Below are 72,089 nucleotides of genomic sequence, written 5' to 3'. Positions count from 1 at the left end.
TTGCCCCATGGTGTGCTTGTTCAGGTTCCCTGACCACAGCCTCGTGGAATAAACTAGGAAGAGACCTAGATAGAAAATTTGAGGAAGGATACTTATGCCTCGTCACTAAGGCAATTTGGAAATTAATAAAGAATTGCTTAGAAGATGAGACCTGCCAACCTGCAGTGGTTGAGGGACAAGAGACGTTAGAGGAGGTTCAGGACTGCATGCCAGAAACCGAACAGAGTGAGAGATTAGGAGCTCATAAAAAGAAAAAAAGACATGTCTAAGGAAAAAGGACCTCCCCGGAAGTTAGAAAAAGGGGGAGTGAAAAAAGGGGAAGGTGAAAACGCGCCCCCTACAGGTAAACTTAACAATATTTATCCCACCCAAGATCTAGAAGCCCTAGAACTTGATAGCTCAGATCCTGAAGATTTAGACCCTAGTGAAGAGGCAGAATTAGAAGAGGAAGCAGCAAGATGTGAAGAGGAAAGGTATGGCACTGATCAAAGAGTACAGCAAAAAGTTAATAAAAAGGGGGGCATACAGCCGTCACCCAAGCCCTCAGCGCCTCCACCACATGAATCAAGATATGGTGCTAGTTCCTTTCTGCCTCAGGAGGGATTTAAAAAGATTCAGATGGCTCTTCCAGTCTTCGATGCTGGAGATGGCACAGGACGCATACATGCTCCTGTAGAATATCAACAAATTAAGGAACTTGCCGAATCTGTCCGTAATTATGGAGTCAATGCCAACTTCACCTTAGTACAGGTCAAGAGATTTGCCAATAGAGCAATGACTCTGGCAGACTGGCAAATGACAGTTAAGGCCACTCTACCTAATATGGGACAATACATGGAATGGAAAGCCTTGTGGTATGATGCTGCCCAAAATCAGGCAAGAATTAATGCTGTGGCAGAAGATGATAATCAGAGGCAATGGACTTTTGAATTATTAAAAGGCCAAGGACAGTATGCTGCCAATCAGACTAATTATCATTGGGGAGCATATGCTCAGATATCAGCGGCTGCCATTAAGGCTTGGAAAGCTCTTACAAGAAAAGGAGAAGCTGGAGGCCACATTACAAAGATTACCCAGGGCCCCCAGGAGCCATTCTCAGACTTTGTAGCGAAAATGACAGAGGCCGCAGGAAGGGTTTTTGGAGACGCTGAACAGGCCATGCCGTTAATTGAACAGCTTGTTTATGAGCAGGCCACACAGGAATGCAGAACTGCAATCACTCCAAGAAAAAACAAGGGATTGCAAAATTGGCTTAGGGTATGTAGAGAACTAGGAGGTTCACTTACTAATGTGGGGCTGGCTGCAGCCATATTACAATCACAAAAGCGCCCCTCTACCAGCAAACAAAGAGCTTGTTTTAACTGTGGAAAGATAGGCCACCTAAAGAAAGACTGCCTCCTCCCAGAGCGGGCCGAGTGGCTACTCTTTGCTCTCGTTGTGGAAAGGGTTATCACAAAGCTAGTGAGTGCCATTCAATTCGCCATATAAAGGGGAGGCTCCTGCCCCCAATCAATGAATCTGACAACCGCCTACCAAAAAACGGGATTGTGCCCCCCCCCCCCCCGTCCCAGGGCCCTCACAAATATGGGAATAGATTTATCAAAAGCCAGAGCAACTTAGAGGAAATAAACCCCGAGGAGTCGCATCCGTGGACCTGCGTTCCACCACCGACTTCCTACTCATGCAACAAATGAATGTCCAGCCTATCCCAGTTGAGGTCCCGGAACCCTTACCTTCAGGAACAGTGGGCCTGATAATAGGGCGAGGATCACTGACTATGCAAGGACTTATAGTTTATCCTGGAATAGTAGATCATCACCATTTACAAGAAATTCAGGTCCTTTGCTCCTGCCCTCAAGGAATTTTCTACATTACATTACATCAGGAGATAGAATTTCACAAATAATCCTATTGCCCACAGGGAGAGAGGAAAGAACACAAACACATGGAAGCGATCCTATAGGCTCTTCTGGCCAAGATGCAGCATATTTAATTATGCCACTAAACAATAGACCCACGCTGCATTTAACAATCAATGGTAAAGACTTTCAGGGAATTATGGATACAGGGGCCGATAAGAACATCATCTCCTCACATTGGTGGCCCCGGGCCTGGCCTGTAGATAAATCTTCCCACTCGCTACAGGGCCTGGGATATCAATCATGTCCTACAATCAGTTCTACACAATTGGAGTGGCAGACTCCAGAGGGACAGAGAGGCTTATTTACCCCTTATGTCCTTCCATTACCAGTCAATCTTTGGGGAAGAGATGTTCTCTCAGAAATGGGCCTGACCTTAACAAATGAGTATTCTAAACAAGCTGTTAAAATCATGAGTAAAATGGGTTACAAAACAGGAAAGGGATTAGGGAAAGGAGAGCAGGGTAGACTTGAACCTATCCCTCAAGAAGGTAATAAAGGGAGACAAAGTTTGGGCTTTTTCTAGGGGCCGTTGGGGCTCTATGCCCATACCATGGCTTACAGAGGAAGTTGCATGGGTTCCTCAAAGGCCTTTCTCCTCTGAAAAATTAGAAGCAGCCACAAATCTGGTCTCTGAACAGCTACGCTTGGGTCATTTAGAGCCCTCTACCTCACCCTGGAATACACCTATTTTCGTAATTAAGAAAAAATCAGGAAAATGGAGACTTCTTCATGATCTCAGAGCAATTAATGTCCAAATGAACCTTTTTGGCTCCATACAACGGGGATTTCCCCTATTATCTGCCCTGCCCAGACATTGGAAAGTTGTTATTCTAGATACTAAAGATTGCTTTTCCTCTATACCTTTGTGTCCTCAAGATAGGCCACAGTTTGCCTTTACTGTTCCAGCCCTTAACCATATGGAGCCTGATAAGCGATTTCAGTGGAAGGTACTCCCTCGGGGCATGCCAAATAGTCCTACTATGTGTCAACTTTTTATACAAGCAGCCCTGAAGCCTGTAAGACATCGGTTCCCCACCTTGCTTGTCATACATTATATGGATGACATTCTCCTTTCACACAAGGATATGACAATTTTGCAAGAATCTTACCCATTTTTGATACAGATATTGGCACAATGGGGATAACAAATAGCAGCAGAAAAGGTGCAGATTTCAGAAGTGGGCACATTTTGGGGGTCTATTATATCCCCCACTAGAATAACTCCTCAAAAACTAGAGATTTGCAGAGAACATTTACACACCTTAAATGATTTTCAGAGATTGTTGGGAGATATAAATTGGCTGAGACCATTTTTAAAGATTTCTTCGGCTGAGTTAAAACCTTTATTTGATATTCTGGAAGGAGATTCTCATATCTCCTCCCCTAGGATTCTTACTTCTGCCGCTAATCAGGCCTTACAAAAGGTAGAGAATGCCTTGCAAAAGGCACAATTACAGCGCATTAATGAGTCACAGCCTCTTGATTTGTGTGTCTTTAAGACAGCCCAGTTGCCAACCGCAGTTTTGTGGCAAAATGGACCTTTATTATGGGTTCGTCCAAATGCATCTCCTGCTAAAATAATAGATTGGTATCCTAATGCAGTTGCACAGCTTGCACTCCGAGGGATAAAAGCGGCCATCACTCATTTTGGACGAGATCCTAACTTCTTAATTGTGCCTTATACTGCTGCACAAGTTCAAACCTTGGCAGCTACATCTAATGATTGCGCAGTTTTAGTCACCTCCTTTTCAGGACAGATTGACGATCATTATCCAAAACATCGAATTTTAAAGTTTGCCCTAAATCAGGCTATTGTATTTCCACAAGTAACAGCTACGGAACCACTCAAAGATGGGATTATAGTATATACTGATGGAACAAAAACTGGTATAGGTGCTTATGTGGTTGATAACAAGGTGGTATCAAAACAATATAATGAAACCTCACCTCAAAATAGAATTGTAGAATGTCTAGTGGTACTGGAGGTTCTTAAAACCTTTCCAGGGCCGCTTAACATTGTATCAGATTCTTCTTATGTAGTTAATGCAGTTAGCCTTCTTGAGACAGCTGGAGTAATAAAACCTTCCAGCAGGGTTGTCAATATTTTTCAACAAATACAATCTGTATTATTAAATAGAAGATTCCCTGTTTATATTACTCATGTCAGAGCACATTCAGGCCTTCCTGGTCCTATGTCTTTGGGAAATGATTTGTCAGATGAAGCCACTAAGGTTGTGGCTGTTGCTCTGTCTTCACAGACAGAAGCTGCAAAAGAATTTCATAAGCGCTTCCATGTGACAGCTGAGACTTTAAGTCGCTGCTTCTCATTAACTAGAAAAGAAGCTAGAGAAATTGTTACTCAATGCCAAAATTGCTGTGAATTCTTACCTGTATCTCATGTGGGGATAAACCCACGTGGTGTAAGCCCTTTACAGGTCTGGCAAATGGATGTTACTCATATCTCTTCCTTTGGAAGACTTCAGTATTTACATGTTTCTATTGATACCTACTCTGGTATTATATTTGCTACGCCTCTAACAGGAGAGAAGGCCTCACATGTAATTCAACATTGCCTCGAGGCATGGAGTGCTTGGGGACAACCTAAAATTCTTAAGACAGACAATGGACCAGCTTATACTTCTCAAAAATTTCAACAGTTTTGCCATCAGATGAATGTGACTCATCTGACCGGTCTTCCATACAACCCTCAAGGACAAGGCATTGTAGAACGTGCCCATCACACTCTCAAGTCCTATTTAATTAAACAAAAGGGGGGAGTCGAGGAGGCTCTACCTTCAGTACCAAGAGTAGCTGTTTCCATGGCACTCTTCACTCTTAATTTTTTAAATCTTGATGCTCAAGGCCATACTGCGGCTGAACGTCACTGTTCAGAACCGGATAGGCCCAAGGAAATGGCAAAGTGGAAAGATGTCTTGACAGGAAAATGGAGAGGCCCGGATCCTATTTTAATAAGATCCAGGGAAGCTATATGTGTTTTTTCCACAGGAGGAAGACAATCCCTTTTGGATTCCGGAGCACCTCACTTGAAGGATCCAGCTCTCAGACAATGAGTCACAAGAACAAGATCCCAAGACATCGATGGATCATAGTCCTCATGCTGGAGATTCTGGTTCCTAGTATATCTGGAGAGTTAAGATGGGGAATTATGTCAACTTTCCCTCTTCCTATGCCAGTTATGCATAATGCACAAATATTTCCACACTTTTTTACTACAGATAAAGAACTGGGACTTGCCTACTTATCCTTGGATGAACAGATTCAGGCTTTACAAGAAAATAGAACTTTCTTCCTACAGGGAAGCCTGTGCTTTGTGCTAATTTCCTCATTACAAGATAAGAGTCAATGTATATCCTTGTATAATCAATCAGCAGCCTGGTTAAAGAAGGTCTCTTTTGACAGAGTACAAGATATGAAGGCTGATGCCATAGTTATAAGAGGATGGTGGCCTAGCCGAAAACCTGGAAATAAGCCGCCTCCACAACCAAGAATGGCACCCTTTTGCAAGGAAGGGTCCATGGAAGATTTAATGTTACCTTGGACAGGTTGCCAAGCTAAAAAATATACTTGGGCAGTAGAGGAATAATTTTCCTTTTCTCCATATATTAGTAGACAGTATAATGATACTTTTGCTGGATATGATTTTAGTACTATGGACCCCCCTCCGAACTAATACTAACCCTTTTGATCAGTGTTTGCTTTGTGGGGTTAATGGAAGCTGTACTGATCTCACCCCCATGGCAATGATTGGAGGAGGTTCTAGTAAGAAAGGAGAATTGACCTTTGATTGGAAAGGTACCTTGAAGACCAGTTGGTCTGATAAACAGAGTTCAAATTCTTTTAAATGGACCACCTCCAATGTTAAATATAAAAAACAGAAAGAGGTAAATTTTACTGCCACCCCAGTATGTGTATGGCCCCCATTTTTGTGGGTGGTAAGTAGCAAAAGCTTAAATCAGAATCAGATAGAGATAGATTGCTCACAAGAAAAATGTTTTTATGCCCTATGCTGGGATGCTAAGAAATATCCTTTTGCTTTGGTTACCCGCATGCCTAGATTTGTTCCTGTTCCTGTAGATGCCCCTAATAACTTGACTTTGTTTCGAGGGAAAAAAAAATTTGGTATTTCTGCTATCATAGTTGGACTGGTGGCCACAGCGGTGGTTGCAGCCTCTGTCACAGCCTTGGCACTAGCTCTATCTACTACTGTTCAAACAACACAAACTATTAACGAGCTTTCTATGACGGTCACAATGGCCTTAGATAAACAGGCCACAGCCAACTCACAGATACAAGGAGGGTTGATGCTGATAAATCAACGCATTGACCTAGTCCAAGAGCAAGTGGATATTCTTTGGCAGTTGGCTCAATTGGGTTGTGAATACAAGATGCCTGGCCTTTGTGTTACTTCTGTTCAGTTTGAAAATTTTACAAGAGCAGCAAATTTGTCAAAAACTTTGTCTCGTTATATGTAACAGAATTGGACCATGGAATTTGAGCAAATGCTTCAAGAGTTGAGAGTTGCTATTTTACAAGTGAATTCTACACGTCTTGACCTTTCGCTGACGAAGGGCTTCTCCACCTGGATTTCCTCTGCATTTTCCTACTTTAGGGAGTGGGTGGGGATAGGCTTGTTTGCCGCGATCCTATGAGGTGGAGCGTTGCTTTTGCTCTGTATGGTCTGTAAACTTAAAGCCCAAACAAAAAGGGAAAAGATGGAGATAGCCCAAGCACTTGCAGCATTAGAACACGGTACCTCCCCTGATATATGGTTATCTATGCTTAAGCAATAGGTCACTGGCCGCTCAGCTCTTGCACCCCACGAGGCTAGTATCATTGCACGGGATAGAGTGAGTGTGCTTCAGCAGCCTGAGAGAGTTGCACGGCTAAGAACTGCAGTAGAAAGGCTCTGTGGCATAAAATGCGCCTATTCTAGGGAGACATGTCATATTGTATGAAGGTTGAGTGTCCAAGTGTCCTTCCCCCAGGAAAAACGACACGGGAGCGGACCAAGACTCCTCCGGGTGACGAGCCTGGGAGGAGGTTTTGTGTAATGCCCCTATTTTTGCACACTGGGGATTTGACCTCTATCTCCACTCTCAGTACTGGGTGGCCTGTTGCCTTTTAAACAAAAGAAAAGGGGGAGATGTGAGGAGCCGCCCTTGCAATCGCCATTACAGGATGGCGCTGACATCCAGTGTTCTAACTGGTAAACAAGTAGTCTGCGCATGTTATGGGGTATTTTTCCATTCCTTGTGCCCTGCCTGTCCCATGGTGTCATCTGGGCTGATGCGGAGCAACCAGTCAGGGCAAGACACGTCTCTAACCGCTCTTCGTGGTCTATTTAAGAACCGAGTTTCCTGTGTTCTGGGTCTCCTCCCCAGAAGCTGATCATCTTTCTTTCGAGATGCATTAAAGATTTGCGGCAGCAGGATCCGAGTGTGTCCTGTGTGTGTGTCCTTGGTGGCAAGACTCCTTATCACACAGGGACAAAAGCTTGCAATCCCAACATCAATAGAGAAGTGTTCCTCTTTCTCCATATCCTCACCAGCATCTGCTGTCACCTGAGTTTTTGATCTTAGACATTCTGACTGGTGTTAGGTGGAATATCAAGGGTGCTTTGATTTGCCTTTATATGATGATTAGAGATGCTGGACATTTTTTCAGGTGTGTCTCAGGCTTTTGGTATTCCTTAGGTGAGAATTCTTTGCTTAGCTCTGAGCCCCATTTTTTAATGGGGTATTTGATTTTCGGTGGTCAGAGTCTTGAGCTCTTTGTATATATTGGATATTATTCCCCTATCTGATTTAGGATAGGTAAAGATCCTTTCCCAATCTGTTGGTGGCCTTTTTGTCTTATTGACAGTGTATTTTGCCTTACAGAAGCTTTGCAATTTTATGAGGTCCCGTTTTTCTGTTCTCGATCTTACAGCACAAGCCATTTCTACTCTGTTCAAGAATTTTTTCCCTGGTGCCCATATCTTCTAGGATTTCCCCCACTTTCTCCTCTATAAGTTTCAGTGTCTCTGGTTTTATGTGGAGTTCCTTGATCCACTTAGATTTGACCTTAGTACAAGGAGATAGGAATGGATCAACTCGAATTCTTCTACATAATAACTGCCAGTTGTGCCAGCACCATTTGTTGAAAATGCTGTCTCTTTTCCATTGGATGGTTTTAGATCCCTTGTCAAAGATCAAGTGACCATAGTTGCGTGGGTCTTCAATTTTATTCCATTGATCTACTTGTCTCTCACTATACCAGTACCATGCAGTTTTATCACAATTGCTCTGTAGTGCAGCTTTAGGTCAGGAATGGTGATTCCACCAGAGGTTCTTCTATACTTGAGAAGAGTTTTTGCTATCCTAGGTTTTTTTTTTTTTAATTCCAGATGAATTTCTAGATTGCCCTTTCTAATTCCTTGAAGAATTGAGTTGGAATTTAGATGAGGATTGCATTGAATTTGTAGATTACTTTTGGCAAGATAGCCATTTTTACTATATTGATCTGGCCAATCCATGAGCAAAGGAGGTCTTTCCATCTTCTGAGATCTTTAATTTCTTTCTTTAGAGACTTGAATTGCTTATCATACAAATCTTTCACTTCCTTAGTTGGAGTCAAGCCAAGGTATTTTATATTATTTATGACTATTGTGAAGGGTGTTGTTTCCCTAATTTCTTTCTCAGCCTGTTTATCCTTTGTGTAGAGAAAGGCCATTGAATTGTTTGAGGTAATTTTGTATCCAGCTACTTCACTGAAGCTGTTTATCAGATTTAGGAGTTCTCTTGAAGAATTTTTAGGGTCACTTATATATAATATCATATCACCTGCAAAAGTGATATTTTGACTTCTTACTTTCCAATTCATATCCACTTGTTCTCCTTTTGTTGTCGAATTGCTCTGGCTAGAACTTCAAGTACTATGTAGAATAGGTATGGAAAACTGGGCAGCCTTGTCTAATCCCTGATTTTAGTGGGATTGCCTCCAGCTTCTCAACATTTACTTTGATGTTGGCCACTGGTTTGCTGTATATTACTCTTATTATATTTAGGTATGGGCCTTGAATTCCTGATCTTTCCAAGACTTTTATCATGAATGGGAGTTGGATTTTGTCATATGCTTTCTCCTCATATAACGAGATGATCATGTGGTTTTTTTCTTTGAGTTTGTTTATATAGTGGATTACATTGATGGATTTCCATATATTAAACCATTCATGCATCCCTGGGATGAAACCTACTTGGTCAGGATGGATGATTGTTTTGATGTGTTCTTTGATTCGGTTAGCGAGAACTTTATTTATTTCCTGGGACAATTTCAATATTTTTGTATATGTTGAGGATTTTTGCATTGATATTCACAAGGGAAATTGTTCTGTAATTCTCTTTCTTTGTTGGGTATTTCTGTGGTTTAGGTATCAGAGTTATTGTGGCTTCATAGAATGAATAGGGTAGAGTGCCTTCTGCTTCTATTTTGTGGAATAGTTTGTGAAGAACTGGAATTAGATCTTTTTGAAAGTCTGATAGAACTCTGCACTAAACCCATCTGGTCCTGGGCTTTTTTGGTTGGGAGACTATTAATGACTGCTTCTATTTCTTTAGGGGATATAGGACTCTTTAGATTATTAACCTGACCCTGATTAACTTTGATACCTGGTATCTGTCTAGAAATTTGTCCATTTCATTCATGTTTTCCAGTTTTGTTGAGTATAGCCCTTTGTAGAAGGATCTGATGGTGTTTTGGATTTCTTCAGGGTCTGTTGTTATGTCTCCCATTTCATTGCTGATTTTGTTAATTAGGATGCTGTCCCTGGGGCCTCTAGTGAGTCTGTCTAAGCGTTTGTCTATCTTGTTGATTTTCTCAGAGAAGCAGCTCCTCCTTTGGTTGATTCTTTGAATAGTTCTTCTCGTTTCCATTTAGTTGATTTCGCCCCTGAGTTAATTTCCTGCCATCTACTCCTCTTGGGTGAATTTTCTTCCTTTAGTTCTAGAGCTTTGAGGTGTGTTGTCAAGCTGCTAGTGTGCACTATCTCTAGTTTCTTTTTGGAGGCACTCAGAGCTATGAGTTTTCCTCCTAGAAATGCTTTCACTGTGTCCCACAAAATTGAGTATATTTTATCTTCATTTTCATTAAACTCCAAAAAGTCCTTCATTACTTTCTTTATTCCTTCCTTGACCAAGGTATCTTTGAGAAGAGTGCTGTTCAGTTTCCATGTATATGTTGGTTTCTATTATTTGTTTTGTTATTGAAGATCAGCCTTAGTCCATGGTGATCTCATAGGATTCATGGGACAATTTCAATATTTTTGTATATGTTGAGGCTTGTTTTGTGACCAATTACGTGGTCAATTTTGGAGAAGGCACCATGAGGTGCTGAAGAGAAGGTATATCCTTTTGTTTTAGGATAAAATGTTCTGTAGATAACTGTTGGATCCATTTCTTTCATAACTTCTGTTAGTTTCACTGTGTCCCTGTTTAGTTTCTGTTTCCATGATTTGTACAGTGATGAAATTTGTGTGTTGAAGTGTTCCACTATTATTGTGTGATGTGCAATGTTTGCTTTGAGCTTTACTAAAGTGTCTTTAATGAAGATGGCTGCCCTTGTATTTAGAGCATAGATATTCAGAATTGAGAGTTCTTCTTGGAGGATTTTACCTTTGATGAGTATGATGTGCCCCTCCTAGTATTTTTTGATTACTTTGGGTTGGAAGACAATTTTATTGGATATTAGAATAGCTACTCCAGATTGTTTCTTCAGGCCATTTGCTTGGAAAATTGTTTTCCAGCCTTTCATTCTGAGGTATTTTCTATCTTTTTCCCTGAGATGGGTTTTCTGTAAGCAGCAAAATGTTGGGTCCTGTTTGTGTAGCCAGTCTGTTTGTCTATGTCTTTTTATTGGGGATTTGAGTCCATTGATATTAAGAGATATTAAGGAAAAGTAATTATTGTTTCTAATTATTTTTGATGTTAAAGTTGGTATTTTGTTCTTGTGGCTGTCTTCTTCTTGGTTTGTTGAAGAATTACCTTCTTCCTTTTTCTAGGATGTGGTTTCCGTCCTTGTATTTTTTTTCTGTTATAATTATCCTTTGAAGGGCAGGATTCGTGGAAAGATAATGTGTGAATTTGGTTCTGTCCTAGAATACTTGTGTTTCTCCATCTATGGTAATTGAAAGATTGGCTGGGTATAGTAGACTGGGCTGCCATTTGTGTTCTATTAGTGTCTGTATAATATCTGCCCAGGCTCTTCTGGCTTCCATAGTCTCTGGTGAAAAATCTGGTGTAATTCTGATAGGCTTGCCTTTATATGTTATTTGACCTTTTTCCTTTACTTCTTTTAGTATTCTATCTTTATTTAGTGCATTTATTGTTCTGATTATTATATGTCGGGAGGAATTTCTTTTCTGGTCCAGTCTATTTGGAGTTCTGTATGCTTCTTGTATGTTCGTGGGCCTCTCTTTCTTTAGGTTTAGGAAGTTTTCTTCTATAATTTTGTTGAAGAAATTTGCTGGCACTTAAAGTTGAAAATCTTCATTCTTATCTCCTATTATCCGTAGGTTTGGTTTTCTCATTGTGTCCTGGATTTCCTGGATGTTTTGAGTTAGGATCTTTTTTCATTTTGCATTTTCTTTGATTGTTGTGCTGATGTTCTCTATGGAATCTTCTGCACCTGAGATTCTCTCTTCCATCTCTTGTATTCTGTTGCTGATGCTTGCATCTTTGGTTCCAGATTACTTTCCTAGCCTTTCTATCTCCAGTGTTGCCTCACTTTGGGTTTTCTTTATTGTGTCTAATTCCCTCTTTTACATCTTCGATGGTTTTATTCAATTCCATCACCTGTTTGGTCGTGTTTTCCTTCAATTCTTTAAGGGATTTTTGTGCTTCCTCTTTAAGATCTTATACCTGTTTAGCAGTGTTCTCCTGTATTTCTTTAAGTGAGTTATTAAAGTCCTTGATGTCCTCTACCATCATCATGAGATACGCTTTTAAATCTGGGTCTAGCTTTTCGGGTGTGTTGTGGTGCCCTGGACTGGGCAAAGTGGGAGTGCTGGGTTCTGATGATTGTGAGTGGTCTTGGTTTCTGTTAGTAAGATTTTTACGTTTGCCTTTCACCATCTGGTACTCTCTGGAGTTAGTTGTTATAGTTGTCTCTGGTTAGAGATTGTTCCTCATGTGATTCTGTTAGTGTGTATCAGCAGACCTGTGAAACTAGCTCTTTCCTCTGAGTTTCAGTAGTCAGAGCACTCTCTGCAGGCAAGCTCTCCTCTTACAGGGAAGGTGCATAGATATCTGGCGTTCGGTCCTCCCTCCTGGCAGAAGATGAAGGCCCAAAACAGGACCTGTCCCAGAAGCTGTGTTGATTCGGCCTGTCACAGAAGCAGTTAGCTTCTGCAGACCACATTCTCACCTGCAGAGACTAGTCTCAGAAGGATCCAGGAACCAAGATGGCTCCCCCAGGTGCTCCTGCAAAGCCCTCCTGGGGAGGGCAGACACCCCACCTCTGGCAAGGAAGGTGCCCGGATGTCTGGAGCCCAAAAAGGGGGCTTCTTCGGAAGCTCTGTGGTTCCTGCCTGTACCAGAAGCTGTTAGCTTCTGTTGTCCACACTTTCACCTGTGCAGACTAGTCTTGGCAGAGTCCCGGAACCAAGATGTTTCCCGCAGATGTTCAGGCTTAATTTCTTTCTTTATTTCTTCCTTGACCAAGGTGTCATTGAGAATAGTGTTGTTCAGTTTCCACTTGAATGTTGGCATTCTATTATTTGTTTTGTTATTGAAGATCAGACTTAGTCCATGGTGATCTGACAGGATGTATGGGACAATTTCAATATTTTTATATCTGATGTGGCTTGTTTTATGACCAATTATATGCTCAGTTTTGCAGAAGGTACCATGAGATGCTGAGAAGAAGGTATATCCTTTTATTTTAGGATAAAATTTGCTGTAGATATCTGTTAGATCCATTTGTTTCAGTACTTCTGTAAGTTTCTCTGTGTCCCTGTTTAGTTTCTGTTTCCATGATCTGTCCATTGATGAAAGTGGTGTGTTGAAGTCCAACTATTAATGTGTGAAGTGCAATTTGTGCTTTGAGCTTTGCTAAAGTATGTTTAATGAATGTGGCTGTCCTTGCATTTGGAGCATAGATATTCAGAATTGAGTCCATTGATATTAAGAGATATTAAGAAAAAGTAATTGCTGCTTCCTATTATTTTTGTTGTTAGAGTTAGCATTCTGTTCTTGTGGCTGTCTTCTTTTAGTTTTGTTGAAGGATTACTTTCTTCCTTTTTTTAGGGCGTGGTTTCTTTCCTTGTATTGTTATTTTTTCTGTTATTATCCTTTGAAGGGCAGGATTCGTGGAAAGATACTGTATGGTAATTGAAAGTTTGGCTGGGTATAGTAGCGTGCACTGGCATTTGTGTTCTCTTAGTGTCTGTATAACATCTGTCCAGGATCTTTTGGCTTTCATAGTCTCTGGTGAAAAGTCTGGTGTAATTCTGATAGGCCTGCCTTCATATGTTACTTGACCCTTTTCCCTTACTGCTTTTAATATTCTATCTTTATGTAGTGCATTTGTTGTTTAGATTATTATGTGTAGGGTGGAATTTCTTTTCTTGTCTAGTCTATTTGGAGTTGGTTGGAATTTCTTTTCTGGTCTAGTCTATTTGGAGTTCTGTAGGCTTCTTGTATGTTCATGGGTATGTCTTTCTTTAGGTTTGGGAAGTTTTTTTTTTTCCAGAAGTTTTTTTTTTTTACATTTTTATTAGGTATTTAGCTCATATACATTTCCAATGCTATACCAAAAGTCCCCCATATCCACCCACCCCCACTCCCCTGCCCACCCACTCCCCCTTTTTGGCCCTGGTGTTCCCCTGTACTGGGGCATATAAAGTTTGCAAGTCCAATGGGCCTCTCTTTCCAGTGATGGCCGACTAGGCCATCCTTTGATATATATGCAGCTAGAGTCAAGAGCTCCGGGGTATTGGTTAGTTCATAATGTTGTTCCACCTATAGGGTTACATATCCCTTTAGCTCCTTGGCTACTTTCTCTAGCTCCTCCATTGGGAGCCCTATGATCCATCCATTAGCTGACTGTGAGCATCCACTTCTGTGTTTGCTAGGCCCCGGCAAAGTCTCACAAGAGACAGCTACATCTGGGTCCTTTCAATAAAATCTTGCTAGTGTATGCAATGGTGTCAGCGTTTGGATGCTGATTATGGGGTGGATCCCTGGATATGGCAGTCTCTACATGGTCCATCCTTTCATCTCAGCTCCAAACTTTGTCTCTGTAACTCCTTCCATGGGTGTTTTGTTCCCAATTCTAAGGAGGGGCATAGTGTCCACACTTCAGTCTTCATTCTTCTTGAGTTTCATGTGTTTAGCAAATTATATCTTATATCTTGGGTATCCTAGGTTTGGGGCTAATATCCACTTATCAGTGAGTACATATTGTGTGAGTTTCTCTGTGATTGTGTTACCTCACTCAGGATGATGCCCTCCAGGTCCATCCATTTGGCTAGGAATTTCATAAATTCATTCTTTTTAATAGCTGAGTAGTACTCCATTGTGTAGATGTACCACATTTTCTGTATCCATTCCTCTGTTGAGGGGCATCCAGGTTCTTTCCACCTTCTGGCTATTATAAATAAGGCTGCTATGAACATAGTGGAGCATGTGTCCTTCTTACCAGTTGGGGCATCTTCTGGATATATGCCCAGGAGAGGTATTGCTGGATCCTCCGGTAGTACTATGTCCAGTTTTCTGAGGAACCGCCAGACTGATTTCCAGAGTGGTTGTACAAGCCTGCACTCCCACCAACAATGGAGGAGTGTTCCTCTTTCTCCACATCCACGCCAGCATCTGCTGTCACCTGAATTTTTGATCTTAGCCATTCTGACTGGTGTGAGGTGGAATCTCAGGGTTGTTTTGATTTGCATTTCCCTGATGATTAAGGATGTTGAACATTTTTTCAGGTGCTTCTCTGCCATTCGGTATTCCTCAGGTGAGAATTCTTTGTTCAGTTCTGAGCCCCATTTTTTAATGGGGTTATTTGATTTTCTGAAGTCCACCTTCTTGAGTTCTTTATATATGTTTGATATTAGTCCCCTATCTGATTTAGGATAGGTAAAGATCCTTTCCCAATCTGTTGGTGGTCTTTTTGTCTTATTGACGGTGTCTTTGGCCTTGCAGAAACTTTGGAGTTTCATTAGGTCCCATTTGTCAATTCTCGATCTAACAGCACAAGCCATTGCTGTTCTGTTCAGGAATTTTTCCCCTGTGCCCATATCTTCAAGGCTTTTCCCCACATTCTCCTCTATAAGTTTCAGTGTCTCTTCTTTTATGTGAAGTTCCTTGATCCACTTAGATTTGACGTTAGTACAAGGAGATAAGTATGGATCGATTCGCATTCTTCTACACGATAACAACCAGTTGTGCCAGCACCACTTGTTGAAAATGCTGTCTTTCTTCCACTGGATGGTTTTAGCTCCCTTGTCGAAGATCAAGTGACCATAGGTGTGTGGGTTCATTTCTGGGTCTTCAATTCTATTCCATTGGTCTACTTGTCTGTCTCTATACCAGTACCATGCAGTTTTTATCACAATTGCTCTGTAGTAAAGCTTTAGGTCTGGCATGGTGATTCCGCCAGAAGTTCTTTTATCCTTGAGAAGACTTTTTGCTATCCTAGGTTTTTTGTTATTCCAGACAAATTTGCAAATTGCTCCTTCCAATTCGTTGAAGAATTGAGTTGGAATTTTGATGGGGATTGCATTGAATCTGTAGATTGCTTTTGGCAAGATAGCCATTTTTACAATGTTGATCCTGCCAATCCATGAGCATGGGAGATCTTTCCATTTTCTGAGATCTTCCTTAATTTCTTTCTTCAGAGATTTGAAGTTTTTATCATACAGATCTTTCACTTCCTTAGTTAGAGTCACGCCAAGATATTTTATATTATTTGTGACTATTGTGAAGGGTGTTGTTTCCCTAATTTCTTTTTCAGCCTGTTTATTCTTTGTATAGAGAAAGGCCATTGACTTGTTTGAGTTTATTTTATATCCAGCTACTTCACCGAAGCTGTTTATCAGGTTTAGGAGTGCTCTGGTAGAATTTATAGGGTCACTTATATATACTATCATATCATCTGCAAAAAGTGATATTTTGACTTCCTCTTTTCCAATTTGTATCCACTTGATCTCCTTTTGTTGTCGAATTGCTCTGGCTAATACTACAAGTACTATGTTGAAAAGGTAGGGAGAAAGTGGGCAGCCTTGTCTAGTCCCTGATTTTAGTGGGATTGCTTCCAGCTTCTCTCCATTTACTTTGATGTTGGCTACTGGTTTGCTGTAGATTGCTTTTATCATGTTTAGGTATGGGCCTTGAATTCCTGATCTTTCCAAAACTTTTATCATGAATGGGTGTTGGATCTTGTCAAATGCTTTTTCTGCATCTAACGAGATGATCATGTGGTTTTTGTCTTTGAGTTTGTTTATATAATGGATTACATTGATGGATTTTCGTATATTAAACCATCCCTGCATCCCTGGAATAAAACCTACTTGGTCAGGATGGATGATTGCTTTAATGTGTTCTTGGATTCGGTTAGCGAGAATTTTATTGAGGATTTTTGCATCGATATTCATAAGAGAAATTGGTCTGAAGTTCTCTATCTTTGTTGGGTCTTTCTGTGGTTTAGGTATCAGAGTAATAGTGGCTTCATAAAATGAGTTGGGTAGAGTACCTTCTACTTCTATTTTGTGAAATAGTTTGTGCAGAACTGGAACTAGATCTTCTTTGCAGGTCTGATAGAACTCTGCACTAAACCCATCTGGTCCTGGGCTTTTTTTGGTTGGGAGACTATTAATAACTGCTTCTATTTCTTTGGGTGATATGGGACTGTTTAGATGATCAACTTGATCCTGATTCAACTTTGGTACCTGGTATCTGTCCAGAAATTTGTCCATTTCGTCCAGGTTTTCCAGTTTTGTTGAGTATAGCCTTTTGTAGAAGGATCTGATGGTGTTTTGGATTTCTTCAGGATCTGTTGTTATGTCTCCCTTTTCATTTCTGATTTTGTTAATTAGGATTTTGTCCCTGTGCCCTTTGTGAGTCTAGCTAAGGGTTTATCTATCTTGTTGATTTTCTCAAAGAACCAACTCCTCGTTTGGTTAATTCTTTGAATAGTTCTTCTTGTTTCCACTTGGTTGATTTCACCCCTGAGTTTGATTATTTCCTGCCATCTATTCCTCTTGGGTGAATTTGCTTCCTTTTTTTCTAGGGCTTTTAGATGTGTTGTCAAGCTGCTAGTATGTGCTGTCTCCCGTTTCTTCTTCGAGGCACTCAGAGCTATGAGTTTCCCTCTTAGAAATGCTTTCATTGTGTCCCATAGGTTTGGGTACGTTGTGGCTTCATTTTCTTTAAACTCTAAAAAGTCTTTAATTTCTTTCTTTATTCCTTCCTTGACCAAGGTATCATTGAGAAGAGTGTTATTCAGTTTCCACGTGAATGTTGGCTTTCCATTATTTATGTTGTTATTGAAGATCAGTCTTAGACCATGGTGGTCTGATAGGATACATGGGACAATTTCAATATTTTTGTATCTATTGAGGCCTGTTTTGTGACCAATTATATGGTCAATTTTGGAGAAGGTCCCGTGAGGTGCTGAGAAGAAGGTATATCCTTTTGTTTTAGGATAAAATGTTCTGTAGATATCTGTCAGGTCCATTTGTTTCATAACTTCTGTTAGTTTCACTGTGTCTCTGTTTAGTTTCTGTTTCCACGATCTGTCCTTTGAAGAAAGTGGTGTGTTGAAGTCTCCCACTATTATTGTGTGAGGTGCAATGTATGCTTTGAGCTTTACTAAAGTGTCTCTAATGTATGTGGCTGCCCTTGCATTTGGTGCGTAGATATTCAGAATTGAGAGTTCCTCTTGGAGGATTTTACCTTTGATGAGTATGAAGTGTCCCTCCTTGTCTTTTTTGATAACTTTGGGTTGGAAGTCGATTTTATCTGATATTAAAATGGCTACTCCAGCTTGTTTCTTCAGTCCATTTGCTTGGAAAATTGTTTTCCAGCCTTTCACTCTGAGGTAGTGTCTGTCTTTTTCCCTGAGATGGGTTTCCTGTAAGCAGCAGAATGTTGGGTCCTGTTTGTGTAGCCAGTCTGTTAGTCTATGTCTTTTTATTGGGGAATTGAGTCCATTGATATTAAGAGATATTAAGGAAAAGTAATTGTTGCTTCCTTTTATTTTTGTTGTTAGAGTTGGCATTCTGTTCTTGTGGCTGTCTTCTTTTTGGTTTGTTGAATGATTACTTTCTTGGTTGTTCTAGGGCGTGATTTCCGTCCTTGTATTGCTTCTTTTCTGTTATTATCCTTTGAAGGGCTGGATTCGTGGAAAGATATTGTGTGAATTTGTTTTTGTCGTGGAATACTTTGGTTTCTCCATCTATGGTAATTGAGAGTTTGGCCGGGTATAGTAGCCTGGGCTGGCATTTGTGTTCTCTTAGTGTCTGTATAACATCTGTCCAGGATCTTCTGGCGTTCATAATCTCTGGTGAAAAGTCTGGTGTAATTCTGATAGGCCTTCCTTTATATGTTACTTGACCTTTCTCCCTTACTGCTTTTAATATTCTATCTTTATTTAGTGCATTTGTTGTTCTGATTATTATGTGTCGGGAGGAATTTCTTTTCTGGTCCAGTCTATTTGGAGTTCTGTAGGCTTCTTGTATGATCATGGGCATCTCTTTTTTTATGTTTGGGAAGTTTTCTTCTATTATTTTGTTGAAGATATTAGCTAGCCCTTTAAGTTGAAAATCTTCATTCTCATCAATTCCTATTATCCGTAGGTTTGGTCTTCTCATTGTGTCCTGCATTACCTGGATGTTTTGAGTTAGGATCCTTTTGCATTTTGTATTTTCTTTGACTGTTGTGTCGATGTTCTCTATGGAATCTTCTGCACCTGAGATTCTCTCTTCCATTTCTTGTATTCTGTTGCTGATGCTCGAATCTATGGTTCTAGATCTCTTTCCTAGGGTTTCTATCTCCAGCGTTGCCTTGCTTTGGGTTTTCTTTATTGTGTCTACTTCCCCTTTTAGTTCTAGTATGGTTTTGTTCATTTCCATCACCTGTTTGGATGTGTTTTCCTGTTTTTCTTTAATGATTTCTACCTGTTTGGCTGTGTTTTCCTGCTTTTCTGTAAGGGCCTGTAACTCTTTAGCAGTGCTCTCTTGTAATTCTTTAAGTGACTTATGAAAGTCCTTCTTGATGTCCTCTATCATCATCATGAGAAATGTTTTTAAATCTGGGTCTAGATTTTCGGTTGTGTTGGGGTGCCCAGGACTAGGTGGGGTGGGAGTGCTGCGTTCTGATGATGGTGAGTGGTCTTGATTTCTGTTAGTAGGATTCTTACGTTTGCCTTTCGCCATCTGGTAATCTCTGAAGCTAGCTGTTTTAGTTGTCACTGTTAAGAGCTTGTTCTTCAGGTGACTCTGTTAGCCTCTATAAACAGACCTGGAGGGTAGCACTCTCCTTAGTTTCAGTGGGCAGAGTATTCTCTGCAGGCAAGCTCTCTTCTTGCAGGGCAGGTACCCAGATATCTGGTGTTCGAACCAGACTCCTGGCAGAAGTTGTGTTCCACTCACTAGAGGTCTTAGGATCTCGTGTGGAATCCTGTGTGGGCCCTTGCGAGTGTCAGGCGACTCCGCTGGCAAGGTAGCCCGGGGATCGAGTGGAGTGGAAGGGGTTTGTGCCCCAGATCAAGCCCGGGTAGCCTGCTTCCCTATGTACCGCAGTCTCAGGTTCCGCGCGATTGGATTGGGGCAGGCGCTGTGTTCCACTCACCAGAGGTTTTAGGATCCCGTGGGGAGTCCCGTGTGGGCCCTTGCGGGTGTTGGGCAAGACTCTGCTGGCAAGGTAGCTCGGGGCTCGAGTCGAGCAGAAGGGCGGGAAGTTTTATTCTATAATTTTGTTGAAGATATTTGATGGCTCTTTAAGTTGAAAATCTTCATTCTCATCTACTCCTATTATCCATAGGTTTGGTCTTCTCAGTGTGTCCTGAGTTAGGATCTTTTTGCATTTTGTATTTTCTTTGATTGTTGTGCCGATGTTCTCTATGGAATCTTTTGCACCTGAGATTCTCTCTTCCATCTCTTGTATTCTGCTGCTGATGCTCACATCTATGGTTCCAGATTTCTTTCCTAGCTTTTCTATCCCCAGTGTTGCCTCACTTTGGGTTTTCTTTATTGTGTCTACTTTCCTTTTTAGGTCTAGTATGGTCTTGTTCATTTCCATGAACACAGCAGTGTTCTCCTGTATTTCTTTAAGTGAGTTATTAAAGTCCTTGTATGTCCTCTACCATCATCATAAGATATGCTTTTAAATCCAGGTCTCTTTTTGGGTTTGCTGGGGTGCCCAGGACTGGGTGAGGTGGGAGTGCTGCGTTCTGCTGATGGTGAGTGGTGATGGTTTCTGTTAGTAAGATTCTTATGTTTGCCTTTCACCATCTGGTAAATCTCTAGAGTTCCTTGTTATAATTGTCTCAGTGTAGAGATTGTTCCTCTAGTGATTCTGTTAGCCTCTATCAGAAGACCTGGGAAACTAGATCTCTCCTCTGAGTTTCAGTGGTCAGAGAACTCTCTGCAGGTAATCTCTCCTCTTACAGGGAAGGTGCACTGATATCTGGCGTTCGGACCTCCCTGCTGGCAGAAGATGAAGGCCTAAAACAGAACCTGTCCCAGAAGCTGTGTTGCTTCGGCCTGTCACAGAAGATGTTAGCTTGTGTAGTCCACACTCTCACCTGCACAGACTAGTTCTTGAAGGCATTCTGGAACCTAGATGTCTCCCCAGGGTGCTCAGGCAAAGATGTCAAGATGTCCAGATGTCAAGATATACTTAGAGACAAGAGCCTCATATGACTGTCCTATGATAGGCTCTGCCAGTACCTAAGACATGTACATACTCACAGTAGCCATTGGAATGAGCCCAGGGACCAATTAGAAGAGTTAGTGGAAGGTCTAAAGGAGCTGAAGGGGATTGCAACCCCATAGGAAGGACAACAGTATTATTTAACCAGACTACTCAGAGCTCCCAGGGACTAAACCACCAACCAAAGAGTATCCATGGGACGGTACACAGCTTCTGCTATATCTATTGTCAATGGAAAGAGAGACAGTTAGTCAGCTTAATGCCCCAGAGGAGATATGATTACTGTATTTTGACAAGGGATTGTGTTTCTTTGACATCTGTCTTGGTCCTTACAAAGGGAAAAGCAGGTGGGAAGTTATATGTAGTAACAGTCCTGAAACCCCAGTGCCAAACACCAAAATATTTGTTTTGAGCATTGTATGACCATATTGAAGATGCTGAATCTTTTTCTTATGTCTTTGTCACACTAGAGAGACCAGACTGAGGGGCTGTTATCTAAGAAATGGCAGAAAATATGTTGAACTGAGTTCGGGCACTCAGAGGCTACTCCTGTAATGTTTGTTCATCTTCTATTTTTATTAGATACTTTCTTTATTTACCTTTCAAATGTTATCCTTTTACCTAGTTTCCCAACCCAAAATCTCCTATCCCCTCCCACCCTCCCCTGTTTCCCAACCCACCCATTCCAAGTTTCTGGCCCTGGCATTCCCCTATACTTGGGCATAGAACCTTAACAGGACCAAGGGCCTCTCCTATTGATGACCGACTAGGCCATCCTCTGCTACATAAGAAGCTAGAGCCATGAGTCCCACCATGTGTTTTCTTTAATTAGTAGTTTAGTCAGAGGGAGCTCTGGGGGTACTGATTAGTTCATAATGTTGTACCTCCTATGGGTCTACAAACACCTTCAGCTCCTTGGGTACATTCTCTAGTTCCTTCATTGGGGACCCTGTGCTCCATCAAATGGATGGCTGTGAGCATCCTCTTCTGTATTTGTCAGGCACTGGCAAAGCCTCTCAAGAGACAGCTATATCAAGGTCCTGTCAGCAAGTTCTTGTTGGCATTTGCAATAGTGTCTGTGTTTGGGGTTTTTATGGGATGGATTCCCAGGTGGGGCAGTCTCCGGATGGTCATTTCTTCAGTCTCTTCTCTAGACTCTGTCTCTGTAATTCCTTCCACAGGTGTTTTGTTCCCCCTTCTAAGAAGGATCTCAGTATCCACAATTTGGTATTCCTTCTTCTTGAGTTACATGTGGTCTGTGAATTGTATCTTGGGTATTCTGACCTTCTGAGCTAATATCCACTTACCAGTGAGTGCATGTCATGTGTGTTCTTTTGTGATTGGGTTACCCCACTTAGGATGATATACTCCAAATCTATCCATTTGTCTAAGAATTTCATAAATTCATTGTTTTTAATAGCTGCATAGTACTCCATTATATAAATGTAGCACATTTTCTGTATCTATTCCTCTGTTGATGGACATCTGGGTTCTTTCCAGCTTCTGGCTATTATAAATAAGGCTGCTATGAATATAGTGGAGCATGTGTTCTTACTACATGTTGGAGTCACTTCTGGGTATATGCCCAGGTGTGGTATTGCTGGATCATTCAGTAGTACAATGTCCAATTTTCTAAGGAACCAAGGAACCATAAAACTGAATTCCAGAGTGGTTATACCAGCTTGAAATCCCACCAGCAATTGAGGAGTATTCCTCATTCTGCAAATCCTAGCCAGTATCTGCTGTCAAATGTGTTTTTGATCTTAGACATTCTGACTGGTGTGAGGTAGAATCTCAGGGTAGTTTTCATTTGCATTTTACTGATTAAGGATATTGCACAATTTCTTAGGTGCTTCTCAGCCATTTGGTATTCCTCAGTTGAGAATTCTTTGTTTAGCTCTGTTCCCCAATTTTAATAGGGTTACTTGGTTTTCTGTAGTCTTAACTTCTTGTGTTCTTTGTATATGTTGAATATTAGTCCTCTATCAGATTTTAAATTGGTAAAGATCTTTTCCCAATCTGTTGGTTGCATTTTTGTCTTATTGACATCATCCTTTGCCTTACAGAATCTTTGCAATTTTATGAGGACCCATTTGTCAATTCTTGATCTTACATCACAGGCCACTGGTAATCTATTCAGGAAATTTTCCCCTGTGCCCATATCTTCGAGGCTCTTTCCTACTCTCTCTTCTATAAGTTTCAGTGTCTCTGGTTTTATGTGGAGATCCTTGATCCACTTAGACTTGAGCTTTGTACAATGAGGTAAGTATTGATCAAGTCTCATAATTCTACATGCTAACCGTCAGTTGAGCCAGCACCATTTGTTGAAATTGCTTTCTTTTTCGACTGGGTGGTTTTAGATCCTTTGTCAAAGATCAAGTGACTATAAGTGTGTGGGTTCATTTCTGGGTCTTCAGTTCTATTCCATTGATGTAAATGTCTGACACTGTACCAGTACCATTCAGTTTTTATCACAATTGTTCTGTACTACAGCTTGAAGTCAGGGATGGTGATTCCACCAGAAGTTCTCTTATTGTTGAGAATAGATTTTGCTATTTTGCTATCCTATGATTTTTATTATTCTAGATGAGTTTGATAATTGCTCTTTATAATTCTGTGAAGAATTGAGTTGGAATTTTGATGGGGATTGCATTGAATCTGTAGATTGCTTTTGACAAGATAGCCCTTTTTACTATATTAATCCTGCCAATCCATGAGGATGGGAAATCTTTCCATCTTCTAAGATCTTCTTCAATTTCTTTGTTCAGAGACTTGAAGTCCTTAACATACAAATCTTTCACTTGCTTATTTAGAGTCATATCAAGGTATTTTATATTATTTGTGACGATTATGAAAGGTGTAGTTTCCTTAAAATCTTTCTCAGCCTGTTTCTTTGTTTAGAGAAATGCCACTGATTTGTTTGAGTTAATTTTAAATCCATCTACGTCACTGAAGTTTTTTTTTTTTTTTTATCGAGTTTAGAAGTTCTCTGCTGGGATTTTTGGGTTCACTAATGTATACTATCATATCATCTATATAAAATAGTTATATATTGACTTTCCAATTTGTATCCCCTTGATCTCCATTTGTTGTCGAATTGCTCTGGCTATGTATTCAAGTACTATATTGAATAGGTATGGAGAGAATGGGCAGCCTTTTTATTCCCTGATTTTAGTGGGATTTATTCATGTTTCTCTACATTTTTTTTAAAGATTTATTTATTTATTCTATGTAAGTACACTGTAGCTGTCTTTAGACACTCCAGAAGAGGGAGTCAGATCTCATTACGGATGGTTGTGAGCCACCATGTGGTTGCTGGGATTTGAACTCCTGACCTTCGGAAGAGAAGTCGGGTGCTCTTACCCACTGAGCCATCTCACCAGCCCGTTTCTCTACATTTAGTTTGTTGTTGGATACTGGTTTTCTGAATAATGTTTTATTATGTTTAGGTATGAGCCTTGAATTCCTGATCTTTCCAAGACTTTTATTAAGAAGGGATGGTGGATATTGTGAAATGCTTTCTCAGCATCTAATGAGATGATCATGTGGTTTATTTTTTACATATTTTTATTAAGAATTTTCCTCAATTATATTTCCAATGCTATCCCACAAGTCCCCCATAACCTCCCCCCCAATCCCCTACCCACCCATTCCCACTTTTTGGACCTGGCATTCCCCCGTACTCGGGCATATAAAGTTTGCGTGTCCAATGGGCCTCTCTTTCCAGTGATGGCCAACTAGGCCATCTTTTGAGTCCATTGATATTAAGAGATATTAAGCAAAAGTAATTGTTGCTTCCTTTTATTTTTGTTGTTAGAGTTGGCATTCTGTTCTTGTGGCTGTTGAGGGATTACTTTCTTGCTTTTTCTAGGGCCTGATTTCCGTCTTTGTATTGTTTTTTTTTTTTTTTCTGTTATTATCCTTTGAAGGGCTGGATTCATGGAAAGATAATGTGTGAATTTGGATTTTTCCTGGAATACTTTGGTTTCTCCATCTATGGTAATTGAGAGTTTGGCCGGGTATAGTAGCCTGGGCTGGCATTTGTGTTCTCTTAGTGTCTGTATAACATCTGTCCAGGCTCTTCTGGCTTTCATAGTCTCTGGTGAAAAGTCTGGAGTAATTCTGATAGGCCTGCCTTTATATGTTACTTGACCTTTTTCCCTTAGTGCTTTTAATATTCTCTCTTTATTTAGTGCATTTGTTGCTCTGATTATTATGTGTCGAGAGGAATTACTTTTCTGGTCCAGTCTATTTGGAGTTCTGTAGGCTTCTTGTATGTTCATGGGCATGTCATTCTTTAGGTTTTGGAAGTTTTCTTTTCTTTTTTTTATTATGTATTTTCCTCAATTACATTTCCAATGGTATCCCAAAAGTCCCCCATAACCTCCCCCCACTTCCCTACCCACCCATTTTTTTGCCCTGGCGTTCCCCTGTACTGGGGCATATAAAGTTTGTGTTTCCAATGGGCCTCTCTTTCCAGTGATGGCAGACTAGGCCATCTTTTGATACATATGCAACTAGAGTCAAGAGCTCCGGGGTACTGGTTAGTTCATAATGTTGTTCCACCTATAGGGTTGCAGATCACTTTAGCTCCTTGGGTACTTTCTCTAGCTCCAACATTGGGGGCCCTGTGATCCATCCAACAGCTGACTGTGAGCATCCACTTCAGTGTTTGCAAGGCCCCGGCACAGTCTCACAAGAGACAGCTATATCTGGGTCCTTTAAGCAAAATCTTGCTAGTGTGTGCAATGGTGTCAGCGTTTGGAAGCTGATTATGGGATGGATCCCCGGATATAGCAGTCTCTAGATGGTCCATCCTTTCGTCACAGCTCCAAACTTTGTCTCTGTAACTCCTTCCATGGGTGTTTTGTTCCCAATTCTATGAAGGGGCAAAGTGTCCACATTTTGGTCTTCGTTCTTCTTGAGTTTCATGCGTTTAGCAAATTGTATCTTATATCTTGGGTCTCCTCTGTTTCTGGGCTAATATCCACTTATCCGTGAGTACGTATTGTGCGAGTTCTTTTGTGATTGTGTTACCTCACTCAGGATGATGCCCTCCAGGTCCATTCATTTGCCTAGGAATTTCATAAATTCATTCTTTTTAATAGCTGAGTAGTACTCCATTGTGTAAATTTACCACAATTTCGGTATCCATTCCTCTGTTGTGGGGCCTTTGGGTTCTTTCCAGCTTCTGGCTATTATAAATAAGGCTGCTATGAACATAGTGGACCATAGCATTTTGAATTCTTTCTTCTTTTGTGTATTTGAAGTGAGACCATCCCTTAGTTCAGCCCCATTCCCCAGCAGGTGTCTCTTGCAGGCCCATAACTGGGATAGGCTCCTGCACAGCCATTTCTCGAGCCACTTGATCTGCCTGGTTATTGCCTGGGCCACTGAGTCTCTTCCTTTCTGATGTCCTGGGCAATGAATAATACTCACAGTTGCCAGCTACATCAGGGCACTCAAGAATTCAATGATTTCCTGCTTGATTTTATTTCTTTTCCCTCTGATGTGAGTAGTCCATGGACGTGGGATGTGGCAAAGGCACACCTTCTATCCATGTAGGTGTTATTTTCTTGCTGACCCCAAGTTCTAAGGCTTTGGTTAGGGCAATTAGCTATGCTTTCTGTGCTGAAATGCCTGGGGAGAGGGTGGGGGTAATGGTTCAGCTCAGATTACATTTGTGTTGTCCATCATGGAAGAACCTGATCATCTCTGCCCTTCATAGAGAAAGCTGCTCCTATCTGTAAACCAGGAAGTCTCAGATCATGGCAGGGATCAGTCATTTGCTTTATTGTAAGTGTAGTTCAACACAATAGAATTTATGTTGAAGTTTTGCAGTTTTCAGGTCACAGTGATTCTAAGTACAGGTGCAAAATACAGCACAATGAGTGACTACATACAAACTCCTTTGTAATTACATGTGACACTAAAGATAGTTTAAATAGCTTAAAGCCCTACAACCAAGTGTGGTCTCAGACTGAAACAACTTACAATTAAGGAGGACATAAAATACATATGGTAATTTTCCTAAGGATGGGTTCTATTGACTGGGAAATAAAAATAGATGTCTATTGAGGGAGATTCTGGCATAATCATTCAAGATTTGGGTGAGGTCTTGCTCCATAAATATCAAAAGGTCATTAGACTGTTAACACCTTCCACTCCCAGACTTCTGGGTTGGATGCAGGTATTTTATGTCCTTCATTGAGGTGACAAATCCTGAGTGTTTAATATTTCTGGTTTCCATACTACTCTGTTGGCTCAAAGGCCTTTTGTACCTCAAGCAAAGAATAATATCAAATAAATATGCTATGGATCTATATGTTTACTTTAATATATTTTGTTTTTCTTTCATAGTTGTGTAGAATAGCTCCATGTCAAATTGACTCACATTTAAGCTACAGTAACCTCAAAAATGGAACCTCAATTTAAAAAATGCTGCCATAAAATTTTGCTGTAAGCAAGCCTATAGGGAATTTTCTTAATTAGTGATTGATTCCAGCGATTATAAACCATGATGGGTATTGGTATCTCTGGATTTGAGGTACTGGGATCTATAAAAAATACTAGGCTGAGCTAGCCATTGGGTGCAAATCAGCAACCATGACCTCTGTATCAGTGAGTACTTCAATGTTTCTCTCCTGTTTGAGTTCCTGCCCTGACTTCTTATGATGATAGACTATGATGTTGAAGTGTAAAACAAATAAACTCTATCCTCCTGCAATGTTCTTTTGGTCATGGTGTTTCATTGAAGCAATAGAAATCCTAACTAAGTCACTAATATACTCACTATAATACTACTAAGAAATTAGAGTGTCATTTTCTGGTGCTATGCATGTTGTTTTCATTTCTCCAAAAGGAATATATTTGATGATGGAGCCACTTCATCCAGGATTGTGTAAGGGCCACCTATTTTGCCTGATAAATGTTTAAGTATCACTAGAGGGCATTCCTTCACAATCACAGAATGTGTAAATGAAGAAGAATAAGAGCAGGATGTCCAGATACTTTCGATGTTAATCTCTACAAACATTTTAAGAAATTGTACTTGAGAATCTATGGAAGAAAAGTCACTGGCATGCAGAACTCCAAGACATTCTGAACCACATAGTGGGACTGTCTCAAAAGTCAGCCTCAGAAGATAGAATTTTCTAAGTGAACTTATCTGAAAAAAATCTCCTAGTATATTATAACAAACAATATCTTGGAACCTTTAAAAGGAAAGATAATATAAAATAATTAAATTAATCTTACATCAAAAGTATAACATCTTACATCAACACATTATAACATTGACTCATCCCATTCATCATAAGAGAAAATGGACACCTTAGCACATGGGGCACAGTTATATAAAGTCAACAATCATGTTACAAACTCGAAAAAGAAACTGGAAATAGAAGGAATTTTTCAAATCAAAAGTGGTTTATATAATTCATGTCTAGCTAATATCATCCACAATTATTAGAAACAAAAGGTTTTGTCTATGAGACCAAATAAAATTAATAGAGTAAAAGAGTAGATGCAGATGTGTAACTCAGAATGGAATGGCTGTGGCTAGATGGGGAGTAATATCATCAGTCTCTTTCTGACAAAGATATGGACAAATATAATCATCACAGAGCAATTGATTCCAAGAAATGATAATGCAACAGGAGGCACCCACCAAAACTGTGAGCCTTGATAATGGTATGTCACATGTATTCAAAATGAATCAAGTGCAAGTGAGTGAGTTTATAGAAGAGTTCTCAGAGGCAACAATATGTTGGTCCATAGAACAGAATCATTTGTTAATTAGACTTTCCCCAAATATTCTTAATGTACAATTCAAGATTGAGATATTATAAAGACAGGTTCCAAACTTGGAGGACAAATTTTCCCAAAATATTTAGATTAAAGCACACAAATAAGGAGTGTTAAAAAATACAACCAAATAAACAGAAAACTGACTGAAGAAAGAAATCTTAAAGAACTAATAAAATTACCAAAGTTCCCTTCATTAGGTGCCAGAAATCCTGTTTTAGATTGCTATTTCTGATCTACATTCCATTCTTTACAAACACATATGCAGCACTTTTTTTTTTCTTTCTGCTAAATAGGGAACTGAGAACTATGTAACTACCTAGTTTGAGCTCAAAATTCAGATTATCCATTTTCCCATATGTGAGTTACTATGTAATATCTGCATTGTGTGCTGGTCTGTCTGCCTCATATTTTCATCTTAGTTTTGTAGCTCACTATATCAGATCCAACTGGTCATATGTTCATTCATCCAAAGTTTTTTTTTTTTTTTTAGAATTTTTTTGTTTTATAAAACAAGATAGGAAAAATTTTATAACATTTTTAAGCAACTGTAGTTCTAGAAACAAACTGCAGGCAAGTCATTCTATTTAAAATTGTGTGTTGTATTAAATAAAAAATTTTCTGCCCTCTGGTGGCTACTAAGTTAAATAACAGTTTCAATTTCTTGGTTTCAATTTCTTGGTAGAGAAAGAAACTTCAGAATATTCCATGCATAATGCCCTCTGGTGGCACTAATTAGAACAGCAGCTGTTGCATTTTTTTAAAAATCATTCCATTTGTTTACATTTCAAGTGATATTTATGTCCTGGTTACCCCTCCAAAAGCACCCTCATCCCACGACCTCCCTCTCCTCCCTCCCCTTTGCCTCTATGATGGTGTTCCCCCACCTATCAACCCTCTCCTGCCCCACCCCTCCAGTATGCCCCTACACTGGAGCATCAAGCATTCACAGGACCTCCTCTTGATGATCCACAAGAGACTCCCCTCCCCTTGATATCAGACAAGATTATCCTCTGCTACTTATGCGTCTGGAGCAATGGATCTCTCCCTGTACACTCCTTCATTGGTGGTTTAGTCCCTAGGGCACTGGGCAGTCTTCCAATGGGCTTGCAATCCCTCTCAGCTCCTCCAGTCCTTCTACCAGCTTTCCCACCAGGGTCTCTGAGTTAAGTCTGAGGTTGGCTCCAAGTATCATCATCTGCATTATACAGTTGCTCAATGAACTTCTCAAGGAGCAGCGACATCAGATTCCTGTCAGCAAGTGCCTCTTGGCAATGGCAGCAGTGACAGGTTTGGTATCTGCAGACAGGATGAATCCCCAGATGGGGCAGTCTCCAGATGTCCCTTCCTTCAGTCCCTGCTCCATTTATTGCCCCTGTTCTTCCATTGGACAGGAACATTTCTTGGTTAAAAACTTTAAGATGGGTGTGTGGCCCCATCCCTCACCCGGGTGCTGTGCCTATCAGCTGGAGGTGTTCTCTACAGGTTTTATTCCCCCTTGTCTGTTAAAGTCACCCCCGTTGCATCCTGGAAATCTCTCTTTTCCCTGGTGTCTGGGACCCCCCAGTGGCTATCCACAGTTCCTCATCACTTTTTGCTACATAATTTTATTCAATTTCCTGACCCTCTCTACCTCTCTCCTGTCCCCTCCAGTACCTGATATTGCCCCTTTATTTCCTGCCATTCCTCTCTCCCTCCAAAGTCCCCCCTCCCTCCTCCTCCTGAGATCATCTTTTGCCCCCTCAATGCAGGACTGAGGCATTCACACCCTGGTCTTCTTTCCTCCTTAGCTCCATATGGTCTGTGGATTGTACCATGGGCATTGTGAGCTTCTGGGCTAATATCCATTTATGAATGAGTAGATATCATGTGCGTTTTTTGTTTCTGGTTATTTTCTAGTTCAATCTACTTGCCTGCAAATTTCATGAAGTCATTGTTTTTAATAGCTGAGTAGTACTCCACTGTATAAATGTACCTCATTGTCTGTATCAATTCTTCTGTTGAGTGACATTTGGGTTGTTTCCAGCTTCTGGCTATTATCTATAAGACTACTACAAACATAGTGGAGTATGTGTCCATGTATTATGTTGAAACATCTTTTGGGTATACTCCCAGTAGTAGTATAGCTTGGCCTTCAGGAAGAACTATTTCCAGTATTTCAGGAACTGTAAGATTGATTTTCAAAGTTGTTTTACCAGCTTGCAGTGCCACAAACAATGGAGAAGTGTTTCTCTTTCTGCACATCCTTGCCAGCATCTGCTCTCACCTGCATTTTTTTTATCTTAGCCATTCTTATTGGTGTGAAGTGGAATATCAAGGTTGTTTTGGTTTTCATTTCCTTGATGACTAAGGATGTTGAACATCCCTTTAAGTGCTTCTCAGTCATTTGAGATTCCTCATTTGAGAGTTCTCTGTTTAGCTCTGTACTCCATTTTAATAGGGTTATTTTCTTCTTTGGATTCTAACTGCTTGAGTTCTTTGTATATTTAGAATATTAGTCCAAATGGGTCAAGGACCTTCACATAAAACCAACTATTGCACTTTTAATAATGTTAACTTCTCTTTTTTCTTTTTTTTTAATTTATCGATTTATTCACTTTATATCCCAATATGAGTCCTCCTCCTTTCAGTACCCCCATAAAAAGATCCTCCCCCAAATTCCTACTATCTTCTTCTCCTCTGAGAAAAATGATACCCTCCACCCCGTGCATCGTCCTTCCTGTCATATAGATTCACTTCTGGACTAGCCAATCCTCTCACACTGAGGCCAGAGAAAGAGACTCAGCTAGGGGAACTGGATCTACAGGCAGGCAACAGATTCAGAAACAGCTCCCAATCTAGTTGTTGAGGGACGCTCATCAGGACCAAACAGCATATCCACTACATATGTTCTAGGGGCCTAGGCCCAGCTCATGCTAGATACTTGGTTGGTGATTCAGTCTGTGGGAATGCTCAAGAGTCCAAGTTACTTAACACTGTTGGTCTTACTGTGGAATCCCTATTCTCTTTAGGTCCATCAATCCTTTCTCCAACTCTTCTACAAAACTCCCAAAGTTCCATCTAAACTTAAGTTGTTGGTCTCTACATTTCTTTCCACAAGCTGATGAGTGTACAGGAGACAGTTATGTTACGATCCTGTCTGTAAGTATAACAGAGTATCATTGGTAGTGTCAGGAATTGGCTCTTGCCCAAGGGATGGGCCTCAAGTTCAGGCAGTTACTTGTTGGCCATTTACTCTCTGCTTCATCTTTATCCCTCCATTTCTTGTAGACAGGGCAAATTTTGAGACAAAAGCTTTATCGGTGGGCTGTTGTCCTTATCCATCCACTTAGGGTCCTGCCTGGCTACAGAAGGTGGTAACTTCAGGTTCCATATCTCCACTGCTAGGACTCAGTGGAAGTCAACTGCATTGACTCCTGGGAGCCTCCCTATTCCAGGTCTATGACACATCCTACAGATGCTCTCCAACTACACACCTGACCCTAACAGTTGCCATTTTCCTGTCCCTTAGCTGTTTTCTAATTGTTCAAACCATTTCCCCAACTAGGCTGCATTGTCTGGCCACAGTGGAAAAGGATGTGACTAGCTCTACAGAGACTTAGAGTGTCATGGTGGGAGGGAATATCCAAGGGATGTATCCATGCTCAAAGAGAAGGAGAGGAGTAGGATGGTTGGAGGAACTGTGTGAGGAAGTACGAGGAAGTTGGGGACACACTGGGATGTAAAGTGAATAAATAAATTATTTAATTGAAAAAAGGAAACAAAACAATAAAATGAAGCACAATTAAAAAAAATAGTGTCCAAAATTGATTCTTGCCAAAATTATCTCAATTTAGGGTAGTCATTGCCCACTCACTCAGTCTCTATTGTTGTTCTAGCAAATCTTGTAGGCAGGATATATTTGGGTGTTATAGGTTTTGTGGAAAGATTTCTGCCCATAATCGTACACTGAGAATCCTCCCTGACTTTAGGACACGTCTATTTCAGAATCCATATCCTCCACTGCTAATGGTCTCAGCTAGAGTGATCTCCATAGAAACCCTGTGGTCTGCCCACATCACAGGTCTTTGGCACTTCCTAGAGATACCTTCCTTCCCCAACACAGCCTGTCTACCTCAGAATTCTATTCTATCTCCACTGTACTCACTACATCATAACCCTTACCATATTCCCCTCCTCATCCCCTCTCCCACCAGTTCTCTCAGTTCTCTTCCTCCAGCTACCTCCAATTTCTATTTTATTTCCCCTTTTGAGGAAGATTCAAACATCCTTCCTTGGGATTATTCTTGCTATTTGGCTTCTTTGAGTCTGTGGATTGTAACATGATTATCTTGTACTTTAGGTCTAATATCCATTTATCAGTAAGTACACATCATACATGTCATTTTATGTCTAGGTTACCTCAATCAGGATAATATTTTCTTGTTCCATCTATTTACCTGAAAATTCATGATGTCTTTGCTTTTAATAACTGAGTAGTATTCCATTAGCTAAATTAATCATAATTTATCCATTCTTCTGTTGATGGATATCTGGGTTGTGTCCAGTTTCTGCATATTATGAATAAAACTTCTATAAACATAGTGAAGTAAGTGTTACTGTGGTATGGTGGAGCACCATTTTGGAATATTCCCAGCAATGGTATATCTGGATCTTGAGGTAGAACTATTCCCAATTTACTAAGAAAACATCAAATTGATTTCAAAATGATTGTACAAACTTACACTCCCACCAGCAATCTTCCCTAGTATGTGGTGACCCTTGAGATTTGATCTTAGCCATTCTGATTATAGTAGAGTGGAATATCAGAGTTATTTTGATTTGTATTTATTTGATGACTAAGGATGTAGAACATTTCTTTAAGTGCTTCTTGGCTATTTAAGATACCTCTGTTGAGAATTCTGTTTAGCTGTATACCCCCATTTTAAAACTGGATTATTTGAGTTGTTCTTGTCTAACTTCTTGAGTTCTTTATATATATTGTATATTAGTCCTTTATCACATGTAGGGTTGATGAAGTTTTTTTTGATCTGTAGGTTGTTGTTTTGTCCTAATGATGGTATTCTTTGCCTTACAGAATTTAATGTTGAATATATTATATATTAATAATAACATTTCTGTAACTCAAAACTTAAAATTTAGAGTAGGTTTTGGAGTAGGGTGCTCACTCTGTGTGTCTTGACATAATTCTGCAAACACAAAGAAGACATAGGATAAAATGTCATTTTCTCTGATACTCAGTATTTACAGAAATTAGTAGCAGCTACAGTAGAGTCAAATATCACATATTTTTCATACTATATGACATTAAATTATACAGAAAATGTGGTACATTTACACAATGGAGTACTACTCAGCTATTAAAAAGAATGAATTTATGAAATTCCTAGGCAAATGGATGGACCTGGAGGGCAACATCCTGAGTGAGGTAACACAATCACAAAGGAACTCACACAATATGTACTCACTGATAAGTGGATATTAGTCCAGAAACTTAGGATACAAAAGATATAAGATACAATTTGCTAAACTCATGAGACTCAAGAGGAATGAAGACCAAAGTGTGGACACTGTGCCCCTTCTTAGAATTGGGAGCAAAACACACATGGAAGGAGTTACAGAGACAAAGTTTGGAGCTGTGATGAAAGGATGGACCATCTAGAAACTGCCATATCCAGGGATCCACCCCATAATCAGCCTCCAAACGATGACACCATTGCATACACTAGCAAGATTTTATCGAAAGGACCCAGATGTAGCTGTCTCTTGTGAGAATATGCCGGGGCCTAGCAAACACAGAAGTGGATGCTCACAGTCACCTATTGGATGGATCACAGGGCCCCCAATGTTGGAGCTAGGGAAATACCCAAGGAGATAAAGGGATCTGCAACCCTATAGGTGGAACAACATTATGAACTAACCAGTACCCCAGAGCTCTTGACTCTAGTTGCATATGTATCAAAAGATGGCCTAGTCAGCCATCACTGGAATGAGAGGCCCATTGGAAACACAAACTTTATATGCCCCAGTACAGGGGAATGCCAGTGCCAAAAAATGGGAATGGGCGGGTAGGGAAGTGGGGGGGAGGGTATTGGGTCTTTTGGGATAGCATTGCAAATGTAATTGAGGAAAATATGTAATAAATTTAAAAAATACATTTGCTTTGGTGGCAAGAATAAATGAAAATTTTTGCTTTCTCACTTATTAAAAAAAGATTTAGTGTCTCTGGTCCCTACCAGTCACAACCAGCACTGGCTCACTTGGGCACAGAGTTGTCGGACACCCCCATGTTCCCTAGAGGACTCTTCAGTTAGCAAATTGAAAAAAAATTGTCACAACACCATTCTCAATAGTCACAAATATTATAAAATACCTTGGCATGACTCTAACTAAGGGAGTGAAAGATCTGTATGATAAGAACTTCAAGTCTCTGAAAAAAAAATTAAAGAAGATCTCAGAAGATGGAAAGATCTCCCATGCTCATGGATTGGCAGGACCAACATTGTAAAAATGGCTATCTTGCCAAAAGCAATCTACAGATTCAATGCAATCCCCATTAAAATTCCAACTCAATTCTTCAACGAACTAGAAGGAGCAATTTGCAAATTCATCTGGAATAACAAAAAACCGAGGATAGCAAAAACTCTTCTCAAGGATAAAAGAACCTCTGGTGGAATCACCATGCCTGACCTAAAGCTTTACTACAGAGCAATTGTGATAAAAACTGCATGGTACTGGTATAGAGACAGACAAGTGGACCAATGGAATAGAATTGAAGACCCAGAAATGAACCCACACACCTATGGTCACTTGATCTTCGACAAGGGAGCCAAAACCATCCAGTGGAAGAAAGACAGCATTTTCAACAATTGGTGCTGGCACAACTGGTTGTTATCATGTAGAAGAATGCGAATCGATCCATACTTATCTCCTTGTACTAAGGTCAAATCTAAGTGGATCAAGGAACTTCACATAAAACCAGAGACACTGAAACTTATAGAGGAGAAAGTGGGGAAAAGCCTTGAAGATATGGGCACAGGGGAAAAATTCCTGAACAGAACAGCAATGGCTTGTGCTGTAAGATCGAGAATTGACAAATGGGACCTAATGAAACTCCAAAGTTTCTGCAAGGCAAAAGACACTGTATATAAGACAAAAAGACCACCAACAGACTGGGAAAGGATCTTTACCTATCCTAAATCAGATAGGGGACTAATATCCAACATATATAAAGAACTCAAGAAGGTGGACCTCAGAAAATCAAATAACCCCCTTAAAAAATGGGGCTCAGAACTGAACAAAGAATTCTCACCTGAGGAATACCGAATGGCAGAGAAGCACCTGAAAAAATGTTCAACATCCTTAATCATCAGGGAAATGCAAATCAAAACAACCCTGAGATTCCACCTCACACCAGTCAGAATGGCTAAGATCAAAAATTCAGGTGACAGCAGATGCTGGCGAGGATGTGGAGAAAGAGGAACACTCCTCCATTGTTGGTGGGATTGCAGGCTTGTACAACCACTCTGGAAATCCGTCTGGCGGTTCCTCAGAAAATTGGACATAGTACTACCGGAGGATCCAGCAATACCTCTCCTGGGCATATATCCAGAAGAAGCCCCAACTGGTAAGAAGGACACATGCTCCACTATGTTCATAGCAGCCTTATTTATAATAGCCAGAAACTGGAAAGAACCCAGATGCCCCTCAACAGAGGAATGGATACAGAAAATGTGGTACATCTACACAATGGAGTACTACTCAGCTATTAAAAAGAATGAATTTATGAAATTCCTAGCCAAATGGATGGACCTGGAGAGCATCATCCTGAGTGAGGTAACACAATCACAAAGGAACTCACACAATATGTACTCACTGATAAGTGGATACTAGCCCAAAACCTAGGATACCCACGATATAAGATACAATTTCCTAAACACATGAAACTCAAGAAAAATGAAGACTGAAGTGTGGACACTATGCCCCTCCTTAGAAGTGGGAACAAAACACCCATGGAAGGAGTTACAGAAACAAAGTATGGAGCTGAGATGAAAGGATGGACCATGTAGAGACTGCCATATCCAGGGATCCACCCCATAATCAGCTTCCAAATGCTGACACCATTGCATACACTAGCAAGATTTTACTGAAAGGACCCAGATGTAGCTGTCTCTTGTGAGACTATGCCGGGGCCTAGCAAACACAGAAGTGGATGCTCACAGTCAGCTAATGGATGGATCACAGGGCTCCCAATGGAGGAGCTAGAGAAAGTACCCAAGGAGCTAAAGGGATCTTCAACCCTACAGGTGGAACAACATTATGAACTAACCAGTACCCCTGAGCTCTTGACTCTAGCTGCATATGTATCAAAAGATGGCCTAGTCGGCCATCACTGGAAAGAGAGGCCCATTGGACACGCAGACTTTGTGTGCCCCGGTACAGGGGAACGCCAGGGCCAAAGGGGGAGTGGGTGGGTAGGGGAGTGGGGGTGGGTGGGTAAGGGGGTCTTTTGGTATAGCATTGGAAATGTAAATGAGCTAAATACCTAATAAAAAATGGAAAAAAAAAAAAAAAAAAAAAGAAACCTAAAAGAAGACAGTCACAAAACAGAATGCCAACTCTACCAAGAAAAATAATAGGAAGCAACAATTACTTTTCCTTAATATCTCTTAATATCAATGGACTCAACTCCCCAATAAAAAGACATAGACTAACAGACAGGCTACACAAACAGAACCCAACATTTTGCTGTTTACAGGAAACCCATCTCAGGGAAAAAGACAGATACTACCTCAGAATGAAAGTCTGGAAAACAATTTTCCAAGCAAATGGTCTGAAGAAACAAGCTGGAGTAGCCATTCTAATATCTAATAAAATCAACTTCCAACCCAAAGTTATCAAAAAAGACAAGGATGTCCACTGTATACTCATCAAAAGTAAAATCTTCCAAGAGGAACTCTCAATTCTGAATATCTATGTTCCAAAAAGAAGGGCAGCAACGTTCATTAAAAAACTTTAGTAAAGCTCAAAGAACACATTTTACCTCACATAATAATAGTGGGAAACTCCAACACACCACTTTTATCAATGAACAGATCATGGAAGTAAAAACTAAACAGGGACACAGTGAAACTAACAGAGGCTATAAAACAATTGGATTTAACATATATCTACAGAAAATTTTTTCCTAAAACAAAAAGTTATACCTTCTTCTCAGCACCTCATGGTACCTTCTCCAAAATTGACCATATAATTGGTCACGAAACAGGCCTCAACAAATACAAAAATATTGAAATTATCCCATGCATCCTATCAGATCATCATGGACTAAGGCTGATCTTCAATAAAAACATCAATAATAGAAAGCCAACATTCACATGGAAACTGAACAACACTCTTCTCAATGATAACTTGGTCAAGGAAGGAATAAAGAAAAACATTACAGACTTTTTAGCGTTTAATGAAAGTGAAGCCACAACATACCCAAACTTATGGGACACAATGAAAGCATTTCTAAGAGGGAAACTCAGCTCTGAGTGCCTCCGAAAAGAAAACGGAGAGAGCACACACTAGCAGCTTGACAACACTCGTAAAAGCTCTAGGACAAAGGGAAGCAAATACATCTAAGAGGAGTAGACAACAGGAAATAATCAAACTCAGGGGCAAAATCAACCAAATGGAAACAAGAAGAACTATTCAAAGAATCAACCAAACAAGGAGCTTGTTCTTTGAGAAAATCAACAAGATAGATAAACCAGACTCACTAGAGGGCACAGGAACAGCATCCAAATTAACAAAAGTCAGAAATAAAAATTGAGACATAATGACAGATCCTGAAGAAATCCAAAACACCATCAAAACCTTCTACAAAGGGTTATACGCAACAAAACTGGAAAACATGGATGAAATGGACAAATTTCTAGACAGATACCAGGTACCAAAGTTAAATCAGGCTCAGTTTAATGGTCTAAACAGCCCTATATCCCCTAAAGAGATAGAAGCAGTCATTAATAGTCTCTCAACCAAAAAAAAAAAAAAAAAAAAAAAAAAAAAGCCCAGGACCAGATGGTTTTAGAGCAGACTTCTATCAGACCTTCAAAGAAGATCTAATTCCAGTTCTTCTCAAACTATTCCACAAAATAGAACCAGAAGGTACTCTACCCAATTCATTCTAGGAAGCCACAATTACTCTGTTACCTAAACCACAGAAATATCCAACAAAGATAGAGAACTTCAGACCAATTTCCCTTATGATTATCAATGCAAAAATACTCAATAACATTCTCATAACCGAATCCAAGAACACATCAAAACAACCATCCATCCTGACCAAGTAGGTTTAATTCCAGGAATGTAGGGATGGTTTAATATACGGAAATGCATCAAGGTAATCCATTATATAAACAAACTCAAAGACAAAAACAACATGATCATCTTCTTAGACTCGGAGAAAGTATTTGACAAAATCCAACACCCATTCATGATAAAAGTCTTGGAAAGAACAGGAATTCAAGGCCCATGACTAAACATGATAAAAGCAATCTACAGCAAACCAGTAGCCAACACCAAAGTAAATGATGAGAAGCTGGAGACAATCCTACTAAAATCAATGACTAGACAAGGTCGACCACTTTCTCCCTACCTATTCAACATTGTACTTGAAGTCCTAGTCAGAGAAATTCAAAAACAAAAGGAGATCAAGGGGATACAAATTGGAAAGGAAGAAGTGAAACTATTACTCTTTGCAGATGATAAAAATTCCTAAAGATTCCACCAGAGAACTCCTAATCCTGATAAACAGCTTCGGGGAAGTATCTGGATATAAAATTAACTCAAAGAAGTTTATGGCCTTTCTTTAAACAAAGAATAAACAGGCTGATAAAGAAATTACGGAAACAACACCCTTCACAATAATCACAAATAATGTAAAATAAATTGGCATGACTATAACTAAGGAAGTGAAAAATCTGTATTATAAGAACTTCAAGTCTCTGAAGAAAAAAATTAAAGAAGATCTCAGAAGATGGAAAGATCTCTCATGCTCATGGAAAGGCATGATTAATATAGTAAAAATGGCTATCTTGCCAAAAGCAATCTGCAGATTCAATGCAATGCCCACCAAAATTCCAACTCAATTCTTCTAAATATTAGAAAGAGCAATCTTCAAATTCATCTGGAATAACAAAAACCCTAGAATAGCAAAAACTCTTCTCAAGTATAAAAGAACCTCTTGTGTAATCACCATGCCTGATCTAAAGATGTACTACAGAGCAATTGTGACAAAAACTGCATGGTACTGGTATAGCAACAGACAAGTAGACCAATGGAATAGAATTGAAGACCCAGAAATGAACCCACACACCTATGGTCACTTGAACTTTGACAAGGGAGCTAAAACCATCCAGTGGAAAAAAGACAGCATTTTCAAGAAATGGTGCTGGCAAAACTGGAAGTTATCATGTAGAAGAATGCAAATTTATCCAGTCCTGTCTCCATGTACTAAGGTCAAATCCAAGTGGATCAAGGAACTCCACATATAACCAGAGACATTGAAAATTATAGAGAAGAAGGTAGGGAAAAGCCTTGAAGATATGGACACAGGGTAAAAATTCCTGAACAGAAGAGCAATGTCTTGTGCTTTAAGATCGAGAATGAACAAATGGGACCTCATAAAACTGCAAAGCTTCTGTAAGGCAAAAGACACCGTCAATAAGAAATAAAGACCACCAACAGATTGGGAAAATATCTTTACCTATCCTAAATCATATAGTGGACTAATATCCAATATATATATCAAGAAAGTGGACTCCAGAAAATCAAATAACCCCATTAAAAATGAGGCTCACAGCTAAACAAAGAATTCTCACCTGAGGAACACCGAATGGCTGAGAAGCACCTGAAAAATGTTCAGCATCCTTAATCATTACGGAAATGCAAATCAAAACAACCCTGTGATTCCATCTCAAACCAGTTAGAATGGCTAAGATCAAAAATTCAGGTGACAGAGGATGCTGGAGAGCATGTGGAGAAAGAGGAACACTCCTCCATTGTTGGTGGGATTGCAAGCTTGTACAACCACTCTGCAAATCATTCTGGCGGTTACTCAGAAAATTGGACATAGTAATACCAGAGGATCCCACAATACCTCTCCTGGGCATATTTCCAGAAGATGTTCCAACCGGTAAGAAGGACACATGCTCCACTATGTTCATAGCAGCCTTATTTATAATATCCAGAAGCTGGAAAGAACCCAGATGCCCCTCAACAGAGGAATGGATACAGAAAATGTGGTACATTTACACAATGGAGTACTACTCAGCTATTAAAAAGAATGAATTTATGAAATTCCTAGGCAAATGAATGGACCTGGAGGGCATCATCCTGAGTGAGATAACCCAATCACAAAGGAACTCACACAGTATGTACTCACTGATAAGTGGATATCAGCCCAGAAACTTAGGATACCCAAGATATAAGATACAATTTGCTAAACACATGAAACTCAAGAAGAACGAAGACCAAAGTGTGGACACTTTGCCCCTTCTTAGAATTGGGAGCAAAACACCCATGGAAGGAGTCACAGAGCCAAATTTTGGAGCTGAGATGAAACGAAGGACCATCTAGAGCCTGCCATACCTGGTGATCCATCCCATGATCAGCCTTCAAAAGCTGACACCATTGCATACACTAGCAATATTTTGCTGAAAGTTCCCAGATATAGCTGTCTCTTGTGAGGCTATTCTGGGGCCTATCAAACACAGAAGTGGATGCTCACAGTCACCTATTGGACGGATCACAGGTCTCCCAATGGAGGAGCTAGAGAAAGTACCCAAGGAGCTAAAGGGGTCTGCAACCCTATAGGTGGAACAACATTATGAACTAACCAGTATCCCTAGAGCTTTTGTCTCTATCAGGATATGTAGCAGAAGATAGCCTATTCAGCCATCATTGGAAAGACAGGCCCATTGGTCTTGCAAACTTTAGATGCTTCAGTACAGGAGAAGACATTGGCCAATAAGTGGGAGTTCGTGGGCAGGGGAGTGGGGGGTGGAGGGTATGGGGGACTTTTGGGATAGCATTGGAAATGTAAATGAAGAAAATACCTAATTAAAAAATTTTTTAAAGATTTAGTGTCTCTGGTTTTATGTGGAGTTTCTTAATACACTTAAACTTGAGATTTGTACAAGGATAAAAAAAATGGATCATGTCACTTTATTCTACATGATAACCACCAGTTGAGCCAGTACCATTTGTTGAAAAAGATGTCTGTTTTCCACTGGGCAGATTTTGCTCCTTTGTCAAAGATCAAGTGAAGATAGGTGTGTGGGTTCATTTCTGGGTCTTCAATTTTATTCCTTTGATCTATCTGTCTCTCACTGTACCAGTACGATGCATTTTTTTTATCACAATTGCTCTGTAGTACAGCTTGAGGCCAGGCATGGTGATTCCACTGGAGGTTCTTTAGTGTTGAGAATAGTTTTTGCGCTCATAGGCTTTTTGTTATTCCAGATAAATTTTCAAATTGCCATTTCTAACTCGGTGAAGAATTGAGTTAGATTTTTGATGGGAATTGCGTTGAATCTGTAGATTGCCTTCAGCAAGATAGCCATTTTTACTATATTAATACTGATAACCCATGAGCATGGGAGATCTTCCCATCTTCTGAAATCTTTTTTGATTTCTCTCATCAGATACTTGAAGTTCTTATCATTCAGATCTTTCACTTCTTAGAGTCACATCAATGTATTTTATGTTATGTGTGACTATTGTGAAGGGTGTTCTTTCCCTACCTTCTTTCTCAGACTGTGTTGAAAGTGGTTTTTCTTTGTGTAGAGAAAGGCCACTGCTTTCTTTGGGGTAATTTTGTAACCAGCTATTGCACTGAAGCTGTTTATCAGGTTTATGAGTTCTCTGGTAGAATTTTTAGAGTCACTTAAATATACTATTATATCATCTGCAGATAGTGATATTTTGACTTCTTCCTTTCCAGTTTATATCCCCTCGATCTCCTTCTATTGTTGAATTACTCTGGGTAGGACTTCAAGAACTATATTAAATAGGTAGGGAGAAAGTAGTCAGCCTTGTCTAGTCCCTGATTTTAGTGGGATTGCTTCCAGTTTCTCTCCATTTTGTTTGATGTTGGCTACTGGTTCACTGTATATTGCTTTTATTAAGTTCAGGTATGGGCCTTGAATTACTGATCTTGCCAAGATTTTTATCATGAATGGGTGTTGGATTTTGTCAAATGCTTTCTCAGCATCTAAAGAGATGATCATGTGGTTTTTGTCATGAGTTTGTTTATAGTGGATTTCTTTGATGGATTTCCGTGTATTAAACCATCCCTGCATTCCTGGGATTAAGCCTACTTGATTATGATGGATGAATGTTTTGATGCATTCTTTGATTTGGTTTTCAAGAATTTTGAGTATTTTTGCATCAATATTCATAAGGGAAATTGGTCTGAAGTTCTCTTTCTTTGTTGGGTCTTTATGTGGTTTAGGTATCAGAATAATTGTGGCTTCATGCAATGAATTGTGTAGAGTACCTTCTGTATCTATTTTGTGGAATAGTTTGAGGAGAATTGGAATTTGGTCTTATTTGAATGTCTGATAGAACTATGCACTAAACCCATCTAGTGCTGCACTTGTTTTGGTTGGGAAACAATTAATGAACACTTCTATTTCTTTAGGGAAAGATGTACTGTTTCGATCATTAATCCGATCCTCACTTAACTTTGGTAACTAGTATCTGTCTAGGAAATTGTCCATTTCATCCAGGTTTTCCAGTTTTTTTGAGTATAGGCTTTTGTAATAGGATCTTATGGTGTTTTGGATTTCCTCAGGTTCTGTTGTCATGTCTTCTTTTTCATTTCTGATTTTGTTAATTAGGATACTGTCCCTGTGTGCTCTAGTTAGTCTGGCTAAGGGTTTATCTACCTTGTTGATTTTCTGAAAGAACCAGCTCCTAGTTTGGTAGACTTTTTTGTATAGTTCTTTTTGTTTACACTTAGTTGATTTCAGCCCTAAGTTTGATTATTTCCTGCCATCCACTCCTCTTTGGTGAATTTGTTTCCTTTTGTTCTAGAGCTTTTAGGTGTACTGTCAAGATGCTAGTGTGTGCTCTCTCTAGTTTCTTTTTGGAGGCACTCAGAATTTTCCTCTTAAGAATGCTTTCCTTGTGTCCCATAAGTTTTGGTATGTTGTCACTTCATTTTCATTAAACTCTAAAAGGTCTTTAATCACTTTTTTTACTTCTTCCTTGACCAAGTTTTCATTGAGTAGAGTGTTCTTCATCTTCCACGTAAATGTTGACTTTATATAATTTATGTTGTTATTGCAGATCAGCCTTAGTCCATGGTGATATGATAGGATGCATGAGATAATTTCAATATTTTTGTATCTGTTGAGGTCCTTTTTTTACCAATTATGTGAACAGTTTTGGAAAAGGTACCATGAGGTGCTGAGAAGAAGATATATACTTTTGCTTTAGGATAAAATCTTCTGTAAATATCTGTTAAATCCATTTGTTTCATAACTACTGTTAATTTCAATATGTCTCTATTTAGATTCTGTTTCCATGATCTGCCCAATGATGAGAGTGGGGTGTTGAAGTCTCCCACTATTATTGTGTGAGGTGCAATGTGTGCTTTCAGTTTTACTAGAGTTTCCTTTAAGGAATGTGGATGCCCTTGCATTTGGAGCATAAATATTCAGAATTGAGAGGATTTTAATATTGATGAGTATGAAGTGCCCCTACTCATCTTTTTTGATAACTTTGGGTTGGAAGCCTATTTTATTCGATATTAGAATGTCTACTCCAGCTTGTTTCTTCAGACCATTTGCTTGGAAACTTGTTTTTCAGCCTTTCACTCTGAGATAGTGTCTTTCTTTGTCCCTGAGGTTGGTTTCATGTAATCAGAAAAATTTTGGGTCCTGTTTATGCAACCAGTCTGTTAGTCTATGACATTTATTGGGGAATTGAGTCCTTTGTTATTATGAGATATTAAGGAAAAATAATTGTTGCTTCCTATTATTTTTGTTGTTAGAGTTGAGATACCGTACTTGCAGCTATATTTTTTCAGGTTTTTTGAAGGATTACTTTCTTGCTTTTTCTAAGGCATACTTTTCCTCCTTGTGTTGGAGTTTTCCCTTTATTACCATTTGAAGGGCTGGCTTGGTGGAAAGATATTGTGTGAATTTGGTTTTGTCATGGAATACTTTGGTTTCTCCACCTATGGTAATTCAGAGTTTTGCTGGATATAGTAACCTAGGCTGGCATTTCTGTTCCCTTAGGGTCTGTATAACATCTGTCCAGGATCTTCTGGCTTCATAGTCTCTGCTGAGAAATCTGGTGTAATTCTAATAGGTCTGCCTTTATATGTTACTTGATCTTTTTCCCTTACTGCTTTTAATATTCTATCTTTTTTTAGTGAATTTGTTGTTCTGATTATTATGTGTCAGGAGGAATTTCTTTTCTGGTCCAGTCTATTTGGAGTTCTGTAGGCTTCTTGTATGTTCATGGGCATCTCTTTCTTTAGGTTAGGGAAGTTTTCTTCTATAATTTTGTTGAAGATGTTTACTGACCCTTTAAGTTGAAAATCTTCATTTTCATCTATACCCATTATCCTTAGGTTTGGTCATCTCATTGTGTCCTGGATTTCCTGGATATTTTGAATTGTGATCTTTTTACACTTTGCATTTTATTTGATTGTTGTGTCCATGTTCTCTATGGAATCTTCTGCACGTGAGATTCTCTCTTCCATCTCTTGTAGTCTGTTACTGATGCTCACATCTATGATTTCTAATTACTTTTCTAGGATTTCTATCTCTAGAGTTGTCCCACTTTGGGTTTTCTTTATTGTTTCTGCTTCCATTTTTAGATCTTGTGTGGTTTTGTTCAATTCCATCACCTGTTTGGTTGTTTTCCTGAAGTTCTTTAAGGGATTTGTGTGTTTCCTCTTTAAGGACTTCTACTGGTTTAACACTGTTCTCCTGTATTTCTTTATGTGTTTTATTAATGCCCTTCTTAAAATCCTCTACCTTCTTCTTGATTTTCTTATGTTTTCCAAATTGTATCTTAGGTATTCTAAGTTTCTGGGTTAATATACACTTATCAGTGAGTGCATATCAAGTGACTTCTTTTGTGATTGGGTTACCTCACTCAGGATGATATCCCCCACTATTGCACATGCCAGTGAGATTTTGCTGAAAGGACCCTGATATAGTATATCTTGTGAGGCTGTGCCAGTTCCTAGAAAATACAGAAGTGGATGCTCACAGTCATCTATTGGATGGAACACAGGGCCCCCAATTGAGAAGCTAGAGAAAGTACTCAAGGATCTGAAGGGGTCTGCAATCCTATAGGTAGAACAACAATATGAAATAAACAGTACCCCCAAAGCTCATGTCTTTAGGTGCATATGTAGCAAAAGATGGTCTAATTGTCCATCATTGGGAAGAGAGGCCCCTTGGTCTTACAAACTTTATATGCCTCAGTACAGGGGAATGCAAGGGCCAAAAAGTGGGAGCGGGTGGGTAGAGGAACAGGGCAGGGGGAGGGTATAGGGGACTTTTGGAATAGCATTTGAAATGTAAATGAAGAAAATTTCTAATAAAAATTGCAAAAAATGAAATGTAAATGAAGAAAATATCTAATAAAAATTGAAAAAATTCTCTACCAGAATCATGAGATATTATTTTAAATCTTAATCTTGCTTTTCATGTGTTTTGGGGTATCTAGGGCTTGCTGTGGTGGGCGTACTGGGTTTTGATGATGCCCAGTGGTCTTGCTTTCTGTTAGTAAGATTCTTACATTTGCCTTTAGCCATCTGGTATTCTCTGGTGTTAGATTGTCTACCTGTCTCTGGCTGGAGCTTGTTCCTCTTATGATTCTGTTAGCCTCTGTCAGCACTCCTGGAATTCCAACTCTCTCCTGAGTACCAGTGGTCAGAGCACTCTCTGCAGGCAAGCTCTCCTCTTGAAGGGAAGCTGCACAGATGTCTGGAGCTCAGATCCACCTCTTGGCTGAAGATGAAGGTCCGAAGTGACCCTGTCCAAGAAGCTCTGTTGCTTCTGTGGCTCACATGCTCTCCTGCATGGACTGGTCTCCTCAAGACCCAGGATACAAGATGGAGCTCTCACTTGAGCCCCATGATCAGAGCCCTCTCTGGAGGCTGACTCTCCTCAGTGATCCTAAGGTCCTGGGTGTGCTAGGGTGCATTCGGCGTGAAGAGTCCTCAAAGGACCATGAGACTGTCTGTTGAGTTTGTGCACAAGGTGGCACATTGACCAGCATGAACCCCAGCCACTGGTCGAGTGGGTTTCCTGTGTCCTTGTTCCTGCTGGCCCAAATCCCTCCAGGTTGTTTTGGAAGAGATGCTGCATTACACTCACCATTGATCCTAAGATCCTGAGTGTGGTAAGACACCTGTGGCGTAGAGAGTCCTCCGGGGACCTTGGGACCCTCTGCTGAGTTTGCACCCAAGATTGCGCTGGGCTGCATTTCTTGTAGACAGGATAAATTTTGGCTTGAAAGTTTTGTGGATGGGTTGCAATTTGTTTCACTTTGCTGAGCAGGTGGAGGGGGGATCCTGCATGACTACTGGTAGTAGGCTTTTCAGGTTCCATGTCTTCACTGATTCTTGGGTGACTCCCTTATCCGAGGTCTCTTTTGTACTGCATATGTCACCCACATCCTTATCCCTGTCAGTTGCAGATTTCCATTCATTTTCATGGGCATCTAGCCATCTCTCCTGTCCTTCTCCACACCTGATCCTGAACCTCCCAATCCCATTCCCTGCTCCATCCTAGTTTCCTCCCTCCATCTGCCTCTTACAAGTAGTTTATCTCCCTTCTAAGTGAGATTCAAGCTTTGTAATTGGGCCTTCCTTTTTGTTTAGCTTCTTTGGGTCTGTTGAGTGTAACATGGTACCTGTATTTTCTGGCTAATATCCACTTACACGTGACTCTATACCATGCATATCCTTTTGGGACTGGGTTAACTCACTCAGGATGATATTCTCGAGTTCTACCTATTTTCCTGAAAAATTCATGATGTCTGTTTTTTTTATTTTTTGATTTTTTTGTCTTTGTTTTTAATACCTGAAGAATATTTCATTGTGTAGATGTAACACATTTTCTTTATACTATTTCCAATTTTTGAAAACAATGCCAAATTTATTTCCAAATTAGTGGTACAATTTTGCATTCCCACCATCAATGAAGAAGTGTTCCCTGTGATCAACATTCTTACCAATATGTGCTATCTATTGAGTTTCTATCTTAGCTACCCTGATTGGTGTAACATGGAAAGTCAGAGTCCTTTTGATTTGAATTTGCTGATGACTAAGAACTTTGAACATTCTTTTAAATGCTTCTTAGCCTTTTGACATTCCTCTGTTGAGAATTTTTTGTTTATCTCTGTAATCCATTTTAATTAGGTTATTTGGGTTGTTGCTGTCTAGCTTCTTGAATTCTTTGTAAAATTTGGATATAAGCCCTCTGTCAAATGTAGGCTTGGTAAAGATAATTTCCCAATCTGTAGGCAGCCAAATTGTCCTAAGTGTCCTTTGCCTTACAAAAGCTTTGCAGTTTTATGAGTCTCATTTATGAATTATTGATAGTAGAGCCTGAGCCATTGGTATGCTGTTCAGGGAACTGTCTCTTGTACCAATGTATTCAAGGTTATTTCCCAGTTTCTCTTCTATGATTTAGTATTTCTGGTTTTGTGTTGAGGTCCCTGATCTACTTGGACTTGAGTTTTGTGCAGGGTGATTAATATGGATGTATTTTCACTTTTCTACGTGTACATATCCAGTTAGACTGACACCATTTGTTAAAGATGCTTTCATTTTCCAGTGTAAGATTTCGGCTTCTTTATCAAGTCTCCATAGGTCTCTGGGCTTATTTCTGTGTCTTCAGTTTACTCCTTGATCAACATGACAGTTTCTGTACCAATATCATGCAGTTTTTTGTTTTTTGTTTGTTTGTTTGTTTGTTTTGTTTTTTGAGTTTTAGTAGTTGGTTTATTTTCTTTATTTTATTTTTTTATTTTTTTAATTAGGTATTTTCCTCATTAACATTTCCAATGCTATCCCAAAAGTACCCCATACCCTACCTCCCACTCTCCTACCCACCCACCCCCACTTTTTGGTCCTGGCGTTCCCCTGTACTGGGGCACATAAAGTTTGCAAGTCCAATGGGCCTCTCTTTGCAGCGATGTCCAAATAGACCATCTTTTGATACATATGCAGCTAGAGTCAAGAGCTCCGGGGTACTGGTAAGTTTATAGTGTTGTTCCACCTATAGGGTTGCAGACCCCTTCAGCTCCTTGGGTACTTTCTCTAGCTCCTCAACTGGGGGCCCTGTGATCCATCCAATAGCTGACTGTGAGCATCCACTTATGTGTTTGCTAGGCCCCGGCATAATCTCACAATAGACAGCTATATCTAGGTCCTTTCAACAAAAATTGCTAGTTTATGCAATGGTGTCAGCATTTGGAAGCTGATTATAGGATGGATCCCCGGATGTGGCAGTCTCTAGATGGTCCATCGTTTTGTCTCCGATCCAAACTTTTTCTCTGTAACTTCTTCCATGAGTCTTTTATTCCCAATTCTAAGAAGGGGCACAGTGTCCACACTTTGGTCTTCATTCTTCTCGAGTTTCATGCATTTAGCAAATTGTATCTTATATCTTGGGTATCCTAAGTTTCTGGGCTAATATCCACTTATCAGTGAGTAAATATTGTGTGAGTTCCTTTGTGATTGTGTTACCTCACTCAGGATGATGCCCTCCAGGTCCATCCATTTGCCTAGGAATTTCATAAATTCATTTTTAATAGCTGAGTAGTACTCCATTGTGTAAATATACCACATTTTCTGTATCCATTCCTCTGTTGAGGGGCTTCTGGGTTCTTTCCAGCTTCTGGCTATTATAAATAAGGCTGCTATGAACATAGTAGAGCATATGTCCTTCTTACCGGTAGGGACATCTTCTGGATATATGCCCCGGAGAGGTATTGCAGGATCCTCCGGTAGTACTATGTCCAGTTTTCTGAGGAACTGCCAGACTGATTTCCAGAGTGGTTGTACAAGCTTGCAATCCCACCAACAATGGAGGAGTGTTCCTCTTTCTCCACATCCTTGCCAGCATCTGCTGTCACCTGAAATTTTTACCTTAGCCATTCTGACTGGTGTGAGGTGGAATCTCAGGGTTGTTTTGATTTGCATTTCCCTGATGATTAAGGATGTTGAACATTTTTTCAGGTGTTTCTCTGCCATTCGGTATTCCTCAGGTGAGAATTATTTGTTCAGCTCTGAGCCCCACTTTTTAATGGGGTTATTTGATTTTCTGGAGCCAACCTTCTTGAGTTCTTTATATATATTGGATATTAGTCCCCAATCTGATTTAGGATAGGTAAAGATTATTTCCCAATCCGTTGGTGGTCTTTTTGTCTCATTGATGGAGTCGTTTGCCTTGCAGAAGTTTTGCAACTTTATGAGGTTACATTTGTCGATTCTCGATCTTACAGCACAAGCCATTGCTGTTCTATTCAGGCATTTTTCCCCTGTACCCATATCTTCGAGGCTTTCCCCTACTTTCTCTTCTATAAGTTTCAGTGTCTCTGGTTTTATGTGGAGTTCCTTAATCCACTTAGATTTGACATTAGTACAAGGAGATAGGAATGGATCAATTCACATTCTTCTACATGATAAACACCAGTTGTGCCTGCATCATTTGTTGAAAATGCTGTCTTTTTTCCACTGGATGGTTTTAGCTCCCTTGTCAAAGATAAAGTGACCATAGGTGTGTGGATTCATCTCAGAGTCTTCAATTCTGTTCCATTGGTCTACATGTCTGTCGCTATACCAGTACCAAGCAGTTTTTATCACAACTGTTCTGTACTACAACTTTAGGTCAGGCATGGTGATTCCACCAGAGGTTCTTTTATCCTTGAGAAGACTTTTTGCTATCCTAGCTTTTTGCTATTCCAGGTGAATTTGCAGATTGCTCTTTCTAATTTGTTAAAGAATTGAGTTGGACTTTTGATGGGGATTGCATTGAATCTGTAGATTGCTTTTGGCAAGATAGCCATTTTTCTATATTGATCCTGCCAATCCATGAGCATGGGAGATCTTTCCATCTTCTGAGATCTTCTTTAATTTCTTTCTTCAGAGACTTGAAATTCTTATCATATTTCTTGATCTTTCCAAGGCTTTTATCATGAATGGGTGTTGGATCTTGTCAAATGCTTTCTCTGCATCTAACGAGATGATCAAGTGGTTTTTGGAAGTCGATTTTATTCGATATCAGAATGGCTACTCCAGCTTGTTTCTTCAGACCATTTGCTTGGAAAATTGTTTTCCAGCCTTTCATTCTGAGGTAGTGTCTGTCTTTTTCCATGAGAAGACTTCCAACCCAAAGATATCAAAAAATACAAGGAAGGGCACTTCATACTCATCAGAGGTAAAATCCTCCAAGAGGAACTATAAATTCTGAATATCTATTTTCCAAATACAAGGGCAGCCACATTCACTAAAGAAACTTTAGTAAAGCTCAAAGCACACATTGCAACTCACACAATAATAGTCGGAGACTTCAACTCACCACTTTCAGCAATGGACAGATCATGGAAACAGAAACTAAACAGGGACACAGTGAAACTAACAGAAGTTATGAAACAAATGGATCTGACAGATATCTACAGAACATTTTATCCTAAAACAAAAGGATATAACTTTGTTTCAGCATCTCATGGTACCTTCTCCAAAATTGACCACATAATTTTTCACAAAACAAACCTCAACAGATACAAAAATATTGAAACTGTCCCATGCATCCTATCAGATCACATGGATTAAGGCTGATCTTCAATAACAAAATAAATAATAGAAAGCCAACATTCATGTGGAAACTGAACAACACTCTTCTCAATGATACCTTGGTGAAGGAAGGAATAAAGAAAGAAATTACGGACTTTTTGGCGCTTAATGAAAATGAAGCCACAACATACCCAAATTTATGAGACACAATGAAAGCATTTCTAAGAGGAAAACTCATAGCTCTGAGGGCCTCCAAAAAGAAACTAGAGAGAGCACACATTAGTAGCTTGACAACACACCTAAAAGCTCTAGAACAAAAGGAAGCAAACTCACCCAAGAGGAGTAGAAGGCAGGAAATAATCAAACTCAGGGGCGAAATCATCCAATTGGAAACAAGAACTATTCAAAGAATCAACCAATCGAGGAGCTGGTTCTTTGAGAAAATCAACAAGATAGATAAACCCTTAGCCAGACTCACTAGAGGGCACAGAGAAAGCATTCTAGTTAACAAAATCAGAAATGAAAAGAGAGACATAACAAAAGATCCTGAAGAAATCCAAAACACCATCAGATCCTCATATAAAAGGGTATACTCAACCAAATCGGAGAACCTGGATGAAATGGACAAGTTACTAGACAGATACCAGGTACCAAAGTTAAATCAAGATCAGGTTAATGATCTAAACAGTCCTATATCTCCTAAAGAAATAGAAGCAGTCATTAATAGTCTCCCAACGAAAATAAGCCCAGGACCAGATGGGTTAATGCAGAGTTCTATCAAACCTTCAAATAATATCTAATCCCGGTTCTTAATAAACTATTTCACAAATTAGAAACAGAAGATGTGGGAAGCCGTTGCAGAGTGGCAGTTCCAGAGTGGCAGTTGGCTACTGCTGGCCACCACACATACATAGGCAGTGAAGGTTCTTTTGCCAAGACAAGTTAACCAATCAGATGTGAGACACGCCTCTCCTAGGCCTATGTAAGCAGCACCAGTTCTGGGCTCAGGGTCTTTTCGCCTCTACAATCAAGCTCTCCCAATAAACGTGTGCAGAAGGATCCTGTTGCAGCGTCGTTCTTCCTGGCCAGTCAAGCGCGCGCAAGAAGAAGGTACTCTACCCAACTCATTCTATGAATCCACAATTACTCTGATACCTGAACCACAAAAAGACCCCACAAGATAGAGAACTTCAGACCAATTTCCCTTATGAATATCGATGCAAAAATTCTCAATAAAGTTCTTGCTAACCGAATCCAAGAACACATCAAGACAATCATCCACCCTGACAAAGTAGGTTTCATCCCAGGGATGCAGGGATGGTTCAATATATGGAAATCCATCAAGGTAATCCATTATGTAAACAAACTCAAAGACAAAAACATATGATCATCTTGTTAGACGCAGAGAAAGCATTTGACAAAATCCAACACCCATTCATGATAAAAGTCTTGGAACGATCAGGAATTCAAGGCCCATACCTAACCATGATAAAAGCAATCTACAGCAAACCAGTAGCCAACATCAAAGTAAATGGTGAGAAGCTGGAAGAAATCCCACTAAAATCAGGGACTAGACAAGGCTGCCCACTCTCTCCCTACCTATTCAAAATTGTGCTTGAAGTCCTAGCCAGAGTAATTAGACAACAAAGGATATCAAGGGGATACAAATTGAAAAGGAAGAAGTCAAAATATCACTTTTTTGCAGATGATATGATAGTATTTATAAGTGATCCTAAAAATTCCACCAGAGAACTCCTAAGCCTCATAAGCAGCTTCAGTGAAGTAGCTGGATATAAAATTAACTCAAACAAGTCAATGGCCGTTCTGTACACAAAGGATAAACAGGCTGAGAAAGAAATTAGGGAAACAACACCCTTCTCAATAGTCACAGATAATATAAAATACCTTGGTGTGACTCTAACTAAGGAAGTGAAAGATCTCTATGATAATAACATCAAGTCTCTGAAGAAAGAAATTAAAGAAGATCTCAGAAGATGAAAATATCTCCCATGCTCATGGATCGGCAGGATCAATATAGTAAAGACGGCTATCTTGCCAAAAGCAATCTATATATTCAATGCAATCCCCATCAAAATTCCAACTCAATTCTTCAATGAATTAGAAAGGGCAATCGGCAGATTCATCTGGAATAGCAAAAAAGCTAGGATAGCAAAAACTATTCTCAAAGATAAAAGAACCTCTGGTGGAGTCACAATGCCTGACCTAAAGCTGTACTACAGAGCAATTGTGATAAAAACTGCATGGTACTGGTATAGCGACAGACAAGTAGACCAATTGAACAGAATTGAAGACAAGAGATGAACCCACACACCTATGGTCACTTGATCTTTGTCAAGGGAGCTAAAACCATCCAGTGGAAAAAAGACAGCATTTTCAACAAGTGGTGCTGGCACAACTGGTTGTTATCATGTAGAAGATTGCAAATTGATCCATTACTATCTCCTTGTACTAAGGTCAAATCTAAGTGGATGAGGGGACTCCACATAAAACCAGAGACACTGAAAATTAGAGGAAAAAGTAGGGAAAAGCCTCAAAGATATCGGTACAGGGGAAAAATTCCTGAATAGAACAGCAATGGCTTGTGCTGTAAGATCGAGAATCGATAAATGGGACCTCATAAAATTGCAAAGCTTCTGCAAGGCAAAAGACACCGTCAATAAGACAAAAAGACCACCAACAGACTGGGAAAGGATCTTTACCTATCCCTAATCGGACAGGGATCTAATATCCAATATATATAAAGAACTCAAGAAGGTAGACTCCATAAAATCAAATAACCCCATTAAAAAATGGGGCTAAGAACTGAACAAAGATTTCTCACCCGAGGAATACTGAATGGCAGAGAAGCACCTGAAAAAAATGTTCAACATCCTTAATCATCAGGGAAATGCAAATCAAAACAACCCTGAGATTCCACCTCACACCAGTCAGAATGGCTAAGATGAAAAATTTAGGTGACAGCAGGTGCTGGCGAGGATGTGGAGAAAGAGGAACACTCCTCCATTGTTGGTGGGATTGCAAGCTTGTACAACCACTATGGAAATCAGTCTGGTGGTTGCTCAGAAAATTAGACGTTGTACTACTGGAAGATCCAGCAATACCTCTTCTGGGCATATATCCAGAAGATGCCCCAACCAGTAAGAAGGACACATGCTCCACTATGTTCATAGCAGCCTTATTTATAATAGCCAGAAGCTGGAAATAACCCAGATGCCCCTCAACAGAGGAATGGATACAGAAAATGTGGTACATTTATACAATGGATTACTACTCAGCTATTAAAAAGAATGAATTTATGAAATTCCTAGGCAAATGGATGGACCTGGAGGGCATCATCCTGAGTGAGGTAACCCAATCACAAAGGAACTCTCACAATATGTACTAACTGATATGTGGATATTAGCCCAGAAACTTAGGATACCCAAGATATAAGATACAATTTGCTAAACACATTAAACTCAAGAGAACAAAGACCAAAGTGTGGACACTTTGCCCATTCTTAGAATAGGAAACAAAACACCCATGGAAGGAATTACACAGACAAATTTGGAAGTGTGATGAAAGGATGGAACATCTAGTGATTGCCATATCCAGAGATCCATCCCATGATCAGCTTCCAAACGCTGACACCATTGCATACACTAGCAAGATTTTGCTCAAAGGACCCAGATACATCTGTCTCTTGTGAGACTATGCCAGGGCCTAGCAAACACAGAAGTGGATGCTCACAGTCAGCTATTGAATGGACCACAGGGCCCCCAATGGAGGAACTAGAGAAAGTACCCAAGGAACAAAAGGGAACTGCAACCCTATAGGTGGAACAACAATACGAACTAAGCAGTACCCCGGAGCTCTTGTCTCTAGCTGCATAAGTATCAAAGGATGGCCTAGTCGGCCATCACTGCAAAGAGAGGCCCATTGGACTTGCAAACTTTATATGCCCCAGTACAGGGGAACGCCAGGGCCAAAAAGGGGGAGTGGGTGGGTAGGGGAGTGGGGGTGGGTAGGTATGGGAGACTTTTGGTATAGCATTGGAAATGTAAATGAGCTAAATACCTAATAAAAATAGGAAAAAAAATAAGAACGAAGACCAAAGTGTGGACACTTTACCCCTTCTTAGAATTGGGAACAAAACACCCATGGCAGGAGTTACAGGGACAAAGTTTGGAGATGAGACAAAAGGATGGACCATCTAGAGACCACCATATCCAGGGATCCATCCCATAATCAGCCTCCAAACGCTGACACCATTGAATACAGTAGCAAGATTTTGCTGAAAGGACCCTGATATAGCTCTCTCTTGTGAGACTATGCAGGGCCTAGCAAACACAGAAGTGGATGCTCACATTCAGCTAATCGATGGATCGCAGGGCCCCCAATGGAGGAGCTAGAGAAAGTACCCAAAAAGCTAAAGGGATCTGCAACCCTATAGGTGCAACAGCATTACGAACTAACCAGTACCTCGGGCCTCTTCACGCTAGCTGCATATGTATCAAAAGATGGCCTAGTTGGCCATTATCCCGACCCTGGGATTCAGTTATTCGTGGGTGTGAGGGGGACTGCAAACCTGGAAGGATATGGGAGGAAGAAAAAGAGAAATAGGAGACCAGGAAGTGTACCTATCGAGGTCTCGTTTATTATGCTGAGGTGCCTTCTTTTTAAAGCATACATCGCAGGGAATATGGGAGGGGTCGAGGGAAAATATACAAAGAACAAAGAAGTGAGAAACTGCTGACATGGGGGCCGAAGTCAGGCGCCAGGCAGCAGGTACTTTGCATCTTATCTCCCGAACATTGATCCTCCTTGACAGCCTTGTGTATCAAGCTGGGCTCAGGTGTAACTCATGTCCTTGGATGTCATGGGAACTCAGGAAGAGATAGGGAAGAGGGAACTGTATTCAAATTTTACAGCCTTAGGTGTCAGGAAGGGAATAAGGAGGAAGGGGGTGATAACCAGCTCTTAGCACAAGGCCATTTGGCCTGTTAGGGAGATTGTGAAGGGCTCACTTTCTCATGGGATGGTCTCTGACATCTCCCCCTTCTGAATTAAATTTAATAAGGCCACACTTAACTGAGGTGACCAAATAATCTTCTCATTAGATGAGTGGACATTACTATGGCTGGGGGGACATTGACCCGATTCCTCCCGTGGGTGCTGTCACAGACCCACACGTGTGGCTCTTGATATCTTTTGGGGAGGGGAGGCAGAGCCTTAGAAAAATTTATTTACTTGTAATTGAAACTAGATACCAACCTCCATCAAAACCGGGTTTGTCTCTCAGGGAACTCAGAAATGGTCTATATGGACCTTCCCCTGCAATACTTAGTTTGCACCCATGCTGGGCTCATACCAGATTTGTATTATCACAAACCAACGTCCACAGTTCTGAGTTCTGTGCAGCTCCTGTAGGAGAATTGTCAACCTCAGACTCAGTAAGACCTCTACAAGAATTATGCCATCTGAAACACCACAATTTGTGGCTCTCAAGCTATAGTAAGAGCTGGATGTCACCCCTTTTCGTCCCTATTGTCTCCAAAGCCTGAGGTACCAAGGGGACTCTGCATTAGCAGCAAGGGTGGAAAATTGGAGACGAGTCGTTGTTTCTGCCTTGGTGGAAGGACGATCTTCTTTGTCTGAGTCCTGGATATCCAGCTGATGGTAGTGGACTGCAACCGGCTTACTTAAAGCAGCTTCAATCTGTGACTACACAAAACTGGTTAAGTTTTTAAAGGCCCAGGGGACAAAAGACAAAAGCAGCAAAATACCCATGAAAGATCCCAAAAGGCTGGGAAGTAAGGTGGTGAAGTAGAAAACCAATTTTTATACCAATATTCTTGTTTCTCTCTCTTATGTTTTCTCTCTTCTAAACTAGCTCTAGCTTTGTCTATGCTATCTTGAACTAAGCCAGTCTTGTCAGAGTAAAAACAACACTCTTCTAGTAGCTGAAATTTCTCTTTGTAGCCTTAATATTTGTTATATCCTGTCTTATTGTTGAGACCACTACTTCTAAGACATTAACCTATGCCTCCAATTTTTATCTACAATAAGTTGCTAATATTCTTATGCATATCATTAACAAAATGAGTAGTATGCAGCTGTTGATCTAAAGCTGTGATAGATACTGAAGTTAAAATTGCAATTAAAGCAGTACACCTTAAAATTGCTCATTTGACCTTTTCTAAGTTTGCATTCTCACATTTTTAAACCAAGGATCATTCTCTAACTCTAACAGGCAGCAAAACATAAGCAGGTCTCTTTAACAAAATCATAACAGCAAATTCCATATCTAAATTAGGCTCTACACAATTAGTTAATTGACAACAATTACAATGAATATGAAAAGACTTGTCAAGATTGGTGATCTTAACTCTTAAAATTATCTAACAATATAGCATATATGCAAGGTACAAAAGCCTTCACAGGTATAGGGGAATTAGCCTGAATGGCCAAAAACAGTGCCTGTGATGAAATCTTGTTAAATACACTGTAGCAGTCTCTCTGCCTCACGAGTCCTCATTTATAGTTGTCCTCAAATTGACACCAGGTTGGCTCTCCTTGCTGTAGCCCATGGCGAAGATAGGACGTTTCTTCATCTTGTTTGCAAGTGGCTGCTCTCCCTGATTCCTCTTTTTTTGTGCACTCAACACAGCATTCTTGTCATCACTGCCAGGGCACTCATGAACTCACAGGTCAGTCTGTCACAGGAATCATTTTGGAAGCTAGCATGCTTCTGCAGCATTCTGTGGATAAAACAGAAACACTGCCCCCTTTTTCCCATAATAACTTTCTGTTCAGGATAATGCCATGCATCAATAAGTGGATCCTTTTCATCTCACCTAGACATGATTATATCTAGTTTTAAGATACTATAAGGCATTTATTAAGTTCTTTGACATATAAATTTCAAAATTCTTAAAAATAAAAGTATAATTTAAATAATGTGCATGGGGGTATAATTTTCCCCCTTTTGTTTGTTTTTAAGAAGATAGAATTTTAAAGTTCTATAATACCTTGTCTTTGAGAATTATAAAGTTGTTGACAAAACCACTTAAATACTGGACTGTTATAGTAAGTTTCAATATAACATGTACAGTGCCTAATTACACTTTCAATTGTTTCTCTTGAAGAGAGATTGTAACTAGAATGCTTGAAAAGTAATTAAAGTCACATGTGTATAATTTATTTATTTATTAATCAGAAATAAGAGAAAGTCCTTAAGTTGTCTTTGTGAATAACTATCTTCTAGAGAAAAACAGCTTGATAAGTAAGTCTAAAACCCCAATAATTATAAGGATCCTGAGTTTGTATCTTTTTAGGAGCTATCTGTAATTTTTATCAGTTAAAGCTTTATGTAAACCTCTATAACACAAAACCAAATCCTGGGGGTCTTTTCTAGGCAAGCCAGGACAATTTCTTAACTGCCCAAAAACAATCTTCTTAAAGGAACAGTATTTTTTCTTATAAGTCACATAATCAATTGCAAGCTCTGAGATATAATATTGACTACTAATATACAACTTAAAGTTTGATTGTTCAACATTTTTAAACACCATCTACAGCACACAATTTAATTATCTGTGCTGAAGCAGGAGAAAACTCAAAAGAATAAGCATGTGATTCAATTCACATATACTTTCTCTCATAGAAGGGCTGTTTTTAAACACAGTAAATGGGATGCGTGCATGCATGAATTTATAGAAGATATACAAGCATGCATAAAAATAATTTTTAAACTATCTTAGGATAATGATTATCAATTTTACTTAATATGATGGTATGCAATAGATCAAACATCAATATTCTGCAATAATCAAATTAATGGCTGTTTGGAACAAGGAAAAGACACTTATAAGCAAACTCTGTACACTATAACTTTATATAAAGTAGGCAAGTCAAATCTCAATGTCTTGATAAATTCCACAGCCTGATTGACCTTTTATAAACTTTGAATTTAAACTTTATTTAGAACAACATCTGGCTAGGTCTGTAACAAGGCTCTTTCACCTAAAAGAAAGGGAAGGAGAGCTGAAGTTCCAGGTTTCCCTAGCCATGGCTTGTAAAACAAAAGAAGTGCCACACAAGCCACACTGAGGCTGCTCCCCTCCGAGCTCAGCCTCAACCCAAATGCAAACTTTTCTCAATCTGAACGCTTTGCAGGAGTCCTGGCCCAAAGATTATCCCTATTTTGAAATATCCTTAAAGACCTGTTTTCTTGTGATTGTTTGAAAGATCCTGGCAGAATGTAAAAGGACACAGAAGTACTGAAATTGGCAAGATAGACGTCAGTGTTAGCAGAACTAGCTTCACTGATTTAGAAAAATAGAGGTGCACAATGCTCTGGCCACTCCTTGAACCTGTGTGTCTGCCAATGTTCTGACCAGGTGTGTGCCCATTGCTGCACCTTCATTAGACTCTTTCCTTGTACCCCTCCCATACCCATTTCTTGAGAATAGACATTGTTTAGATCTGGAAATCCCCTAATCTCCCCCTTCTCCTTTCCTCCCCGAGGGCCTATAAAAACTGGGAACTCTTTCCCCTCGAGGTCGACTCCTCTAGCCCTGCGTGGGATATGAGTTGTACCCAGAGCTCTGGCTTTCCCCAAATAAAGCCTCATGTGGTTTGTAACAAGCTCGGTTTGTCGTGAGTTCTTGGGTGTCCGCTATTGTCCTGAGGCCTGAGTGAGGGGCTCCTCCTGGATTCTTTCAGTTCATGTTGTTTAGAATGACTCTAACCCTGAGTTCTCAATTTTAAGCTAACTTTCTGTTACAAGCAAAAGGCTGCCTGCCCTTTTAAGAGCTCTGTTTGCAATCGGCACTCAGCAGGGCTTTTCTAGCTGTACTTGACTCTCAGCCACAGTGCAGCTAACTTATCAGTTTGTGCTGTGCAAATTGAGACTTTTTAAACAAGTTAAACTAAATCAAAGGATGGACAGCCAGCAGATAAAGTTTTAACCATTTATATTTTTCAACATGAAACACAGAACAACAATCATTCACACAACAAAACAAAAACAAACATGAATTGACAGGCTTATGGACAATTTGGTGCACCAAAACCAGACAATAGACAGACAGGGAATAGAACTTGGTGTCTCAAAGGGACACATATATCCTAACCAGAGCTAAGAATATCTCCATAGGAGCCAGAGAGGAAGCAGGACATCTCCCGTTTTCCTTCTGTTCCCAGGAGAGCTCTGAAATAGCTTATTTTCATTTTTTCTCTTTTTTGCTAAAAGGTCCCAAACAAAGGATTACTGCTTTTCTGAAACTTATTTTCTCTCTTTCATGTCTAATTCTTTATCTCCTTCTTCTGGGAAAGCTGCCAGAGAAGGGAGAGGAGGCACAGTGGCTGCTTCTGATAGTTACTCCTCAATAATAAAAGACAGTTGCAGGGAGAGCATCGGGACCCTCATTAGCTAGTTTATCATTTAAATCTCTACCTACCTTTCACCATTTTTTACAACTATCTCTGCTTCATCTATAATAAACCATGGACATACCTGGTCTATGAAAATAAAAAGTCTATCTAATCTTTCTTTTTAACTTGTACTCCCCTTTCCCTGAGAGCTATCTTTAAACCTTTGATGAAGGCTGCCTCTTTAGATAGCTTATTTCCCATAACCTGAAGTGGAGATGACTCAACTCACAAAGGACTTCTCGCTCTTCCATGAGCAGCGGAAGGGGTCCTTCACTACTTCTAAATTCTTGGGGTCACGACGAACTTCTCTGGAACCTCCACCGATAGGAATTACGATCCGGACCTTGCCCTCACGTCAGGCGCCACTTATCCCTTCCCGCGGGATTCAGTTATTCATGGGTGCGAGGGGGACCACAAACCTGGAAGGAGATGGGAGGAAGAAAAAGAGAAATAGGAGACCAGGAGGTGTATCTATCGAGGTCTCATTTATTATGCTGAGGTGCCTTCTCTTTAAAGCATACATCGCAGGGAATATGGGAGGGGTCGAGGGAGAAAAACAAAGAAGTGGGAAACTGCTGACATGGGGGCCAAAGTCAGGCGCCAGGCAGCGGGTACTTTGCATCTTATCTCCGGAACATTGACCCTCCTTGACAGCCTTGTGTATCAAGCTGGGCTCAGGTGTAACTCATGTCCTTGGATGTCATAGGAACTCAGGAAGAGATAGGGAAGAGGGGACTGTATTCAAATTTTACAGCCTTAGGTGTCAGGAATGGAATAAGGAGGAAGTGGGTGATAACCAGCTCTTAGCACAAGGCCATTTGGCCTGTTAGGGAGATTGTGAAGGGCTCACTTTCTCATGGGATGTTCTCTGACAGGCCATCACTGGAAAGAGAGGCCCATTGGACTTGCAAACTTTATATGCCCCAGTACAGGGGAACGCCAGGGCCAAAAAGTGGGAGTCGGTGGGTAGGGGAGTTGGGGGGAGGGTATGGGGGACTTTTGGGTTAGCATTGGAAATGTAAATGAGGAAAATACCTAATAAAAAAGAAGACAGCTACTTTCCTTAAAGCACCTGATACACTTTAAATCGTAAAGTAAATCAACTTTTCAGCTTCCCTGTAATGTTTGATTGTATTCATAGCTCACTTTATGATACACTCGTAAATTGGCCAGGAAAATATTACATGGGCATGAAAGAATGATTCAAGACTTGAGGGTGATAGGTGGCATGGCGATCTCTGTTTATATTGTGGTCCTCAACCTCATTGTTTCTTTAGGAAAAAAGGTAAAAGCATTTCTTGTCTATAGTTTCTGACTGTAATGTACTCTGCAGCTGTATTACCAGCTCGTAATAATTTCTTTCAAATTGTAAAATTCCTCCATTCATACCATTTAATATATCAATCAACTAGTGCATTTTACCATAGAAATTCCATAAATAATTGTACATTTTAAAACAATCAGTTCGAAGGACAATCTTCTCTTAAGTTTGACACTTCAAATAATAACCTTCAATATACATATGACAGATGGTGAAAATATAGCCATGTTTTAGAATTTTTATTCATGAATTACTTTCATCAATTTTTTTCTTATAATAACCTGATTGCACCTTTTTCTCTCTTTAAATCATATTTTCTTTATCTTTCCAACACACCTACAAATAAAACTTCAGGTAATCCCTCCATTCTTTCTATATATTTACACATATACAAATACATACATATGTACATACATATATAGATATGTGATATACAAGCCTACACTTATGTATAATATGCACAAAAATCAAAACACCAAAACAAAAGCCTTATAATACAAAAATATATGAAACAACAAAAACAAAACACAAACTAGACAAAAAAAAAAGACATTGATTTCATTTTATGTTGCTCAGCTCCTTCTGCATATATGACCTGCCCTGAAGAGTGATTGATATATGTAGTGGCATGCCCTTCAAGAGAACTGATTTTCTGTTTCTGAGAAAATTTCAGCTATAAATAATTTTTTATTATCTATAGAAGTTTATACACATTTCCCCTTCCACTTACTACAATTATTTCTAATTTGAGCATGTGAAGGTCTTGAGCAGGCTATTCCAGTTTTTGTGAGTTCATATAAATGTAAAGCTTGTTCTGTCTAGAAGATGTTGTATTTTTGGATTGAATCATCACCTCTTGCTCTTAACTTTGTTACCAACATTTCTGTTTAAATAAATGAGGCTTATGGAAGAGATTTTTTTAAATTTTATCATTTTTTTTTACATTCCATATTGTATCACCCTCCCAGTACACCATCTGCCTATTGTTCCACATCCCATACCTGCTCTCCCCATATCCAGGAGGATGTCCCCATCACCCTACCTTCCACCCACCAGATCTCTCCATTCATGGGGCCTCCACTCTCTTGAGGTTTAGGTGTGTCTTCACTGACTGAACCCAGACCCGACAGTCCTCTGCTGCATATGTGTTGGGAGGCTCAAATCAGCTATTGTATGCTGCCTGGTTGGTGGTCTAGTGTCTGAGAAATATTGAACATCCAGGTTAATTAAGATTGCTGTTCCACCTATAGGGTTGCCCTCCTCAGCTTCTTCCAGCTTTTCCCTAATTTAACCATGGAGGGCAGCAGCTTCAGTCCATTGGTTGAGTGTAAATATCTGCATCTGACTCTTTTGTCTGCTAATTGAGTCTTTAGAGGGCAGTCATAATAGGTCCCTTTTTGTGAGCACTCCATATCCTCCGTAATAGTATCGGGTCTTGGGGCCTTCCCTTGAGCTGGATCCTACCTTGGGCCTCTTCTTTTCCTCAGGCACTTCTACATTTTTGTCCCTGCATTTCTTTCATACAGGAAAATTATGAGTCAGAACCCTTGACTGTGGGATGGCAACCCCACTCCTCACTTGATAGCCTATCTTTCTGATGGAGGTGGATTCTATAAGTTCCCATTGCCCACTGTAGGGCATTTCATCTAAGACCTTCCCCTTTGAGTCCTCAGCGTGTCTCATCTCCCAGGTCTTTGCTACATTCTGGAGGGTCGCCCCACCTCCTACCTCCAGAGGTTCCTGTTTTGATTCTTTCTGCTGGCCCTCAGGGCTTCAGTCCATTTCCCCAACCCAATACCTGATCAAGTACCCGTCCCCCCTCTCTGGCCCCATTCTCACCTAGGTCCATTCCTCCCTCCACCCTCCTGTGATTTCTTTCTTCTCCATCTCAAATGGGATTGAAGTGTTCTCACTTGGGCCCTCTGACTGTTAATCTTTTTGAGCTCTGTAAACTGCATCTTGGGTATTCTGCCCTTTTTTGTCTAATATTCACTTATTATTGAGTACATACAATTCATGTTCTTTTGGGTCTGAGTTACCTCACTCAGGATATTTTCTAGTTCCATCCATTTGCTTGCAACTCTCAAGATGTCCTTGTTCTTAATAGCTGAGTAGCATTCCATTGTGTAAATGAACCATATTTTCTGTATCCATTCTTCTGTTGTGGTACATCTGGATTGTTTCTAGCTTCTGGCTATCACAATCAAGGACATGATGAATATAGTAGAACATGCACCCCAGTGGCATGGTGGGGCATCTTTTGGGTATATGAGCAAAAGTGGTATATAGCTGAATCTTCAGTTTGGTCTATTTCCAATTTTCTGAGTAACCTCTAGATTGATTTCAAGAGTGGTTGTACCAGTTTGCAATCCCACCACCAATGGAGGAGTGTTTCTCTTTTTCCACATTCTTGCCAACATCTGCTGTCACCAGCATTTTTCTATCTAAGCCATTCTGGTTAGTGTAAGGTGGAATCTCAGCTCATTTTGATTTGTATTTCCCTGATCACTAAGGATTTTGGGCATTTCTTCAGGTGCTTCTCGACCATTCAAGAGTCCTCAGTTGTGATTCTCTGTTTAGTTCTATTCCCCATTTTTGATTGGGTTGTTTGGTTTTTGTGGTGGTTAGCTTCTTAATTTCTTTGTATATTTTAGATATTAGCCCTCTACAGGATGTGGGGTTAGTGATGTTTTTTTTTTCCCCAATCACTAGGTTGCTGATTTGTCCTATTGACTCTGTCCTTTGCCTTACAGAAACTTTCCAGTTTCATGAGGTCCCATTTATGAATACTTGATCTTAGAGTGTGAGCCATTGGAGTTCTGTTTAGGAAATTACCCCCTGTGCCAATGAGCTCAAGGCCCTTTTCCTCTTTCTCTTCTATTAGTTCAGTGTATCTGGTTTTAATAAGTAGAGATTTTTGATCCACTTGGACTTGAGCTTTATGCAGCATGAAAAATATGGATCTATTTTCACTTTTCTACATACATACTGTTCTTTCTTTCCCCTAAATCTTCCACTAGGGTCCCTGGGCTCAGTACAATGATTGACTCTGAGTATCTGCATCTCAATTAGTCAGGTGCTGGCAGAAGCTTTCAGGGGACAGCCATACAAGGCTCCTGGAAGGAAGCATTTCTGAGCATTAACAATAATGTCATGGTTTAGTGTCTACAGTAAAGATGGATCCCTAGGTGGGGCAGTGTCTGTATGACCTTTCCTCTATTCTCTGCTCCACTTTTGTCCCTGTCTTTCATTTGGAGAGGAACAATTCTGGGTTAAAATTTTGAGATGGTTGGGTGGACCCATCCATCAAATGGGAGCCATGCCTATCTACTGGATGAGTTCTCTTCAGTTTCTACTGCTTCTCTGTTGGATATTTTGGCTAAGGTTATCTCCACTGGGTTCTGGTAATCTCTCACTTTTCTGGTGTCTGGGTTTTTCTATTGATTTATCCCTTCCCCCATCCTCCACTGTTACATATTTCTGTTCATTCTCCTGACCTTCTGGATTTCTTCCTGTTTTTCCCCATACCAGATACTGTTCAATTCCAACCCTTCTCTCTCCGTCCCAAATTCCTCTCTCCCTCTACCTCCTGTGTTTTTTTTTGTTTCCCCTTTTAAGTAGGATTGAAGCATTCATAGATTGGTCTTCCTTCTTGTTACACTTCATATGGTCTGTGAGTAGTATCATGGGTATCTTGAACCTTTGGGTTAATATCCACTTATCAGTGAATACATACCATGTGTGTCCTTTTGGATCTGGATTACCTTATTCAGGATTATAATTCCTAGTTCCATCTATTTTCCTGCAAAATTCACGAAGTAATAATTTTTAATAGAGTATAACTCTTTATGTATCCTTTTTTTTATTGAGGGACATTCAGGCTGTTTCCAGATTCTGACTATTATGAGTAAAACTGCTATGAAAATAGTGGAGAACTTGTCCTTATTATACGTTGGAGAATCTTTTGGGTATATGCCACAGAGTTGTAAAGCTGGGTCTTCAGGTAGAATTATTTCCAAAATTTTGAGGAACCAACAGATTGATTTTCAAAGTAGATAAACAATCCTGCAATTCCACCAGCAATGGAGGAGTGTTCCTTTTTCTCCACAACCTCTCCAGCATCTGCTGTCTTCTGCGATCTTGATCCAAGTCATTCTGACTGGTGTGAGATGGAATCTCAAGGTTGTTTTGATTTTCATATTCCTGATGATTTTGGACCTCTCCTCCCATTGATGCTAGACAAGGCCATACTCTGCTGCATATGCAACTGGAGCCGTGGATCCTTCCATGTGTACTCTGGTTGGTGTGTTTGTCCCTTGGATTGCTAGGAGGGAGTGTCGGAACTTCTGGGAGACCAACTCTCTTCAAGCAGTATTTGGGTATCAAGAACTATAGCACAGGATCAGCACAGGATGCTGTGGCATAGAATCAGTTACAGGTGCAGATGGAAACTGAAAGGATTCTGTCCCAGGCAGCTCCTCTTTTTCTGTGTCCTTAGGGCTCTGGACCAGTCCCTCAGAGCAGAACTGGTGGTCTTTCATTTGCTCACAGGTATGTCAGTACTCCTGGGAGACCAGGTCTCTTCCAGTGGTATTTGGGTATGGAGATATGTAGATCAGCTTCATGTGCACTGTGTCACAGGATCAAGTCTGGGTGCAGATCGAAACCAGAAGCAAAAGTCAGCATTTTTTAAAAAATATTGCTGGTTCAACTAGAGGTCAGCATGTAGAAAAATGCATATCAATCCATTTTTATCTCTTTGTACAAAGTTCAAGTCCAAGTGGATCAAAGTCCTCCACATAAAACCAGATACACTGAAACTAATAGAAGAGAAAGTGGAGAAGAGCCTTGACCACATGAGCACAGGGGAAAATTTCCTGAAAAAAACACCATTGGTTAATGCTCTAAAATCAAAAATCGACAATAGGGACCTTATAAAATTGCATAGCTTTTGTAAGCCACAGGACACTGTCAATAGGACAAAATAGCAACCATAGACTGGTGAAAGATCTTTACCAACCCTACCTCCAATAGAGTGTTAATATCCAATATGTACAAAGAACTCAAGAAGTTAGACTCCGGAGAACCAAATAACCCAATTAAAAATGGGGTACATAACTAAATAAATAATTCTCAACTGAGGAATATCAAATGGCCAAGAAGGACCTAAAGCAATGTTCAACATCCTTAATCATCAGGGAAATGCAAATCAAAACAACTCTGAGATTCCACCTCACTCAAGTCAGAATGGCAAAGATCAAAAACTCATGTGACAGCAGGTGGTGATGAGGATGTGAAGAAAGAGGAGCAGTCCTCCAAACTTGGTGGGATTGTGCCCAAATTCCTGGCCCAAGAGGGACTTGTGAGAGCCACCAGAACACAGAAATCAAGGAACAGCTGGGAACAGGATCCTTCGGCTTTCTGGCTGAGCCCTGGAGCTGACCCTGTGCCACAGCTCTCCATACCCAAATTCCTCCCAGAGAGAACTGGTCTCCAAGGAATACTGGCACACAGGCTTGCAGGAGAGGCAAGCCACAGTACTCTTACAGCAAGGCCAGCTAACACCACAGTCAATCAGATGGGAAAAGGCAAGTTCAAGAACCTAAGCAACAGCACCCAGGATTTGGGCTGTTCCACAGCCCTCTGTATACAGGTCCTGCTAGGAAAAAGCTGGTCTCACAGGAATGATCTTTCTCCCATGCTCAGAAGGCAGGACAGTCCAGAAGCATAGGGCACAGGGATAGTGGAACTTGTGGGACAGGATCCTTCCAGGTTCAATTTGCACCTGGGAGCTGGGGCTATTTTACAGCTCTCTGTACACAGGTCCCAAGAGAAGAGAGCTGGTACCAAGGAGTGCAAACACAGGCTTACAGGCCCACAGGAGGGACAATCTCCAGCCAGAGATGTCAAGACCAATTAACATCAGAGATAACCAGATGATGAAAGGCAAGCACAAGACCCTTACCAGCAGAAACTAAGGCTACTTGGCATCTTCAGAACAGAGATTTTTTATATTTTCAATTAATTATTTTATTTAGTTACATTTCAGACATTGTCTCTCTCACACACCTCCCCACCACCAGTTCTTCATCGTATTCCCCTACCCTTTGCCTCTGCAAGGATGCTCCCTCTCTTCCCCCTGACCCTAGGCAACCCTCTTCCTTGGAGCCTCAAATAATTATGTGCATCCTTTCCTACTGAGGCCAGACCAGGCAGTCCTTCTGGGGAGGGGGCCTCAGACCAACTTGTGTATGTGCTTTGGTTGGTAGCTTACTCTCTGGGAGCTCTCAGCGGTCTAGGTTAGTTGACAATCCTATGGGGTTGTCATCCTCTTCAGTTCTTTCAATCCTTCCCCTAATTAATCCATAGGCATCTCTGAATTCAGTCTAATGGTTGGCTGTAAGACCCTTTATTTAGGAATTCCTTTGTTTACTTATTATAAAAACTTCATTAAAGTATTTTTCAACTTGGAGCATGGAATTTGGGGTAACATGGTTATGGTTCGCTGGATTTGGCTCCAGAACAAACTATCCCTCTCATTCCCTTCTAAATGAGAGTCACTGTTTTATTTTTTTAATATTTTATTAGGTATTTTCCTCATTTACATTTCCAATGCTATCCCAAAAGTCCCCCATACCCTCCCCCCACCCACTCCCCTACCCACCCACTCCCACTTTTTGGCCCTGGTGTTCCCCTGTACTGGGTCATATAAAGTTTGCAAGTCCAATGGGCCTCTCTTTCCAGTGATGGCCGACCAGGCCATCTTTTGATACATATGCAGCTAGAGTCAAGAGCTCCGGGGTACTGGTTAGTTCATAATGTTGTTCCACCTATAGGGTTGCAGATCCCTTTAGCTCCTTGGGTACTTTCTATAGCTCCTCCATTGGGGGCCCTGTGATCTATCTAATAGCTGACTGGGAGCATCCACTTCTGTGTTTGCTAGGCCCCGGCATAGTCTCACAAGAGACAGATATATCTGGGTCCTTTCAGCAAAATCTTGCTAGTGTGTGCAATGGTGTCAGCGTTTGGAAGCTGATTATGGGATGGATCCCCGGATATGGCAGTCTCTAGATGGTCCATCCTTTCATCACAGCTCCAAACTTTGTCTCTGTAACTCCTTCCATGGGTGTTTTGTTCCCAATTCTAAGAACAGAGATTTCTACCACAGAAAGCACTTGATACCTCAACACAATGGAAAAGTAAGATTCTGATGTAGAATCACATCTCATGAGGATGATAAAGGAATTTAAGAATGACATAAATAACTCCCTTAAATAAATACAGGAGAACACAGGGAAACAGGTAGATGTCCTTAAAGAGGGATCACTAAAATCCCTTAAAGAATTACAGGAAAATACAACCAAAAAGGTGATAAAATTGTACAAAACAATCCAGGATCTAAAAATGAAAATAGAAACAATAAAGAAATCACATAGTAAGACAACACTGGAGGTAGAAAACCTAGAAAAAAGGATCAGGAGCCATAGATACAAGCATCACCAACAGAATACAAGCAATAGAAAGAGAATCTCAGGTGCAGAAGATAACAGAGAAAACACTGAGACAATAGTCAAAGAAAATGCAAAATGCTAAAAGCTCCTACAGCAAAACCTCCAGGAAATCCAGGACACAATAAGAAGTCCAAATCTAAGGACAATAGGCATAGAAGAGAGCAAAGATCCCCACCTTAAAGGGCCAGTAAATATCTTCAACAAAATTATAGAAGAAAACAGCCCTACACTAAAGAAAGAGATGCCCATCAACATAAGAAAAGTCTACAGAACTCCAAGTAGACTGACTGGACCAGAATAGAAATTCCCCCCATCACATAATAATCAAAACACCAAATGTACAAAACAAAGGGACAGTATCAAAAACAGTAAGGGAAAAATTCAAATAATAGTAATAAAGGCAGACCTATCAAAATTACAACAGACTTCTCACCAGAGACTATAAAAGGCAAAGAGACTATAAAAAGATCCTGGGCAGATGTTATACAGACTTTAAGAGAACACAAATGCCAGCCCAAATTACTATACCCCACAAAACTCTCAGTTACCATAGAAGGAGAAACCAAGATATCCCATGATCCACAAGATCTTCCAGCAAATCCAGACCTACATAAGATAAGATGGAAAAACTCGAACATAAGGAGGGAAACTACTCCCTAGAAAAAGCAATAAAGTAATCTTCTTTCAACAAACCTGAAAAAAGAAAAGCACACAGACTTAGTTCCATCTATAACTAAAGAAATAATAGGAAGCAGCAATCACTTTTCCTTAATATCTCTTAACATCAAGCATTGCCATTCCGCATAAAAAGACATAGAATAGCAGACTGGATACATAAACAGGACCCAGATTTTGCTGCATTCAGGAAACACACCTCAGTGTCACAGACGCTACCTCAGAATAAAGGGCTCGAAAAAATTTTCAAAGCCAATGGTCCCAAGAAATAAGCTGGAGTAGCCATTCTAATATTGGATAAAATCCACTTTCAACCAAAAGTAGTCAAAAAAGATGAGGAAAGACACTTCATACTCATCAAAGAAAAAGTCTACCAAGAAGAACTCTCAATTCTGAACTTCTATGCTCCAAATGCAAGGGAAACCACATTCATAAAAAGAAACTTTACTAAAGCTCAAAGCATACACTGCACCTCAAATAATAATCGTGGGGGATTTCAACACCCCACTCTTATCAGTGGACAGTTCATGCAAACAGAAACTAAATAGAGACACAGTGAAACTAACAAAAGTTATGAACCAAATGGACTCAACAGATATCTATAGAATGTTTCATCCAAAAACAAAGAGTATAAGAAGAATGCTTCTTCTTAGCACTTCATGGTACCTTTTCCAAAATTGACCATATAATCAGTCACAAAACAGGCCTCAACAGATACAAGAAGATTGAAATTATCCCTTGCAACCTGTTAGATCACCATGGACTAAAGCATATCTTCAATAACAACAACAAAAAACAACAGAAAGCCAACATACACATGGAAGCTAGATAACTCCTTACTCAATAATGACCTGGTCAAGAAAACAATAAAGAAAGAAATAAAATACTTTCTAGAACTTAATTAAAATAAAGCCACAACATACCCAAACTTATAGGACACAGTGAAAACAGTGCTTAGAAGAAAACCCATAGCTCTGAGTGCATCCAAAAAAAACAAAAAACAAAAACAAAAACAAAAAAAACAGGGGAAAGCATACATTAGCAGCCTGTCACCACATATGAAAGCTCTAGAACAGCAACAAAAAAGCAAATACACCCAAGAGGAGTAGATGGCAGGAAGTAATCAAACCCAGGATTGATATCAACCAAGAAGAAACAAAAGAACTATACAAAGAATCAACAAAACCTTGAGCTGGTTCTTTGAGAAAATCAACAATAGAGATCCATAGGGCATAGACAGTATCTAAATTAACAAAATTAGGAATGAAAAGTGTGATATAACAACAGAAACTAAGGATATTCAAAAAGTCATTAGATCCTACTGTAAAAGTCGATACTCAACACAACTGGAAAATATGGATTAAAATGACAATCTTCTAGATAGACACCAAATATCAAAGTTAAGTCAGGATCAGATCAACCATCTAAACAGTCCAATAACACCTAAAGAAATAGAGGAAGTCATTAAAATCTCTTAACCAAAACATGCCCAGGACCAGTTGGGGTTAGTGCAGAATTCTATCAGGACTTCATAGAAGACCTAATATTAACAATTTTCAAAGTATCCCACAAAATAGAAACAAAAAGGATACTACCCAATTCATTTTAAGCCAGAGTTACACTGATACCACACAAAGATCCAACTAAGTAAGAAAACTTCAGACAAAATTT

This window comes from Mus musculus, chromosome 7 (genome assembly GCF_000001635.26).
Source record: "Mus musculus strain C57BL/6J chromosome 7, GRCm38.p6 C57BL/6J".
NCBI lineage: Eukaryota > Metazoa > Chordata > Mammalia > Rodentia > Muridae > Mus > Mus musculus.
Note: the sequence above shows the minus strand (reverse complement) of the source record.